The sequence below is a fragment of the Alosa alosa genome, chromosome 15 (assembly GCF_017589495.1).
Source record: "Alosa alosa isolate M-15738 ecotype Scorff River chromosome 15, AALO_Geno_1.1, whole genome shotgun sequence".
Classification (NCBI taxonomy): domain Eukaryota; kingdom Metazoa; phylum Chordata; class Actinopteri; order Clupeiformes; family Clupeidae; genus Alosa; species Alosa alosa.
In genome coordinates, this window is record NC_063203.1 from 21,858,555 (window position 1) to 21,930,643 (window position 72,089).

The window sequence follows — 72,089 nt, forward strand, 5'->3', positions numbered from 1 at the left end:
ATTGTTTGGAACCACTCAGGCCACACAGAAATAACAAACTCACCTTCAACACAAAGGCTCCACACGAGTTGCCATCCTCCTGTAAGGTGTGTGGTACAGTGCCTGCTGTCCACCGTGACACATTGCACCCTTTCTTCTGGATGAATGCCCTGTTGGAACACCAACACCATGACATATGACATACATTCTCAAATATGTGTTTTAAAGGGGAGCTTTTTACCATGGGTTGTGTGAGTTACCTTGTCGACTCCAGACATTGTTTGACCTTGCATAGGTCATTACCCAGGGGGTCCACCACTGTGTCTTTCCTTGGGAAAGATCACCTAAAGAATCAGAAAGTAACATATGCTTACATTGTCCTCATCATATTTTGTGTGAATAAAGGTCTACAAAATATGTTGGGTGTCCCCTGCCATATTTCTGCAATTCTGAGTAGAGGCCATTGGACCATGTGTGCATTTCTGTGTGTGCACATGTACAAGACCAAATACTAGCACTTACAGATAATATCCAGTGTCCTGGCTCATGAACAGCACCCATGGTGAGGTCGTGTTGTGTGGGATCACACTACAAAAGACCAGGAGCATTTACAGAATCACTGACATGACATTTTAGTTTTAGTGTTTTTACAGAACCAACCTCAACTCTGCCTACCCTCAGTCTTGACTACTTTCCTTCCCAAATGCTGGTCATTTCAAAGGAGTCAATGAACAGGGCCTTCCTCCCCACCTTGTTTGTCTCAGCAATCATCCTACTGAGCAGTGCATTGATCACTTGAAGTGCAAGAACAGGGTTGGGAAATTAATGTGTCATGTGACGTATGAATTATGAAAGTATTAATTAAGTTCTTTATTTCAACATTATTATACAAGCACATATCAGATGCCCCCTAAAGTGCAACACAACTTACCTCACTCTCCAACTCCTGTCCTGGAGCAGTCCTTGCAATGTCCCAATATAATAGTTTGTAAGGTCCCATGCGGGACAGCAGGACATGGGCTCTATTACCCTCCCAGGCATCTGTTATGCCTTTTGACATGACATATCAATTACTTGCAAGCACATGGCATTAATTTGTCTTCATTGTTATTTTTTACGAATATGTATAGAGTTGCACAAAATTCAATAGGCTAACATGATTACAGTTAGTTATTTTGTCCACATAAACTGCTCATGGAAGCCAGGGTTTGAACTTTGGTTGCCCTGGGGGGAGGCCTCATCCTCATCCATGGGACCTGGGGAGGTAAAAGGGGTTGAGGTGGTGTTATCCTCCTCCTCATCCTCATCCATGGGACCTGGGGAGGTAAAAGGGGTTGAGGTGGTGTTATCCTCATCACCCTTGTCACCATCCAAGGGGGTGGGAATTGTCGAGGAGCCTGAGGGTTGGGCCCTTCGCAGCCTTTTGGGCACTCTTGGGACCTCCTCCACATACAGTTTCAAGTGGTCAATGCTGACCCTAGGGAAAGTGCGGCCATTGGTGTCAATGAGGTCCACACTTTTCCCCTCGACCTTTGCAACTGAAAAAGGTCCCAAGTACTCAGGGTCGAGTTTCCCCCCTTTCCTCTGTTGGCTCCTCACATTCCTCCGCCACACCAAGGCCCCTACTGGCAAGACAAGACCCTTCTGAGTTGTCCTCCCCCTGATTCAATCCTGCTGCTTCTTGGTATTGTCCTCCACTATTTTCATTATCTCCTCATGTCGCTGGATGTCAATAGCGACCTCTTCGGCAAGGAAATCCTTCTCCATTGACTGTTTCATCTGTGGAGACATATAAGTAAATATGTCATCTATACATCACAACAGTTCAATGTATATATTATGGTTCAGTGGACATTGGCAAAGTCGGAAAATGTTATGCTTCACCTTAAAACGCTTAGGGACCTGACATGGGTAACGGGCCTCCCTTCCAAACATCAAGTGGAAGGGGGAAAACTGTGTGGTAAGTTGTTTTTTGTTCGCAAGCCAAACATGACCACATCCAAATACCTGTCCCAGGTATTGGGCTTGTCCTTCACAAGTTTCCCGAGAGCACTGAAAGAGTGATAGTGTAATTGTTACAATCAATGGTGTTGAACAGAACTGTAGAACACAACTGAAACTCAAAACTATAGAGGCCATGACTCTGGTGGAAGCCGTCAGACTGCAAAAAGGTGTTGTGTGTGTGTGTGTGTGTGTGTTGTCATGATCACTCAAGTGCACATCTTTCTGATTGTCCTTTTTCTGAGTGAAGCTGACAGCAGCCGACCAGGTTTGGGAGGCCAAAGTCTAATGCCAGTGCTTCCTCTTCAACCTCAAGCCACCCCCACATGACATAAGTAGCAATCACATCATATGTCATTTCTATATGATAATAACATTTTACTTCTGAATGGTGTCATTGAATTTCTCCACCAGGCCATTAGTCTGTGGGTGGTAGGGGACACACAGGCTCCTCTATATCCTCAGCTTCTTGCAAACCTCTGTGTTGATCTAAAGAAGACATGCAAGCATCCATGTAACTCTTGCCATAGCAAACCCTTGTACTGTATATTGCCATTTACATCAGCAAACACTTCACTTACATTATTAACAAACTCCCGGCCATTGTCTTTCAGTATCCTTTTTGGCACCTCAAACTGGTAGACAAACTTCAGGAGGCAGTTTGTTACCTCCTCTGCACTCTTTCATGCCATAGGGTATGCCTGTGCCCACCGAGTTCTGTTCTATCATCACGCAGATGTACTGATTACCTTGCTCAGTTTCTGCCAACTGCCCAATTAGGTCCATTCCCACCAGTTCAAATGAAGCCCTGGTCTGTTAGCAGATAATAATAGACAATGTTCACATAATGAACCAAATAGATTGTAGCTATTATAACTACTCTGTTATAAATGAAATCTTGGAGTTCATACCGTAATTTCCGTGTACTCGGGTTGCACTTTTAGGCCTTTCCTTTTAGACTGGCACTCTGCAAACATTTATATATTTTTAGAGTGAATACATGTCAGATGTTAAAGGTAAACTATGCATTATTGGCAGTTTCCTTACTGTTTTCTCGGTTTTTGCTTCTTTTTCGCTGGCTCTGTCATGACTAATGTCTGAGAAACTCCATCGCTACCTTTTTCTAGCCGGTGCCTGGCGTGTATGTGTATTTGAATGCAGTAAATCAATTCGTTAGACTTGTTATACTTCCTGACACTGAGGCCGTCTGCCCGCCGGCCCACAGGACTTGGACATAATCAAGTGATGGTGACCCCACTTGAACATCCACACCAGGGGTCTCAATCATGTTGCCCACGGGCACCATCAGGCGGGACGTCTGGCGCCCGCAGCACACCTTTTGAAAATAGCCAATGAAATTATATCTTTGCGAGCATTCTGGCCATTCCGTGTTTGTCCTATACGTTTCGTGCGTGTTGAAAGACTGAAGAACGATTCCTTTAGCTCATAGGCCTTTTCTCCCCCGTACTGGTGTTCCAATACGCTGAAAATCTTGTGTCAGGCACACCATGCAATAGGCCACCTGTTCACAGGAGTGATGGAAGCTGTTTGGCTAAACATGGGACAGTAAGAGAAGGTCACCTGAGATGGTTTTGTGTGAATATGAGTCCATTTCTGCAGAGTTACAGTGGGGAAACATAATTTGACAGTAGGCAATACGCCTATCAAAATATGTGACCTGTACTGCTGAAGTCCGCCTGTTCACAGGAGTGATGGAAGCTATTTGGTTAAACATGGGACATTCAGAGAAGTCACCGGAGATGGTTTTGTGTGCATAGTAATTTGTTTGTATTTTAGTATATTCTTTATCTTCTACTGTCCTTATAGCTTAGTTGTGTTTTTTTTATATTATATACTTTTATTACTTTTTCTGCTGTTAGTGCATGTTGTGTGTGATGTCTGCTATGCTACTGAGACCTTGAATTTCCCCTTGGGGGATCAATAACGTATCTATCTATATATCTATCTACATATTTTCTCATTTTGTGACCTCATTTATGTTTGAACAAATTCAACAAGTTACATGTTCTCCAAGTAAAGCTCCAAGGAGATTTAAAAGATCCTTGATGTTCTATGACTGATGACATTTGAAGCCATGTAGGTACAGAGATGCCGAAAATGTTGTCTTAATTTTATTGAGTTAGATCGAAGTAACAGTTTTTACAGTGTAGCCTATCGATTCAGAGAGCAGGGTAATGTACAGACTGACTAATGATGTGCAATGTAATACAAAAGGGGAAATTAAAAATAAAGTGATGGTGAGACAGTAGGCGTAATGCTAGTAATATGGAAAAATACAAACAGGTAGCCTACTACTGACATAAGGTGCAGTGTGTGTCCCACAGATAGTGGGAAATATAAGCAGACGTCGAGCACATCGTCCATTTACAGTAGGCCTATGTCCACTGCCTCATTTACTTCTTGGAATCCAATATAAACACCTGATTCAGAAGGATATTTTCGTCTTATGGCCACAACAACACATGATGGTAGTGGTTTCTGATGCTCTCTCCCCAAAACTTCACCTTGTACGGCCCATTCAAGCACGATCCGGTAGGACACCAACCGAGTTTGACTGAAGACAGGAGAAGATAGGCTAAGTATAATGCACATAAACAGTAGTATGTTACGTTAGATAGGCATATTTGAATGGTTTCAACAGGCACTTACTCAGGGGATAGTTGCCCATCAGGTCCACTCGGTGTGGGTCGTTTCTTCCATTTAACTTTGTCACGTCGGAAAAAGAAGTCAACGACGGCCGGGTGAATCATTGCTGCAAACGCACCGCTTTCTGTGGCACAGCCAGGGTCTTCTAGATCTATGACCCCGCTACCGATGGCAACACTAGATCCCATTCTCAACAGCACAGGCTCTCCACCAGTTGCTGTTCGCACGTGTTCTCTCACCGTCTCACTCATCTTTCCTGCCTTTCACGATCCATAAAAGCTAGTTCCTCCTCTGTGTATTCGGGTTCAAACAAATATGGTTCTGGGTCTGCTACAAGCCAGTCGTTATAGTCATCGTCTATTAAGTCAGCCATTGCAAATAATTTCTTGGTACTTCCTAGCACAGGTTGAAGTCAACGTCAAGTTGGTTCTATTTACAGAGGTGAATGTGTGTGTGTGTGTGCGCCTCTTTCTCTCGCTCAGAGGGGAGGGGGAGGGGGAGGCTGAGGGGTCGATCAAGCATGGATCCTGAACTCTGTGGTGGATAGGATCTACAATTAGGTGTTAATTAATATTACTACGCTAACGTCGAACTACTCCCAAGTGCTATTGCTCCACACATTGTAGTTCTCCTGTTTATTTGCTTGGAAAATCACCACGTTTCATGTTGTGTGACCTTACACATTTTTATCAACTACTCGTGCAACTGTATTTAAGTAAGGAAAACGTGATGTGTTTGTTTACTGCTATCTTCCTCCCTCTATGGCTACGTCTGAGCCCGCTAGCAAAGCAACATGCTAACACATTCACGCCGCGCAACAGAGCGTTTGAGTGCACCTACCGACACAGGAGAGGTATGACTCAACTCGTGAAAGTTAAGGTAAGAACATATATTAATACTGACATTGGGTGGCGTGTTCCTTTAACAATTATTAATCTAATCCATCTGATAAATTAGTTTTTTTCTTTGTTTTTTAACATTGTTCCTTTATCAATTGTGGTGTATCATTAAAGTATGTTTTTGAATGTCATTACTCTGACATTTGACATTTAGATGACCATCAATTTGAGCAGTGGGCACAGTCTTAAGCAGGTGGCCTGCTCCTCCCTGCACATGTGTGCAATGTGTTTAATGTACAGCATGTTTTGAGTTGGTTGTCACACATGTGCTCAGACACACACATATATTGAACACATACTGTACATACACACACACACACACACGCCAGACACCCTACCTCCATTATGGTGCCGTAGGCGTTGTGCTGGTAGATGATGGGAGGTCTGGGCAGCAGCAGGGATTTAGTCTCTGTTGCTCCATCACCGGCTGGCATTCCCAGCTCCTCCTCCATCACCAGGGACTCCTCCTCGTCCCCACTGCCCAGCAAGGGAGTGAGTGCCTGGCCTGGGCATCACGTCCACATCCATAAGATGCAATATACACGAGACAGGGAACAGGGAAGTCTGTCAAGGTTGCTGGATCGGACCCAAGTGAAGACTCCTCCAGGCAGAATTTTAGAAAAACACACTTTAATGAAGGACAAACTTACTAACAGACTCCACTTATTTACAGACAGACAGGACTACAACAAGGTGAAACAGAGAGACAATCCAACCAGGAACAGAGAAACAGGAGGGTAGAAATACACATACCAATTAACAGAAAGACAGAGGACTGGACGAAACCAACGAGACAATAACAGGGAACAGGTGAGGCAGAAATGGAGGGAAAACTAACAAGACAGGAAGCACAGACCAAATAAGGTCTGTTATATGTTATGTCCCTCACCCCCCAGTCTGAGTATTGTCTGTTCCTTGTCTATTTGTCTTATGTGTTCAACACCAAGGACCATGCTGGAAATAAGTTTTGTACTTTTGCATGTCATCCTTTGGATTGATACATTTTATTGTCTTGATTCTGAAATAAATCAAATCAAATCAAATCAAAAGGAGATGGGGCGGAGACAGGTGACAGGCAGGTAACACAAGGCACATGGGGAACAGATAAAAACAAACACAGGACAATACACAAAATGGCCACCAGGGTGGCACAAACCCAACGGTCCGGGCCAGATCCTGACAGTACCCCCCGCCCCTCTACGGACGCCTCCTGGCGTCCCCTGAAAAGTCCAACCAGGGTGGGCGGAGGGGGCCTGGACGGAGGGACTGGTCCGACAGACCGTGACAACTGGGCAGACTCAGACTCAGACGGGGCAGACTCAGAGGGCTTGGGGCAGGGAACAAGCAGACAAAGACTGGACAGACTCGGGCAGGACGACAGACTCAAACATGACAGACTCAGACACGACAGACTCAGACATATAGGGCAGGGGAAGGGACAGGAACAGAGACAGGGACAGTGACTGGGATAGTAACAGGGACGGTAACTAGGATAGTGACTGGGACAGAGACAGAGACAGGCACGGTGACGGGAACCGAGATGGGCACGGGGACGGTGACTGGCTCAAAGACAGGCACAGTGACGGGGACAGGAACAGAGAGGGGCTCGGGCAGAGGCTGGGCCGGACAGTCAGAGGAAGGCAGGGCCGGCTCGGGCAGAGGCTGGACTGGACAGTCAGAGGAAGGCAGGGCCGGCTCGGGCAGAGGCTGGACTGGACAGTCAGAGGAAGGCAGGACCGGCTCGGGCAGAGGCGGGGCCGGTCAGTCAGAAGTAGGTGGATCCGGCTCGGGCAGAGGCGGGACCGGACAGTCAGAGGAAGGCGGAGCTGGCTCGGGCAGAGGCGGATCCGGCTCGGGCAGAGGCGGGACCGGAAAGTCAGAGGGAGGCGGATCCGGCTCGGGCAGAGGCTGGGCTGCAGGCGTGGCGTCGGGCGACTGGGCTGCAGGTGTGGCTGCGGGCACAGGAGCAGACGCCTCCGGGCTGGGCACAGGTGCAGGCGCCTCTGGGCTGGGCACAGGAGCAGGCGCTTCGGGGCTGGGCACAGGAGGCATGGTGTCAGATGACCGGGTTGGCCGACGCTTGGCACCACGTCTCCTTCGGGAGGGAGGCTTGAGGGCAAGCCTGGTTCTCCACTGAATTGGGACTCCTGAGAGACCTCAGCACATGGGGAACAGGCAAAAACAAACACAGGACAATACACAAAATGGCCACCAGGGTGGCACAAACTCAACAGTCCAGGGAGGCCAGACCAGGGAGGCCAGACCAGGGAGCACCGCAGTGGACCGGCACATTGCAGGAAGGCCTGGGCCACAGCGTCAAGTTAGAACTCAGGGCATCCAAGTCAGAGCTGTATATAGAGAAAGTTTGGCCAACTCCGCCATGTTGGATACCAACGTCAGATGACTCTACAGCGTAACCCTATGGGGCGAATATGCTATGTTGAAATAAATCTCTTATTTTCACTATTATAACAGACATATAAATGTTATCATCAACGATTATCATCAACAAATTGAATATCATCAATATGTAAAAGGCCCACTCCCCCCCTCACCATCCAGAATGACAGTGTCCACTTTAGGTTCCTGGGATCAACCATTTCCCAGGACCTAAAAGGGTCTCCCCACATTGACTCTGTCCAGAAAAAGGCCCAGCAGAGGTTATTCTTCCTGCGACAGCCGGCTGAGATCTGATAAATGGGTCCGTACCACACATAATAAGCGGACCCGTATTGCATATGATAAGCAGATTTGGAACTATGTCGGTAACACAGAGCATCATACGGAGCTGATCTGGCCCAGTGTTAGTCCCTATTGGCACCAGATCGGTCAAATCGGATCCAGACCAGTTTTGGACCAATGTGCACAACTGTTTGGACAAAGGTTGGGTCCTCTGTGCAGATCCATGCCGGATGTTGCGGTAGGTTTGGCCCAGTTCCGTCTCAGTGTATTTTTGCTATCTGGGTATCTACTTTGCCTTTTACCAAACACTGGTGTTGTGTTTTGTGACATCGAAATATTCAAATAAAATCTAAAAAAAAAAGCATGCAAATATGTTCTCCATTTGCTACCAGTGTGCGTTGCTTGCATAAAGAAAACTTCCCCCAAGAAATGGCTGGAGTCCACACCCATATAATTGCTGCTGTTTTGGGAAGTATTGCGCATGCCAGCATCAAGCCACCATGCGGAGTAAACATTTTTTCTCCATTTGCCTACCACTGCGTGGTGCTTACATGAGGAAAACACAAACACACAAATCATTATGCCATGACTCCCACAGTGAGGGCTCTTGTGTCTGTTAGTGTGGTGAGTACCATAGGCTGTATACAGAGAGTGAGTACAGTCTGTATGGCATACATAGACACCAGGGCAGGGCTGGACTGGGACAAAAAATCGGCCCGGACATATTCGGCCCGAACGGCCCACTACAATCGGTCAGGCACACTCGCTAGTATTCAATCCTGGAGGTACCCTGTATTAAACCAAGTGCAGTGGAGCAGTGCAAGTCAATAATGTACTAACTCACTCTCATTGGTACACTGAGGTGGCTGGAGTAGGCTACATGTGACGGTCGGACCAGCCGCCGCACAGAATGTTCGTTTAGCCTACTCTCCACACACACACACACATAGTTAATTAGTTGCCTTTGTTCATGCACATTTGAAATATTACCCGGTTACATTGTCATTCATTAAGTTATCGTATCATTCAGTTGCAATAACATTTACGATCTATGCTACAGTACAAAACACACAACACGTTTACTTTCATTACATTCTAAACTTTATTTACGGATTAACACATTAACTTACAGCTGGGTGCACACAGTTTGTTTCTTATGTTTGTTATATCTACGTACACTTACATGTTTCTTTTGAGTTATCTTAAGGGCCTGTCCACACGGAGACGCTTTTTAGGTTAAACCTATTCAATTATGTTATGTTATATGTTTACTTGAATTATTATTTTGATATGCTTTATCATATCTGCTTTTGAAAAAAGAAAGACAAAAAAAAAATAAATGTTTCATTTTTGAAACTTAAAAATCTGCATTCTCTTTAGCCAGCCTGCTTGATCCCTCACACTACACAAGCTCTATATTAAAGTATAGGCCTAAATGCAAGCACTTGTCAAAGAGAAGGCTCTGCTAGAAGAACCTAATAGTCTACTACACTGTAGCCTACAGCAGAGCTCCATGAACTCATTTCACATTGATGTCGCTCAGTGTTTTATATAAATATTTCAGTTGCCTTTTCAATGAAGATGACTTGAAATATTGTATTATCACCCATCTGTTATCACTGTTGCTCTTGGGTGCTCCTTGTTGGTGCCCCCCACCCAATCCCAATCCTCCCCCACCTTTTTTATGCAGCCCTTGCCACTTAATCTACTAAACCCCTCTTCTACTGCACTTTTTACCCCCCCCCCTCCCATTAATGCACAAATAGGCTGACACCAGACATAATTTCACTGCATTTCTTACTTCCAGTAACTATATGCATGTGACAATAAACTTCCTTGTATCCTTGTATCCATCTTTACCAGGGGAACGCTTAGTCAATTAATTGTTAATAATATAGAATATTATGTTATATATTATGTTACTGTAGCCCTCTAGCTCTCCATCCGCGCACGCCGCCGGCTTCCAGCACCTCCACTGCTACTCTGCGTTGTGTTATTATCAGGGTTGCCAGATTGGGCGGTTTCCCGCCCAATTGGCCGGTTTTGCAATCTATTTTGCGGGCAAAAATGGGTTTGGGCGGGTGTATAAAAATTGGGCTGGTTTCGGATCAGTTCGGCGGGTTTTTGTAGCCGAAACAGCACTTCCGACCCTTCTTCCAGCGACCGTCTCTGGTCAGCAGACAGCAGTCTCTCACTCACTCACTCACACACCCTTTGGCTGACGTGCCCCCCTAAACTCACAACAGACACTCTCAGCTCACGTCACCTTATGTATCGAAACATGCATTCTAGCCATATAAATGGCATAGTGCATGGTATTTCCATAACCATGAGATATCGCTTCACAATGACCGCAGTTAGTTGTTAGATATTCACAGCAGACAGTAAAGCCCAGCAGTAATTTATCCAAATTAACACATATTTCAAGTACCATTCATGATGTTGTCTAATTTTGAAGTTGTGGGAAGTTTAAGCTGTATGTTTCTTTCGTCCCCCATGTCGTTTCATTTATCCCGGTCTGGAGGGACGAATGAAACAAAACGCATGTTCGATTTCTCCTTAAATAAATCCTGAATGGTTTTGTTCAGAGCTGAAAATGCAACTGTATTTGACAGAGGACCGATGTAGTTTGCTTGTGACAAAATATTAGCTTTCAGTGTTTTACGATGTCTTTGTATATTACGTTTAATTAAAAAGTGTTTCAGTCCGGTTCTCCCCTACTCTGGCGCAGACCGCCATTCAAACACACAGCTCGCGGGGTTTTCAAACTTAGCTAGCTGACTGACAATGTCAATATGCCAAAGTGGGCAAAGAGCATTTTGTCATTGCAGTCAATCTCTTCATGAGTGTGCACACTGCTGAAAGATTACCTACGAGACAGGATGGACTTACCCCTTCTTTCAGGGTTGATGGATGTGCGCAGGTCTTGCGCGAATGGCTTGACATAGGACTACGGCCCAAGTTTGCCTTTAGCCTATATCTGGCGTATGAAAATATTTTTTGCGTGTAGTTGCCATGCATGGACGCACTGCTTCTGCAAAGAGCGCACTGACACTGTCCTAAATAGCCTATTCAGCACGATTTTCATGAAAACTCTAGGCCTAACTGCCTGTCTCAGGGAATATATAGCGCCTAGGTAGGCTATTAATTAATTGTTCTAAATCACAGGTGTCAGACTCAAGTTTAACTCAAGCCTTTAGCCTACATTTGGGGTAGGCCTATGAAAATATTTTTTGTGTGGCCTACAGTTGGCCCACCAGTTATGAACGCACTGCCTCTGCAAAGAGTCGACACCCCTGTTCTATAATCAGTGTGATTTTCATCTAATGTTATACATGAATATGCATGTGTCATGTTGCTATTATAAATAATTGAAATGTTGTGCATTAGGCTATTTTGTATGTTCATATATCCACTCAATGTTTTTATGTTAGGCTAGCCTACTGAATGCTTTTGTTCCAAGCGTCTATTGACACTAAACAGACAGATTAATAGTCTATGTTTAGCCTATTGTATTTTTTTCCGTAACATAAGCTTATAGAATAATAGTCTGACGTCCGTGTAGCCTACTTTTGCGTTCATTTGACTGAATATTGTTTCTGAAATTGGATAGGCTAAGTTGAAAAATGGGTCATTTTAAAGCTTGTTAATGATTTCAATGTGTTTAAATGAGAAACAAGCAAAAGCAAATTTGGGCGGTTTTTTGTGCATTCTCGCGGTTTTTGACGAGGTTTTGGGCTGGAAAACCTTGCTGGCATCTGGCAACACTGGTTATTATTGTGAACGTGAGGGTGCATCCGGTATGAAGGGAGACACGGACACAGAAGGGTTCGGGATTGTGCCAGACCGTAGTTTACTGGGGTTCATAAACAGCATCTATAAGGTTGATGGCATATACTCAATTTATAACCAGTATGAAAAAATCCTAATGCACTTCAGTTGTACATTCAAATGTTAATGAATCCCCATATTACATTCAAGTGCTAACGCATACCAAAACACTAACTAACTAGCACAGTAACACATACTGTATCTTAGCACGGTATTAGTGGCCACATTACACTCGATCTTATAACGAAAATAAAAAGTGCTTTTTCTCAAAATGACTCAGCATTTAAGTCTTCAATAACTAGGTATAAACAATAGCTCAACAAAACGAACTTTCTAAGTAGTATTACCCAAGATAATTTCTATTTTATAAACTCATGACAATAACGTGACTTACCTATAAGGTTGATGGCATACCAGTGGTTCTCAAACTTTTCACAATGAGTACCACCCACGAAAACAGTTGGCTCTCAAAGTACCACAATTATGACCGGCATTAAAATACAGGTGTGTATAGGCCAATTCAACTACATATTTTACATTGTACATACTGTTTTGCGTTGTCTTGCGTTGTCTTTATGAAAAGACACCTTGGACTCCCTGAGTACCACTAGCGAGAGTTTGCGTACCACCAGTGTTACCCGTACCACAGTTTGAGAACCACTGGCATATACTAAAGAAAAGATGGCGTTCTAGTCTAAACACGCATCAACCCTACGGTGTATTAAAAGGAACAATCAGAGTTAAACTAACGAAAATATAAATAATACATAGTCCTGCAGTGACACCTAGTGGCGCTACACATACACTGCCTTACATTAATAATTTCAATATTATGTTATATGATAGCCAATGATATGGCCAATGATAGCCTATCCTACTAGCGAAAAGCTATGTATTAAAAAAATAATAATATGGATATTATATTAACATCCATACCGCATATCCATATTTATTCTGCTCTTACGTTACTGTTAATACACTGCACATATCCCTACTGTAAACCATGCCACTTGCTTAACTGTACAGTATACTACTGTCCACACTGCACTACAGTATATGTCATATACTGTTTACACTGTACTACCTGTTCACATTGCACTTTTCCGCTTTTATGCACTTCTGGTTAGACACTGACTAAAGTTCAAAAATATAATATATATTGCTACATTTTTATTATATTAAATACCCTACAATAGGTTAAAACAATAAAGTAAGTCAGTAAAAAATCTGGATAACAAGATGTCATTCATGAAATAGTTTTACCAAATGACAGATTTTGCTATGCTGAATTGTGCTCCCAAATAAAGATTTTTGTTGTGCCAAATAACAAATGTTGTTTTGCCAAATGACAAATTTCAACTTTCATTCTTAACCCTTAGATATGGGGTCAAAAATGACCCCAGTGGTTGTTTTTTTGCAATATCTTGGTTATTTTAAATGTTTATCATTTAATCTTCCATATATTCCTCAAATTGGTTGTCTTTGACATGAGGTCATTTAGATTTGTATCTAATTGGTATATATTTTTTAATTTATTGCATTTTTTGTATCCGTACCACACTTTTCCACACGTGGGGTCAAAAATGACCCCAAGCATTTTCTATGGAACTTCAAAGGTTAACCCTAGGAATCTTTGATTTTTATCAACTGTGACTGTCAGGTATACATTTACTGTCAAAATGAAACAACCATTTGATTGGATAATTCTTCAGCATGGGTGGGAACTCCAGTACTATCCAATGCAACTGCAAGAAAGAAGTCACATGACTCACAGGCAGTCATTTTGCTTCCTCGTTCAGGGACTGTGCAGGTGTCTTGCAACACCATATTTTCCTTTGTGGAAATTGCATTTCTTAGTGCTTTTCGTCTAGTGAATCATCAAGAAAAAATATGAGCATGCTTTATTGATAAGTAAAGATGTGTTACCAACAAATTTTCATAACATATCAATGTAGGTGTCAAAAAACTGCATGGTGCCCTGAGGCAACATTGTACCATAACAGACTTGAATATGGGCATACCAGTAGGGAAGCACCTGTATACTGTATGTGAAGTGCGTGAGGGTGCTTCATGAAGTTTTATAGAATGCCATCACTATGGTTGAGTATGTGCCCTGACTACCATACCAACATTTATGGCGTTTTCGTGTTGCGGTGAAGCTGCAGACCTGCTACCCTGTAGCCCTAAGTTTGAGGCCTAACTTATCCCTTTATTTGCTACAGTGTAGGCCTACCCCTTGTGTTTCTCTTTTGGGACAAATTGCTTACTAAACTTTCAGAAAGTTAGGTGCATGTCTCAGAGGGAAAGTAGATGTTGTAAAGTGTGTATGCATGAGTGTGCATCAGTACGCATACATGAGTATGCATGGGTATAAGTTTGCAAACTCATGGATGTATGTATACCTGAGAATGTTTGGGGAGATTTATGGAGCTTTTAACTAGTAAATAACAGTGATTGTGATGATTTCAAATGATCATTTGTATGTTTTAATCATTCTAACTTCATATCTGTAAAATATTGATTTTCATTCAGCCTGCGAGCAACAACTGAGTTTAAAATAAGATTTTTGTTAAGTATGAGACTTGTAATGCATTAAAATCCAGATAAATATTTTGTGTTAGATAAGTTATAAGGATAGGTGTTTTAAATTAATGAGTTAGCTTTAATTCTTAAAAATAGTAATTATTTCTATTTAATGTTGTAATTATTATATATAATTATGGTCATATTGGTTTAGTCAGATTTTTTTGTATGGCCAATTTTCCATCAAGGATTCCCGGGACACTGAAAGACCGGGGTGCACGGAACTTGGTGGGCATGTAGCCCCACAAGGATAGCATGGAACCATTGTTTTTAACATTTTGATCTGTAGCCCCCCACGCTGGACTGGACACCCTGAAAGGAGGGTAGGGCGAACACAGTTTTCTGTGAATATCTCGAGAACCGTAGGGTTTAGGAGGACCACCTTTTTTTTTGTATGTTGGTCTTAAGGGGCCATGTCAACCCATCCCATTACCACTCAATTCATGTATAGCGCCACCTATTTAAAAATTAAAAAGCAAAAAATTAGGTGTTGTAATCACAATATCTCTGGCTTACATGGTCAAAACTGCACAAAATTGTAAGTGTAGGATCATTACGACACACTCTGAATGCATGCCAAGTTTTGTGGACTTTCGTTCATGGGGGGGGTCATACAATAAATTAATGTATGTGTTAATTTAGTGACCATACAACAACAGAGTTTTCTGTGAATATCTTGAGAACCGTAGGGCATAGGAAGACCAATTTTTTGCGAATGTTTGCCTCCAGGGGTCATTTTAACCAATTCCATGTGCACACATGTGCATAAACAGATACTCACACACACACACATACATTCACAGTAATCATACGTATGACACATACACACACAGTAGACATATGTCTGCATACATGCACACACACACAGGCACACCCACAAGCACATGCACGCACGCATACACACCCACACACATAAATACGTACACACACACAATTCAACAATTTCTCAGAATTATGAACAGGCAAGATGGGAGTGGGGTTGTATAAAATTTATTTTACATGTGAAATCTATGAACTAATCATGTTTTGGTACTTGTTGTCTAGCAGATATCAGTGAGAATTGAGTGTGCATAATGCAATTCAGTGAGACAGAATCATATGCCTTTTACCTTTTGTTTTTAGCCAGCAGCCAGACCAGCAGATACCCTGACTTTGCTGAATTACTGAAGCTAAGCAGGAACAAAGTAGGAAATGAACACAATTTGACAAGCGTGTCTTATTTTTGTGGAAAAAATGTGCTGGACTGGGCGGCAGTGTTATATGTATCTGCGGTACATCTGTGGTTATTGTTCTCATCGTCATAATTATCAAATTAAATCATCATCTTTAACCAAAACGAAAGAAATGTCTTAAGTTTACAGCATAAAATGCATTCATTCTCATTGAAACCAGTGGAAGAGTGTTGAGTTTTCCCCCTGTGTGTTTGTATTATTATAACTGCCACACAGTGAAGTCAGAGTTTTTTTTCTTACAGATTTTTTCCCCAGTAATTTTGTGTCGACGATTCCTGGGACACTGAAACACCAGGGTGCACGAAACTTGGTGGGCATGTAGCCCCAAAATGATGACACTGAACCATTGTTTTTCACAGTTTTCTGTGAATATCTCGAGAACCGTAGGGCCTAGGAGGACCACATTTTTTTGTATGTTGGGGCCGACTTAAGGGGCCGATCAACCCATCCCATAACCACTCATTAGATGTATATCGCCACCTAATTAAAAATGAAAAAGCAAAAATGAGCAGGGTTCAGTCAGATTACTTTGAAATGTAATCCATTACTGACTTCTGATTACATGGCATTTTTTGTAATCAGTAACGTCATCAATTGGATTACCGAAAATATGTTAAGTAATCTGATTACTTTAGGATTACTTTTTACACAACTTGCACACAACATACACATTCTTACTTTCCATCAAAATGTGCAAAATGTGTCTATGAGCTCTCACACTAAAAAAAACAGGGTGGAGAACAACATTATGAAACACAAAGAATAAAGAGAACATATAGGCTTAAGATAAAAAAAAAAATACTTTCCGACATTGCCCTTTTCAACTCGCATACCCCCAATTGGAAGCTCGCGTACCACATATTGGGAATCCCCGATCTACAGCAGCACCCAGTAACATAATCTTTGCTTTTGTCAATAACATACTGTTTCTGGCCTGGGAGAACACAGATGAACCTGAATTTGAATTTTAGAAGAGGGTCACTTGCGCTTCAGCCTGGTTGGTGCTCATGGAACAGGACGCAGAAGTCAAGAAAGGAGATCAAAGGTCTAACGAGAGCCAAGGAGCAGGACCGAGCACCCAATGCTTAAAGTGATTTTTATTCGTGCAAACTGACTAACGTTTCAACTGAAGAAGATGCATGGGCGTCGATACGTTAGTCAGTTTGCACGAATAAAAATCACTTTAAGCATTGAGTGCTCCGGTCCTGCTCCATTCAGGAAGGGAGATCCAAGGTCTAACAAGAGCCAAGGAGCAGGACTAGAGCACTCAATGCTCAAATCTATCTATCTATCTATCTAACTATCTATCTATCTCTCTCTCTCCAGACCCACTCTCAATCTCAACTGAAATTTGAGAAGTGGCCTGGTGTTAATTAGGCAACAACAAATCTGAACACCATCCAACAGGAATTATTGTTTATTATTATTTGTTTATTGGACTGTGTGCATAGAGAACATTTAGCCATCCAACAAGGCTCAGGTCTATTGAACAGAAGAAAGAGCAGAGCTGGCAAAAAAATGAAAAGCAACAGCAAGTCCATGACAACAATTAGAACCTTTCTTTCCTACTTATTAATGCAAACACAGATGCGCGGGTGCACACACACACACACACACACACACACTAAACCTAAAGACGTGGAAGTAGAGCCTACCCTGTGGGTGAAATGTGTGTGTTACAGCTTGGCAGAGCTCCAGTGAGAGGTCACTGTACCTGTGGTAAGCTCTCTCCTGACGTGTTTCCTGGATAGCCCAAGCGTTGTTTCTTTTGTGTTGTGTTCAGCTTTTGTGGTGGTGGTGTGATAACCCAAAATAAGACAATAGTCCAAGTTTGCCTGCTCACGGGCAAACACTCTAAAAGAGGTAACGACGCCAGTCTTTCAAAAAGGCCTGCAAACTAATCGAAAGCCAAAGACTAATACTGCCTTCATGCCAGTCGTAAACTCGGAGGACCCGACCCAACTGACCTCCAAAAATAGTGTGTTCATGAGATCAGCTCGGAAAACAAATACAGGAAACACATAAATAAGTTACTAAAACTGCTTACTATAGTTGAACAAGACCGAAAATGTCTCAGGTGAGTGTTTCTATCTGTAGTGTTAATTTAGTGATAAATTACTTTGCCTATTTGCAATGAGAGTGAGACTCGCCTTGTGTTGTTGCAAAGGAGGCCACCGTGGTTGAACAATATGATAGTGATGTCAACATCAGGCACCTCGGGGCACAAGAGTTCTGCACAATTCTCGATTTTTATTGGAGATCCGAATTTCAGAATATCCAATGTGGCATGAAGGCGGCATAAGGACAGATGTCCCAATTAACCCAATGAGCCATACAGGTAGGTAGTGATATCACTGAAGACCTGCCTGTAAGTCAGAGCTTGCCCTACCATGTGACCATAATCTATCCTAACAGTATTGGTATGTGTGTATGTGTATTAATGTTAAATGTTAAGGCTAGTTGGATTTGCTTGATTGAGGGGCGCTGGCTGCTGCAGAGATGCTGCTGGATGCCAGTTTCTCTTTCCTCAGCAGGCTGCAGTACCTCAGAAACAGGAAGAAACCTGCACAGACACAGGATGCATCATAACAACAACAATGACACAAACATCATCAACAACAACAAAAACAACGACATCACCATTATAACAAAATTATTATCAACAGCAGCAACAACAATAAGATTCAAACACACACACACACACACACACAACTGAATGAATGCATGCACACTTGCATGGACACACACAACACATGAACCACACAGGCTTACCATGCAGGCCATTAAGGGTGCAGAATATGTAAAAAGAGATCTCCTGCAGGGGGGCTATGGCACTGAAGGTCATTACACCCCAGGAGATGCCAAGCATCCATGAGAGGGCCAAGAGGCTGAGGACCATCCCCCAATTCAGGCCCTTGTCCTGGGGTATAGGACTGTGGAGCCGGGCCTTCAGCAGCTGGTTCAGGACCACGCTGAACATGGTCACGTTAAACAGCAGCACCAGCAAGAAGTAGCAGTAGGTCAGGATCTGCGGAATCAGATTATCCTTTTTCACAAAACACCTGGCACAGACAGAGACAGAAGAGAGGAGGGGAGCGGGAGGAGAGAGATAGAGGACAAGAGATACAATTGAGAGTGAGGATAGGCGATCATTAACCATAGACACAGCTGTTACTGATAATGAGGTATGTATCAAAGGCCTATACTACGAAAACAGGTTACTGACTTACCCCAGTAACTTTGGAGTAATGTAACCGTTATTCTCCAAAAGAAATGCTTTACTGCATGTATTACTTCTGATGTGACAAACTGCTTGGAGATCAGTGGTAACTCCCAAAGTTACCTGCATGGGTAAGCCAGTAGCCTGGCTTCACAGTAGTTTACCCCTTTGGGTATCTACTTACACAGATGTGGACCCCCCTTCTTCATTCTCTATCTTGGACTCTCCGTACAAATCCAGGCCGACAATTACGGCAACAGGGACAGCAGGCAAACCTGCAACACAGGCAAGAAGACAGGATAGTCGAGATAAAAAAAAAAACACTGAGCACTTTGGAGTTAGAAAGCCAACAAGACCTCACAAACAAACTGAGAAAAGTCTTCATAACAAACAAACAAACAAACAAACAAACAAACAAATGTGATTTATAAATGCCCCATAATATGCATATATTTCTTTTGCAAATGAAAATGGTACATGAAAGGTTCACTGTCAGTCCACTGACAGTCAGTTTGTGGAGATATCCCAGGCTGCCAAATATCAATGCCACAAACGTATACATGCATAGCCTAGGTCACTGGTCTTTGCAAGGAGGGGTCGGTATTTACAGTAGTCGTTTAAAGATGACAACTATGATCTGTATGTGGCTATGTCCATATACAGATCATAGACACAACCTATTTCAAGGACTAGCACCTCCTTGAATTTTCCCTTGGGGATCAATAAAGTATCTCTATCTATCTATCTATCTATCTATCTCCTTTCTATCTGTATCTGCGCGCACAACATCAGGGGTGTTAGGGATGTTACAAAACAACATATATTTCTATTGCAAATGAAAATGGTACATGAAAGGTTTCACAGAATGAAAGCATGGAAATAAATAAGCAACATTTTGCACATCATTTGTAGATGTAGTTCCCATAGATAACCAGGAAACACATGAAGCTAGATGTGCTTGAAGCTCCAGGCTAATACGATCTATAAGAGTTGCAGTACTTGCAGTAGAGTTGCAGGTGTTTCTTTTCCAATCAATCAATAAATGAATAAATCAATCAATCCATGAATCCATCCATACCACCATCACCTGTTCCATTTATCCATACATACATAAATATACATTGTCCTTCCAGCTGTGTTCTAAGCTCCCTCTAGTGAATCCATCCCATCACCCCAGCAACACACACACACACACACACACACACACACACACACACACATACTTACCCCACCCCAGCAGGCCGAGTTTGAGCAGGTATCTCCTGATGTGGATGTTGAAGACGCGGATGAACAGCAGGTAGAGGTGCAGGCCCTCGATGGCGACCCAGGTGAGCATGCTCAGTTCGGCATAGTGCGTGAGCGCTGCCATGGCGATGCAGACAGCCGGGATTCGCAGGGCCGTCAGGAAGTCGTTGATGAGGAAGGTGAGGTTGAGGAGGAGGAGGGACACGCTGACATGCAGATGGATCCACAGGGAGTTCTCAGTCGGCCCTCTCCTGAGGAGAGAGAGAAGAGCAGAGAGGAGTAATCATGAGAGGGGAGAGAAGAGGAGGAGTAGGAAAAGAGGAGAGGAGGAGTAATCATGAGAGGGGAGAGGAGAAGTAATCATGAGAGGGGAGAGGAGGAGAGGAGAGGAGAGGAGAGGAGGAGTAATCATGAGGGGAGAGGAGGAGAGAAGAGCAGAGAGGAGTAATCGGGAGAGGAGGAGAGGAGATATGGGGAGGAGAGATGGGGAGAGGGGAGAGGAGAGGAGAAGAGAGGGGAGGGGAGGGGAGGGGAGAGGAGTAATCATAAGAGGGGAGAAGAGGAGAGGGGAGATGGGGAGAGGAGAGGACAGGAGAGGAGTAATTATGAAAGGAGAGGAGAGAGGAGTAATTATGAGAGGGGAGATGAGAGATGGGGAGAGGAGTAATTATGAGAGGAGAGATGGGGAGAGAACAGGAGAGGGTAGAGGAGAGATGAGGAGAGGGGAGATGAGTAATTATGAGAGTAGAGAGGAGAGATGGGGAGAGGAGAGGGGAGCCACTTCAAGCTGGTGTGTGGTGAGCGTTCTGCCGTATAATGGGTTGGGGAGTGGAGAGCAGAGAGGAGTAACAAGAAGAAACAAAAGAGGAGAAACAAGTAGAGAGGAGAGATGATGGGTAGTGAAATAAGAGGGGAAGAGTGGAGAGGAGAGATGATGGGTAGTGAAATAAGAGGGGAAGAGTGGAGAGGAGAGGGACAGGAGAAGAGTGGGGGGAGGAGGGGAGGGGGAGGGGGGAAGAGGGGATGGGAAGTGAGGGGTGGGAGGGTTGTTTGTGTGTGTGAAATCTGCATTTGGATGTGAGTGTTGGATATGTACAAAACAAATGTGTGTGTGTGTGTGTTAGTGTTGTCACGATACCAAAATTATGACTGCGATACGATACCTGCCATAAATATCACGATGCTCGATACTGAAGCGATACTACGAAATCCTAAGATATCTTGAAAAGAAAGGACCTCCTCCAAGTGTCATTCGTGTCATTTGTGTTGAATTCGGTGCACTTTTGTAGTGTGCAGGTCAATTCTGGGTTCTAAACTTCTAAACTTCCTACATAATTATTATTTTTTATAGTCAGTAAAATAGTAGGCCTACTTTGTGTGATTAAGTCCTTTATTGTTTGTTATAGTTAAATTACATTGTGTTGTGTTTTGGCAATAAAGTAGCTTTAAATAGCCAAACTAGGCTAGATCAAGGTCAGTGTTGAAACTACTGCATACAAATCACTGAATGCTATGCAGAGGGGGCTAATCTTTAGGCCATCTGATGTACAGTATAGGCTACCCTAGGCCTTCCCGTGTTCAGTGGCGCAAAAAGTGGGTATGCGCTATATGCGGCGCATAGGGCATCTCCATGGGGGCGCCAAAGTGATGGTAAAAAAAATAAAATAATATATTTGGTATTTTCTATATGTAGCTACTGCTGTCCGTTTCTGAATCATTTCAACATTTTCTCAATGTTCTATAACATTTTAGAGGACTAACAGGCTAGAGTAGGCGCCCTATCTCATATTCCATCATAGAATTTTGACATAGAAGAGCGAGTGGGGGCGCTGTGAGCGCTGGGCGAGCAGATAGGCCTATGAGTAGTGAGTTGCCGTCTATGGAAAAAGATGGATACAGCAAAAAAAAGACAGGTAGGATTTAAAGTGATGATGTCTGTACTTGGAGGCTTCCAAATATGAATGTTAACAGACTAACTAGCGTTTGTTAAGCATAATGCCGATTGAAACATAGCCTATTCCATTCAGATAGCTAGGTGGCTCCCATGCTCATACTGCACTTTTAATGGCCAACTGCAAACAGAAATGCTAGCAGCAACTCATTACATGTTTCCATATCCTAACAATAAAGGCTCCTTGTAATAACTTAATATTGTGTTGTCAATGTGGTGCAAACAAACAAGGCTAGAGTGCCTATCAGCCTTATCCATTGTGAGCAATAGCTGGCAAAAGTTATGAGAACCGTTTAGACTCTCTTAAAGTGGCAATGCACCATTTATCAATACTTATCAAGTACAACATCAAGTTAAACATCAAATTGGTAGCATTTCTTTAAAAACATCTTCAATAGACACTAATGCACAGTAATAGTTAGTAATATTTTTATTTTTATTTTTTTTGGGGGGGGGTTGCGCCAATATTGTTGTTGTTGTTGCATACCCCTCAAAATGGTAGCTGCGCCCCTGCCCGTGTTCATGGGATTTCTTTGACAGTTGCAAAGGGGAAAATGTGAGGATAGTCTTCTTTGCGCCCAGTGTACAAGTAGCCTACGACGTTCCAACCAACCACTCAGGTCTTCGTCAGATAACATTACCTGTTGCAATATATCTGTGTGCATTCCTACATTACGTCCATTTCTTTGATAACATGATTTGCTACCACATAACAATAAGCCGGTAATATTATTAGGACTCACCAGGCTTTGGTGGTAATATGCTGTGGGCTTTAATTAGCGCATTTTGAGTAGCCTATCCAACATCTGGGCAATAATTATTGAACAAATTGCAGTCTACATGCCATGACAAATATTACCAGTAGTACTGACCGAACATGAAATAGATTGTTTACAAGTTATGGTAATGATATTCTGGCGTGAACATTGCGCTTTCATCATGTTAGCACCCTATGATTAGGCTACAGCTCGTTATGTCTCGTCAAAATGATTACCTCGTTATGTCTCGTCAAAATTCATTGATGAAGGAAGGTTCGCTTTATCCCAGAGAACCATAGGCCTACTCGTTTCACTTAGGCTAGACTAAACAGAAGAGAAGAACTTGGCACTAACCATGTAGTCGTGTTTTCTATAGCATATTCGTTAACCTGTCGTTCTTTGAACTCTTTAAAAATGTTGGGATATGTCTGCGAGGTGTTTAGCCATGCGTAGCCTAGGCTACTGCTTATAAATGACTTTGAAACATATTTTACAAACGGGCCTCTGTGTACCTGATGGCTTGCCTTCACTCCCCCTGATGGCTTGCCTTCACTATTCCCGATGTATCCCATATAGTTCCAGATTTCACTTCACCTTTTGTTTTATCCACAAGTAGGGTTGCCAACTATGAGAAAATAAAATAAGGAACATCCCGTGCGAAACCGGGCGGGGAGCGGGTGGTCGTCAGACGGGGGGTCTGGGGTTCCCCCCCCCAGAACATTTTGGATTGTGGATGTGATTTCCTGCATTCTGGTGCATTTTGGAGATGGCCAATGCCTAGGCCTACCAGTTATTTTTTTGTATTATTCATTTATTTCATGTCAATAGCCTACTGAATTTATTTCAACATTTATTTCATATTAATATGGAAGAACAATAAGTAGTCTGCAATAGTAGTCTGCAATTTATTTCATTTATTTCTTTGGAAGAACAAGAAGTGAGAGAATGACAACAATTAGTGAAAATATTATACTGTACAATACAGCGAAATCATTCTCGTGTTGTCATGGAACCGAGCGGAAGTTACCATTAACCAATGTGGGTGTGGCCAAAGAAGCAGAGGCAGTAGTGAAGATGGACAGCAATTTATTATTCGGCTTGGATCGAACAACCAAGCAGAAGAGTCCATAGAAAAATGCACAGAAAAAACGTTAATAATAATCTTCCAAAATTGCGATATTGAACCAGTATGAAAAATCTGAACCAGTATGAAAAATCTGCTTTAGCATCTAATCTTGCGATATTGAACCAGTATGAAAAATCTGCTTTAGCTTCTAATCAAAATACAGCGGCATTTATTTATTTCTTTCATTTATATTTCTTTTGCTCCCTGGCAGCGGCCAGTAGTTGCTTGTCAGGAATTACGGCACTGTGAAACTGAGCACAGGCCATGTCGAAATTGAGGGTGATTGCAAGTTCGCTCTTAATAAGCTCAACAGAGCACTTGTTCCTAACATCCGACCACTTATTTTTCATCAGCGAGAACACTCTCTCTACATAGCCAGTAGATGAAGGTACGCTTAGTATGAATGAGACCACAGCCTGCATGTTAGGCAGGGATGCTGGCTGTAAAACTGCCATTCACCTTTGAGCTGTTCCCTTTGGTTCCCAATCCTCCTGAGCAGCAAGACGTGTGAGGATTATGTTGGCAGCAATACATTCATCATAAAGGTTGTCCATGTTGAGGTTCAGCCTGGCAAGATTCAGGTTTTCGATGATCTTTGCCATGTCCTCAAACAGGATCTTGCCTGATGTTAAACAAAGAGGCTGCAGGTGGAAAAAGCCAGTTGGACTCAGAAAAAATCAAACCACTTCTCAATGTATGAGATGGCGGTGTTGAGGAAAGCGGTAAAATCGCTTCTGGCAACATCGGCATCCTGTTGATTCAGGCGTTGGATCTTCTGCCTCGTCAAAAAACCATAGAACTGGTCTTCTCTACGTTGACACAGTTTCCTTCTGAAAGATGACATGATTTCATAGAGGTCCACCAGATGTGGTGTTATTTCTCTCAACCTTTTAACCACATCCTCAAAGATTGTGAGGATGTTGTTGCAGAAAAGGGAGATAGACCTCCACCTTGTCCGGCTGGGTCCTCTTCTGAAGTATCAGCTGATATTTGGAGGAGGATCGAAGGTGTCTTGGGCAGTCCTCTCCAATGCTGATGAAATACCTCTTCAATGGAGTCCAGCTCTGAAGAAGTCTGGTGATGGCTGGATTCAATGGACAGCCATCTTGTAACCACATGGCATGAGGACTTCCATGAAACTCCACATCGCGGTACTGGAAAAAAGTCCTTAAGACTCTCTCTGCGTTTAGCAGATACAGAGAAAGAAGCTGAACACTTTCAGTACCACATTCTCAACATCCACAGAGAGATGGTCAAGTCCATGTTTGATTGTGTTGTACAATGTGGGCATGACAGTTTCCTTTCATGAGCTCTGAATTGGATTCCTTCAACTTTTGTAGACAGATTTGTGAATTCCATAATTGACATTCGTGTTGTCTGCACTGAATGCAGACATATTCTTAAACTAGATGTACCGCATAGCGGTACAAAATATGACCGCCGCTCAGTCCTGTACATCCGTTCCGCGGAAATAAATCACACTTCAATTTGTCTACATCTTTTTACTCCATCCCCCCACTCTTGAAACTTTTGTGTATGCTTGTTTGGCATACCTGAGTGTGTCTATTATTATTGATAGCGGCTGCACAGAAAGTAGCCTACTGGTGCTGAAAAGGTGAATAGATTGTGTAGAAAAGAAGATGTAGCATTGTTATAAAACCTTTAAAATCTCTAAACAATCACAAGTAGGGCAGTTCATCACAGTTCATCCATTGCAACTGGATTGATGAAAGGTCACTTACACCCTGTAGGCTACATTGTATTTGGGAAAAACAAAAGGTATCAGCATAATGTTATTTATTTATTTATAAACAGAAACATCTCTGTCAGTTCCATGCCGTTTTCAACAGCTTACAAAACAAAAGGTAATTTTTGGATGGATGGATTTTTTTTTTGTGAATGTTTCTTCTTCTACATAAGATTTTAGTCATCTTTAGTTCATGTAATACTTTTATTGTCAATGCACAAATTAAGTAACAGTAGTCTGAAACGTTATTGTTAATGCACAAATTAAGTAACAGTAGCCTAGTCTGAAACTTGAAATGCTGTTTTTACATCTAACCAGTGGTGCAAATAACTGACATGTCCAAATGGGCCTTGATGAAATCTGCGCTTAGACTGTTCATACATTTTTAGCGGGCCAAAGTTGAAGAGCTTTTGTCCGTTATTGTTGGGTTGCAAATATAGGCTGATTCATGTTCCCTTGCATTGTGTAACTGAGGTCCATGGCTAGTCTGGCTTTCACCAGACCAAGCTCAATCTTTTAAGAAATCAAAAAAAATAAATAGCGGGCAGATCAGGCTGGGTTCACCCAGCCTAGTCCATAGGCACCGATATTGTTTAATTTTCGATTGAGATATCCGCGCTCTGGCTATTCTAAATGCAAAAATGCATCAGGGAGTTATGACAAAACTGTAACTAACAAACTAGATCCTAATAGAAAGCTGTTAGCTTCCCTAAGCTACAGGTAGGCTTATAAGGTAGGCATTTACAACATAAATTGTCAATAGGCTATGCTGGCGACACAAAATAAAATCTCCTTTGGAAACCAATGGCTTCGCCTTACAGTATCAATGGGACTTAAACTGCCATATCGTAAGGTGAGAAGTTGTAATAAAATTCACGCAGCTCCATGAGTCAAGGAAAGCATGAATGAAGTAGCCACTTCTAAATGGGACCCACTACACAGTAGCTTAAGGTGTGTTGCTAAAGCAGCCATAATGAAATGAAGGTGTAATTGTTTGGATACTTCACACACACATTGCTTTTTTAATTTCACAGACTACAACTACCAAGCTGGAATCAAAGCACACTCGATTCCCTCTCACACCCTCTCAGTCTCACTATAAAACTGTATCAGACCGATTGTAGCGTTGGTAAATCTTCCATTGCACAGAATGATTTTTTTGTAGCACGTGCAACAAATGACAGTCGAAAAGATACAATTACAGTGCTGCTATCAATTTGCTTGGTATAACCGCATTTATAGTTTTCTACAAATGCAATCAATCAAATTGGCCTCCATCACTCAACCAACGCTAACGGTAACATTACCTAGGTCCTTATTGATATTATAAGATTAGCGTACCTGCAGTAAAACCAAGCATGTCCGATAAACATCCTCAGATTTATTTCGGCTTCAAGAACAAATGGGAATTACATTTCATGTGAACATCGTCCTATCCTTATTAGACGTTCTCTGCGGTCCTGTAGGAAGCGTCCGTTGTTTTTTTCAACCCACTTTTAACTTCCAACAAAATTACGTCTCACTGCAGCGATGCACCATCTAGTGGACAAGCGACTACTTATCGCCAATACTGGAAATGCAGCCATGATGATGATGATGAATATTTGGCTTTCTTTTAATCCTACTGAATTTGTAATTATGTATCGCCGTTCCTAATACCGATAGTATGTGGGTGCCTGTGTGTGTGTGCATGTGTGTATATGTGTGCACCGCCATCTACCGACCAATGAGTGTACAGTCACTAAATGTACACATAACCTAATTTTTAGACCCCCCATGGATGAAATTCTGGATGAAACTTGGCATACCCCAGAGAATGCCAGGTCAATCTTACACATAAAAGTTGGTGTAGTTCTGAACATCTTAACTGAAGATAAGGGGCGATTAAAGCAGAATAATATTGCATTTTCATTTTTTTTACTGGGGGAGTGCAAATCACAAATGAGTGATTATGGGCCAGGTTGATGTGGGCCCTTGAGACCAACATACCATAAAAGATTCTTCATCCTCAGTGCCACGGTTCAGGTAGTTATTTAGGAAAAACTGCTTTTGCGGTTCAGGGGCCCAGCCGGGGGGAGGGTGAGGGACGAAACAAAATTTTAAAAAAAAAAAGTCTAGTGGGGCTACATACCCACCAAATTTCATGTGCCCGATAGTTCGATTGTCCCGGTATCGTTGACCAAAAATTCAGGAAGTAGATGGCGGGGGGGGGGGGGGGGGGGGGTTTCAAAGGAAGAAACTATGGAACTCACAATCCCCTCTGTTGATTCATCTGGGTTTTCAAGAAAATCAATTAATTTATTTGTGACCCAGCTCTCAGGAGAAATACCACACAGCCAGAGGAAACATTTTCGGTTCCCCTTGTTTTGATGCATCTGTTTGCAGTGAAATAGCATGGACATGGAGCACTTAATTTGCAGATGACCTCCCTCAATTACCTTAGGGAAAAGGACGTCAGTTACTAAGGCCTCTGCTTTTGTCCTCCCACAGGACATTTTTCTTTGCTATGTTGGAATCACATAATGTCCGTTGGGTCAACTTGAGGCGCAGTCCGAGCTGTTATAACTCAGGTTGTGTTTCACAGTGTGATACACATTAGTTAGTTCTGCAGCAGTCACCTGTTAAGAAAAAAAAAAATGTCACCGTATGTATTTATTTATTATGACCGCCCGTGCAGCGAAAGCGGCGGTCATATAGGTTTAGTCAGATTTTTTTTTTTTTTTTTTTTTTTCTTTTAAGCATGCCCAAATTTCCGTCAATGATTCCGGGACACTGAAAGACCGGGGCACTGAAAACTTGGTGGGCATGTAACCCCACATGGATAGCATGGAACCATCGTTTTTCGTTTTGATCTGTAGCCCCTGCTGGACTGGACCCCGAAAGGAGGGTAGGGCGAACACAGTTTTCTGTGAATATCTCGAAAACCGTAGGGTTTAGGAGGACCATTTTTTTGTATGTTGATCTCAGGGGCCATGTCAGCCCATTCCATAACCACTCATTTCATGTATAGCGCCACCTAGTTAAAAACAAAAATTAAAAATGAGGTGTTGTAATTGAAGGTATCTGTGACCTAACATAGTCAAAACTGCACGAAATTGGAAGTGTAGGATCATTATGACACCCTCTGTATGCACGCCAAGTTTTGTGGAATTCCGTTCATGGGGGCCACACAATAAATTAATTTATGTTACTATACACCAACTGGCCTGTGGGTGGCGGAGACAGTTTTCTGTGAATATCTCGAGAACCGTAGGGCCCTAGGAGGTCCACCTTTTTTTATGTATGTTGGTCTTAAGGGGCATGTCAACCCATCCCATTACCACTTATTTCATGTATAGCGCCACCTAGTTAAAATTAAAAAAGCAAAAAAATTAGGTGTTTTCATCACAATATCTCTGGCTGACAAGGTCAAAACTGCACGAAATTAAAAAGTGTAGGATCATTATGACACCCTCCAGAATGCATGCCAAGTTTTTGTGTACTTTTCGTTCATGGGGGCCTTACAATAAAATAATTTATGTGTACATTTAGTGACGATACACCAACAAAAGATTCGGGACACTGAAAGACGGGGTACACAAAACTTGGTGGGCATGTACCCCCATGGATAGCATGGAACCGTCATTCTTCATTTTGATCTGTAGCCCCCCCCCGCTGGACTGGACCCCTGAAAGGGTGGGGGCAGACACAGTTCTCTGTGAATATCTTGAGAACTGTAGGGCCTAGGATGACCAATTTTTTTCCCGTATGTTTGCCTCCAGGGGTCATGTTAACCCATTCCATGTGCACACATGTGCATGCAAAAACAGATGCCGCACACACATACATTTACAGTAATCATCGTTATGACACATACTCACACAGTAGACATAATGTGCGCATGCATGCATGCACAAACACACATCACATGAGCAAACACACAAACCGCACATACACACACACACACACACACACACATAAACACACACAAAACATACATTTTGTATTTGCACATCATTTCAAGAATTTTTGGTCATTGATACCGGGACACCGAACCACCGGGGTACATGAAATTTGGGTGTATGTAGCCCCCCACTAGACTTTTCAGGAAAAATTTAATTTAGTCTCGGGACCACCCCCACCCCAACCCCGTTGCTGGGCCCCGAACCCAAAAAAAAAAAAACAGTTTTTCCTAAATAACTACCTGAACCGTGGCACTGAGGGATGAAGAATCTTTTATGGTATGTTGGTCTCAAGGGCCCACATCAACCTGGCTCATAATCACTCATTTGTGATTTGCACCCCCCACCCGGTAAAAAAATGAAAATGCAATATTATTCTGCTTTTAATCGCCCCTATCTTCAGTTAAGATGTTCAGAACTGCACCAAATTTTATGTGTATGATTGACCTGGCATTCTCTGGGGGGTATGCCAAGTTTAGGTAGAATTTCATCCATGGGGGGTCTAAAAAATTAGGTTATGTATTTACATTTAGTGACTGTACACTCATTGGCCTGTAAATGGCGGTTGCACACATATACACATGCACACACACAGGCACCCACATACTATCTGTATTAGAGCGGCCGATACATAATTACAAATTCAGTAGGATTAAAGAAAGCCAAAATAAATATTCATCATCATCATCATGGCTGCATTTTTCAGTATTGGCGATAAGTAATTCGTTTGTCCACTAGATGGTAGCATCGTTGCAATGAGGCGTAATTTTGTTGGAAGTTAAAAGTGGGTTGGAAAAAAACAATGGGCAGCTTCCTACAAGGACTGTAATTTACGCAGCGAACATCTAATAAGGATAGGGCGATGTTCACATGAAGTGTAATTCCCATTTCTTCTTGAAGCCGAAATAAATCTGAGGATGTTTGCTCGGACATGCTTGGTTTTTACTGCAGGAATGCGTTAATCTTGTAATATCAATAATCTACCTAGGTAATGTTACCGTTAGCGTTGGTTGAGTGATGGAGGCATTTGATTGATTGCATTTGTAGAAAACTATAAATGCGGTTATACCAAAGCAAATTGATAGCAGCACTGTTTGTATCTTTTCGACTGTCATTTATTGCCACGTGCTACAAAATCATTCTGTGCAATGGAAGATTTACCAGCGTTACACCGGTCTGATACAGTTTTGCCTATACATGAGTGAGACTGAGGCGCCTGTTTATTTTTGTTTTAAGTGCGTGCAGGGGTGTGAGAGGGAATCGTGCTTTGATTACAGCTTGGAGTTGTAGTCTGTGAAATTAAAAAGCGCGTGTGTGTGGAAGTATCAAACAATGACACCTTCATTTCATTATGGCTGCTTTAGCAACACACCTTAAGCTACTGTGTAGTGGGTCCCATTTAGAAGTGGCTACTTCATTCGCGCTTTCCTTGACTCATGGAGCTGCGTGAATGTTATTACAACTTTTAAGCCCGCGATATGACAGTTTAAGTCCGGCTTGATACTGTAAAAGTAAACCATTGGTTTCAAAGGAGATTTTTTTATTTTGTAAGCCAGCATAGCCTATTGACAATTTATGTTTGTAAATAGGCCTACCTTATAATCCTACCTGTAGCTTAGGGAAGCTAACAGCTTTCTATTAGGATCTAGTTTGTTAGTTACCGTTTTTTGTCATAACTCCCTGATGCATTTTTGCATTTTAGAATAGCCAGAGCGTGTATATCTCAATCGGAAAATTAAACAATATGGTTGCCTATGGACTAGGCTGGGTTCACCCAGCCTGATCTGCCCGCTATTTATTTTTTGATTTCTTAAAAGATTGAGCTTGGTCTGATGAAAGCCAGACTAGCCATGGACCTCAGTTACACAATGCAAGGGAACATGAATCAGCCTATATTTGCACGAACAATAGCAGGACAAAAGCTCTTCAACTTTGGCCCGTTAAAATGTGTATGAACAGTCTAGCGGCGCATTTCATCAAAGGCCCATTTGGACATGTCAGTTATTTGCACCACTGGTTAGATGTAAAACAGCATTTCGTTTCAGACTAGGCTACTGTTACTTAATTTGTGCATTAACAATAACGTTTCAGACTACTGTTACTTAATTTGTGCATTGACAATAAAGTATTACATGAACTAAAGATGACTAAAATCTTATGTAGAAGAAGAAACATTCACAAAAAATCCATCCATCCAAAAATGACCTTTGTTTTTGATAGCTGTTGAAAACGGCATGGGACTGACAGAGATGTTTTTGTTTAGAAATACATAAAAATAAATAAATAAATAAATAAATAAATAACTAACTAACATTATGCTGATACCTTTTGCTTTTCCCAAATACAATGTAGCCTACAGGTGTAAGTGACCTTTCATCAATCCAGTTGCAATGGATGAACTGTGATGAACTGCCCTACTTGTGATTGTTTAGAGATTTTAAAGGTTTTATAACAATGCTACATCTTCTTTGGCTATTCTACAATCTATTCACCTTTTCAGCACCAGTAGGCTACTTTCTGTGCAGCCCACACACACACACTCAGGCATGCCAAACAAGCATACAAAAAAGTTTCAAGAGTGGGGGATGGAGTAAAATATGGAGACAAATTGAAGTGTGATTTATTTTCGCGGAACGGATGTACAGGACTGAGCGGCGGTCATATTTTGTACCGCTATGCGGTACATTTAGTTTACTACTTATTCACACCTATTTATTTACTATTTATTCACACCATATTTATTATCATATATGTGTCATGTAAAAAAAGCAATGTCACTGTTTGTATATATTTATTCACTATACTCACTCAACTCGCACACATGAACTTAACAGATATTACTGGACTTTAAATAGCCCATGTACATAAACCCCCTCCCCATTCTATTTATTTCTTAATATAATTATTCTGCCTCATAGTCATAATCATTCTCCCCATCTCCACCAATGCACAGTAAAGTTGTGCAACCAACATAATTTCACTACATGCTTACAGATGTGTATCTTTGTGTATTTGACAAATAAATATCATTGTGTCCTTGTATGTAGGTATTAGTTTTTATGTAGAAGTAATTAACTGATGATGACAAAACTTCTAGGCCTATGGCATACTCTTACTTAATCTAACTGAAAATTATAATTGTATTGCACATACCAAGTCAGCCTCTGGTGAGGTAGGGCGGATAAGGAACCTTGACAGAGCTCCATCCCCCTGTGCCCTCCTCTGCCTCTGCCTCTGTGATTGTCACCTGCTGCGTGCTGTTTCAGGTCACACACGCCACCATGTGAAATAGAGAAGAGCCGACGGCAGATGGTGCAATTTGCCTTGTACTCGTTCTCCCTCACGCCTTCTGCCCAAGGGAATTCCGCTTCCCATTCGATGCGATATCGCTGCATACGCCTTTTGGTTACCGGAGTTTTGGACGTGGCCATTGTTACATTTTTCTCTTAAATCTCGCGCCTGTTTTTGACAGCGTTGCCACGATACATGATAAACAATTCATGAAACAACCTATTACAATGCGGAACAGCGGCATTCTAGAACCTTTGGGTGCGACGTGCGAGTGATCTTGACACAGACCAACAGGGACCCGCTGGCCACTGCTGCTTTGAGAAACAGTAAAGTGTCGTTTATAGTAGAGGTTTTTAGTTTTTTTGTGTGTGTTTTTCATGGTAGTGTGTGTGCACAGTGAGCAGTTTCTCATAAATACGGAATAAAGTGCGTTCCGTAAGAGTTCAATACGGAACACCTCTTTCAAGCTTCGGATACGGGACGAATCCGTATTATACGGAACGGTTGGCAACCCTATCCACAAGTCAGGGGACTGTCGACAAAAAACTTTGTTGACGTTAGCTGCGCACTCACTCACTCAGAGATGCCTGCTTGACACGCCCACTTGCCTAGATGCGTACTAGGAGCAGTGAGAGCAGCAGTTCACACAGACGCAGAACTTTATTATTATGACCGCCGGCGGCGGAAGGCCATTTAGGGCACTGATTATTTTGCCAAATATACCGTAAAACTGCCCAGGCTTTTATTTTCCCAAATCGCCAAACTGCACCGGCTAGTATTAGAGACAGGCGTCTATATGAGACAGGCCTTTAATTCCCTTTACACAAAACTTTTCCTCTGCAAAGATGGAAAATATTATCAAATTAATTATTATGACCGCCGCGCAGCGAAGTGGCGGTCATATAGGTTTAATTTTTTTCGCATGCCCAAATTTCCGTCAATGATTCCCGGGACACTGAAGACCCGGGGGTTTTTAAACTTGGTGGGCATGTAACCCCACATGGATAGCATGGAACCATCGTTTTCGTTTTGATCTGTAGCCCCCCCGGCTGGACTGGACCCCGAAAGGAGGGTGGGGGCAGACACAGTTTTCTGTGAATATCTCGAGAACCGTAGGGTTTAGGAGGACCATTTTTTTTTGTATTTTTTGATCTCAAGGGGCCATGTCAACCCCATTACATAACCACTCATTTCATGTATAGCGCCACCTAGTTAAACACAAAAAAAGTAAAAATGAGGTGTTGTAATCGCAGGTATCTGTGACCTAACATAGTCAAAACTGCACAAAATTGGAAGTGTAGGATCATTATGACACCCTCTGTATGCACGCCAAGTTTCGTGGAATTCCGTTCATGGGGGGCCACACAATAAATTAATTTATGTTACTATACACCAACTGGCCTGTAGGTGGCGGAGACAGTTTTCTGTGAATATCTCGAGAACCGTAGGGCCTAGGAGGTCCACCTTTTTATGTATGTTGGTCTTAAGGGGGCATGTCAACCCATCCCATTACCACTTATTTCATGTATAAGCCACCTAGTTAAAAATTAAAAAGCAAAAATTAGGTGTTTTCATCACAATATCTCTGGCTGACAAGGTCAAAACTGCACAAAATTAAAAGTGTAGGATCATTATGACACCCTCCGTATGCATGCCAAGTTTGTGTACTTTCGTTCATGGGGGGCCTTACAATAAAATAATGTATATGTACATTTAGTGACGTACACTGACAAGGATTCCCGGGACACTGAAAGACCGGGGTACACAAAACTTGGTGGGCATGTAACCTCACATGGATAGCATGGAACCGTCGTTTTTCGTTTTGATCTGTAGCCCCCCCGCTGGACTGGACCCCCCGAAAGGAGGGTAGGGCAGACACAGTTCTCTGTGAATATCTTAAGAACTGTAGGGACTAGGATGACCATTTATTTCCGTATGTTTGCCTCCAGGGGTCATGTTAACCCCTTTCATGTACACACATGTGCACAAACAGATACACACACACACACATACATTCACAGTAATCATACGTATGACACATACTCACACAGTAGACATACAGTATGTACACACGCACACACACACACACACACACACACACATAACATAAACATGTACATGCACACATGCACACAATTCAAGAATTTCTCAGAATTATGAACAGGCAAGATGGAGGTGGGGTTGTATAAAATTAATTTTACATGTGAAATCTTTGAACTAATCATGTTTTGGTACTTGTTGTCTAGCAGATATCAGTGAGAATTGAGTGTGGATAATGCAATTTAGTGAGACAGTTAGAATCATATAGGCCTTTCAGCGTGATTTATTTTTGTGGAAAAAATGTGCTGGACTGGGCGGCGGTCATATTTTGTACCGCTCTGCGGTACATCTAGTTTTAATAAAGTATCGATTCTAAAAACGTCGGAAATCGTATCGTTTTTTGCGTGAAGGCATCGTGATACCTTTTTAGTATCGATACACCGTGCAACACTAGTGTGTGTGTGTGTGTGTGTGTGTGTGTGTGAGAGTGTGTGTGTGTGTGCGGGCGCCTTACTGGTAGAAAGCATGTGTGAGCACCGTTAGGACAAGGAAGGCCAGAGACACACTGCAGCCAACCCGTGACAGTATAGTCAGGGTGTAAACAGATGCAGCGCTGAGAGGTTTTACCACACCTAAAGGAGTCTGGAAACACACACAAACACAACACACATGTTCACACAGACATTCATACACATGCATACACATACATATGGCATTAATCCACACTACATGTGATGTAAATTTGGGCTGCTCGATTATGGCAAAAATCATAATCACGATTATATTTTGGTAAAAATTGTAATCTCGATTATCAATTAACAATTATTCATGAGGGTCTCCCCTGGGTCTTTAAAAATATTTTTCATAATCCATTTGGACTGAAGGAGCAACCAATCAGTGTTAGTGATCTAATGGTAGCATTTGCGTTTGCCTAATGTTATCTTTGTGCACTAGTAGAAGCTAAAAGACAAGTTGTACCATGCTGATTTAAAAAAAAAAAAACAGGCGTGTTCTAACATCAGATTAGCCAACTTGCCATAAATTCTCTCATTAATTTGGTCACCTTGATTGACAGTGATAGTAACAAACTTAGCAGAGAATGCGCTAGTTACAATTTCGGCGTGGATCATGATGCTACCGACTGCAGGAGCCCTCACACAACCCAAAACTGCTTTAGTTGCCTGTGCACAGAGGAGAGGGTCGTGTGGAGTGCAGGGCTTAAAGAAGCAGCGTGAATCAGTGTGCTGTATAAGTTGAAATTGTACCTATTTACAAAAACCCTAATTCTTAACGGAATGTGGCAAAATAATTGTTTTTTTTCTCTCGATTATACTATTTTTGTGATTGGAGCCAAAATTGAGATTGAGATTGAAATTTGATTAATTGCACAGCCCTAATGTAAATCCAAATGGTATGGTATATATCTGCATTGTATGTGGCTAGAATCCATACAGCTTAAAGTGTACACTGTACACATAGCACATGTTTTCAATCCACAGAATCTCTTACCAGCAGTACAGCAAAGAAGGACAGGTGATTGCACGAGCAGATCACCTTTCCTTTAACATTAGTAGTGTTACAACCAGATGAGTTCCATATCGCAGTCGCCTCTGAAACACACAGACACAGAACCATATGCACACACACACACACACACACACACACACACACACACACACACACACACACAGGTAAGGTGTGTTGCCTGAGACAGCTTGCTTCTCTGTCAAATGACAAAGGACTGGATAGGGTCAGGTCTGTGAGTGAAAACTATCCCTGAAACAGTCGCGACCATTAATTGGATCACCCCTTCACCCAGTTAGGAGTTAGGAGTAAAAAATCCTCTAAGTTACTTTCCAATAGACGCTGAAGTCATAGCCAGATTAATGCAGACCAATTCCGGTCCAGCTTCATTAAGAATTACCTCCCTGTACTCCAGACCCGACAGAAGTGGTAACAGGACACTCTTAACCTGACTGAGCATTTTGGCCAGTTGGAAAAATACATAACCTCAAACCCAGTAAAGATGGCCGTGTTAGGACAGCCGAAGTTCTGATTAAGGGAAAAATCTACAGAAGGCCATTTAGGGCACTGATTATTTTGCCAAATATACCGTAAAACTGCCCAGGCTTTTATTTTCCCAAATCGCCAAACTGCACCGGCTAGTATTAGAGACAGGCGTCTATATGAGACAGGCCTTTAATTCCCTTTACACAAAACTTTTCCTCTGCAAAGATGGAAAATATTATCAAATTAATTATTATGTGGCGGTCATATAGGTTTAGTCAGATTTTTTTTTTTTTTTTTTTTTTTTTTTTTCTTTTTCGCATGCCCAAATTTCCGTCAATGATTCCCGGGACACTGAAAGACCGGGGTACACGAAACTTGGTGGACATGTAACCCACATGGATAGCATGGAACCATCGTTTTCGTCTTGATCTGTAGCCCCCGCTGAATTGGACCCCCAAAAGGAGGGTAGGGCAGACACAGTTTTCTGTGAATATCTCGAAAACCGTAGGGTTTAGGAGGACCATTTTTTTTTTGTATGTTGATCTCAAGGGGCCATGTCAACCCATTCCATAACCACTCATTTCATGTATAGCGCCACCTAGTTAAACACAAAAAGTAAAAATGAGGTGGTGTAATTGAAGGTATCTGTGACCTAACATAGTCAAAACTGCACGAAATTGGAAGTGTAGGATCATTATGACACCCTCTGTATGCACGCCAAGTTTTGTGGAATTCCGTTCATGGGGGGCCACACAATAAATTAATTTATGTTACTATACACCAACTGGCCTGTAGGTGGCCGGAGACAGTTTTCTGTGAATATCTCGAGAACCGTGGGGGCCTAGGAGGTCCACCTTTTTTTGTATGTTGGTCTTAAGGGGGCATGTCAACCCATCCCATTACCACTTATTTCATGTATAGTGCCACCTAGTTAAAAATTAAAAAGCAAAAAATTAAGTGTTTTCATCACAATATCTCTGGCTGACAAGGTCAAAACTGCACGAAATTAAAAGTGTAGGATCATTATGACACCCTCCGAATGCATGCCAAGTTTTGTGTACTTTCGGTCATGGGGGGCCTTACAATAAATTAATTTATGTGTATATTTAGTGACGTACACCAACAAGGATTCCCGGGACATTGAAAGACCGGGGTACACAAAACTTGGTGGGCATGTACCCCCACATGGATAGCATGGAACCGTCATTTTTCGTTTTGATCTGCAGCCCCCACGCTGGACTGGACCCCCCGAAAGGAGGGTAGGGCAGACACAGTTCTCTGTGAATCTTTTATGGTATGTTGGTCTCAAGGGCCCACATCAACCTGGCTCATAATCACTCTCACTCTTGATTTGCACCCCCCCGGTAAAAAATGAAAATGCAATATTATTCTGCTTTAATCGCCCCTATCTTCAGTTAAGATGTTCAGAACTGCACCAAATTTTATGTGTATGATTGACCTGGCATTCTCTGGGGGTCTGGGGGTATGCCAAGTTTCGTAGAATTTCATCCATGGGGGGGGTCTAAAAAAATTAGGTTATGTGTACATTTAGTGACTGTACACTCATTGGCCTGTAAATGGCGGTGCACACATATAAACATGCACACACACAGGCACCCACATACTATCGGTATTAGAACGGCCGATACATAATTACAAATTCAGTATGATCAAAAGAAAGCCAAAATAAATATTCATCATCATCATCATGGCTGCATTTTCAGTATTGGCGATAAGTAGTCGTTTGTCCACTAGATGGCGCATCGTTGCAGTGAGACGTAATTTTGTTGGAAGTTAAAAGTGGGTTGGAAAAACAATGGACACTTCCTACAAGGACTGTAATTTACCGCAGCGAACATCTAAAGGACAGGACGATGTTCACATGAAGTGTAATTCCCATTTCTTATTGAAGCCGAAATAAATCTGAGGATGTTTATCGGACATGCTTGGTTTTTACTGCAGGTACGTTAATCTTATAATATCAATAAGGACCTAGGTAATGTTACCGTTAGCGTTGGTTGAGTGATGGAGGCCAATTTGATTGATTGCATTTGTAGAAAACTATAAATGCGGTTATACCAAGCAAATTGATAGCAGCACTGTAATTGTATCTTTCGACTGTCATTTGTTGCACGTGCTACAAAAATCATTCTGTGCAATGGAAGATTTACCAACGTTACACCGGTCTGATACAGTTTTGCGTGCGTGCAGGGTGTGAGAGGGGAATCGATGTGCTTTGATTCCAGCTTGGTAGTTGTAGTCTTTGAAATTAAAAAGCACGTGTGTGAAGTATCCAAACAATGACACCTTCATTTCATTATGGCTGATTTAGCAACACACCTTAAGCTACTGTGTAGTGGGTCCCATTTAGAAGTGGCTACTTCATTCGCGCTTTCCTTGACTCATGGAGCTGCGTGAATTTTATTACAACTTCTCGCCACGATATGGCAGTTTAAGTCCGCTTGATACTGTAAATTAAGTAAGCCATTGGTTTCCAAAGGAGATTTTTATTTGTGTCGCCAGCATAGCCTATTGACAATTTATGTTGTAAATAGGCCTACCTTATAATCCTACCTGTAGCTTAGGGAAGCTAACAGCTTTCTATTAGGATCTAGTTTGTTAGTTACAGTTTTGTCATAACTCCCTAATGCATTTTTGTATTTAGAATAGCCAGAGCGTGTATATCTCAATCTGAAAATTAAACAATATCGGGTGCCTATGGATGTCCCTTGGATGAACGAAAATATCCATGATCTAAAAAGATGATGTAGGAAAGCTGAGAGAACATGGAGAAAAACTAAGTTACAGGTTCACCGTGCCATTCTAAAAAGAAAAAATTGCAAATTATAATAGAGCTATTCGAATGAGAGGAGGAACCACTTCTCTAAGGTAATTGCTGAAAACAGTGGAAACTCTAGGGTGTTGTTCTCTACCATTGATAGGCTATTGCATCAAACACCTTTTGATACACTCAGTCAGGCATCCTCTCTAAGATCTAAGAATTTGCAGACTTCTTCAAAAACAAAGTCATTTCTATAAGGGAGGCTATTGGTAACACAAGTAATATGTTTGATAGTACACCCAAAAACAGCCCCCCAAAATTAAGGTCCTTTAGCACTATTACTCAATCTGAGCTTGGTAAAATTATAACTCAAACTGGCTCCTCAACATGTGTTTTAGATCCAATCCCTACTACATTCCTCAAAAAAGTATATGATGGCTTAGCTCCCTTTTTTCTCAAGGTAATAAATACCTCATTAGAAACAGGTATATTTCCAACTGCTTTTAAAACCGCTGTTGTGAAACCTTTACTTAAAAAGTCAAATCTTGACCATACCAATCTGAGCAACTACAGGCCTATATCAAATCTATCGTTTTTTTTTACTTGAAAAAGTTGTTTGTAATCAGTTAAATACCTTCCTCAACGAAAACAGTATCCTTGAAAAATTCCAATCAGGTTTTAGATCAAATCACAGCACAGAAACGGCTCTAGTAAAATAGTCAATGATCTCAGACTAGCTACCGACTCAAACAAAGTCTCAATCCTTATTCTTCTGGATTTGAGTGCGGCATTTGACACCATTGATCATAGCATCCTAATTCACCGCCTTGCGAAGTGGGTGGGTCTCTCTGATAATGCTCTAAACTGGTTTCAAACCTACATTACTGGCAGAGATTTTTATATCAGTCTAGGAGATCATGTATCTGAAAAACATGACTTGCCTTTTGGTGTGGCCCAGGGGAGCTGCCTTGGTCCCCTGCTATTTTCTCTATATATGCTTCCATTGGGAAACGTCATAAGTCAGCATAATGTAAACTTCCACAGCTCACAGATGATACCCAATTGTATCTTTCTGTGGAGCCAACTAACAGATGGCCTTTGCTCCCTCACTGCATGCCTAACCTCCATTAATCAGTGGATGAGCAAAAACTTTTTGAAACTAAATGATGACAAAACAGAGGTACTTCTGGTTGGACCAAAACTAAAGCGAGATATTATTCTTAGTAATCTGGGGAACTTGGCACACCAGGTCAAACCAAAAGTAACAAGCCTCGGTGTCATCTTAGATGCAGAGTTAAGTTTTAAGCCCCATATCAGTAAAGTTACTCAGACAGCCTATTTCCACTTGAGAAACATTGCCAAAGTGCGGCCCTTTTAACTCAACAAGATGCAGAAAAACTAATTCACGCCTTTATCACTAGCAGGTTAGACTACTGCAATGCACTTTTCACTGGTCTTCCCAAAAACCTCTAAAGAAATTGGCACTCATACAGAACTCTGCGGCTAGACTTTTAACTAAGACTAAGAAGAGAGAACACATCACCCCCTGTGTTGGCTGAACTGCACTGGCTCCCTATTTCCTATAGAATTGATTTTAAGGTTATGTTAATTACTTACAAAGCTCTGAATGGCATAGCACCTTCATATATCTCTGAGCTTTTAATATCTTATCAACCACAAAGGAAACTTAGATCATCCAATTCTAATCTTTTAATCGTCCCCAAAGTGCTCCACAAACAAAGTGGAGAAGCTGCGTTTATCCATTATGCCCCCCAAACTATGGAACACCCTGCCTCTGTACATCAAGCAGGCGAGTTCAGTAAATATTTTTAAAAAGATCTGAAAACATACCTGTACAGGAAAGCTTTTAGTTAACTCATCTTATCCTGTAGACTACATTTTCAGATTATTCTACATCTGCTACTATTGAGGGCAGCCAGCCAGAAGCAGATGGGCTCCCCTATTAAGTCAGGTTCTGCTCAAGGTTTCTTCCTGGAATATGGGAGTTTTTCCTTGCCACAGTTGCCATATGGCGTGCTTGTGGGGGTAAGAGGGTTAAGGCTGCCAGTCTTATGGCGTCATTTTCTATATTTTTGATATGTTGCTGAGTATATCATAAACAGCAAAGAAAAGTGATTGATAATGACTGACTGACTATTATTGTGTTACATGCTTCAAATGTAAAGCACTTTGAGCTGCATTCTGTGTATGAAAGGTGCTATACAAATAAAGCTTTATTATTATTATATTATTATTATGGACTAGGCTGGGTGAACCCAGCCTGATCTGCCCGCTATTTATTTTTTGATTTCTTAAAAGATTGAGCTTGGTCTGATGAAAGCCAGACTAGCCATGGACCTCAGTTACACAATGCAAGGGAACATGAATCAGCCTATATTTGCACGAACAATAACGGACAAAAGCTCTTCAACTTTGGCCCGTTAAAATGTGTATGAACAGTCTAGCTTACGCATTTCATCAAGGCCCATTTGGACATGTCAGTTATTTGCACCACTGGTTAGATGTAAAACAGCATTTCGTTTCAGACTACTGTTACTTAATTTGTGCATTAACAATAAAGTTTCAGACTACTGTTACTTAATTTGTGCATTGACAATAAAGTATTACATGAACTAAAGATGACTAAAATCTTATGTAGAAGAAGAAACATTCACAAAAAATCCATCCATCCAAAAATGACCTTTGTTTTTGATAGCTGTTGAAAACGGCATGGAACTGACAGAGATGTTTTTGTTTATAAATACATAAAAAATAAATAACATTATGCTGATACCTTTTGCTTTTCCTAAATACAATGTAGCCTACAGGTGTAAGTGACCTTTCATCAATCCAGTTGCAATGGATGAACTGTGATGAACTGCCCTACTTGTGATTGTTTAGAGATTTTAAAGGTTTTATAACAATGCTACATCTTCTTTGGCTATTCTACAATCTATTCACCTTTTCAGCACCAGTAGGCTACTTTCTGTGCAGCCGTACACACACACTCAGGCATGCCAAACAAGCATACACAAAAGTTTCAAGAGTGGGGGATGGAGTAAAATATGGAGACAAATTGAAGTGTGATTTATTTTCGCGGAATGGATGTACAGGACTGAGCGGCGGTCATATTTTGTACCGCTATGCGGTACATCTAGTTTCAAACACACTGAATGTCTACACATATGACTAGACTATCTGATGACAATTGCGGATCATCATTCATTTAGTGTTGAGATGTTCATTGAGTGAGATAAGATTTAAATAGTGGGGATAGCCAGAACAGATGAAACACGTTTTAATCAAACGTAATTTACAAAGACATCGTATCACACTGAAAGCTCATATTTTGTCACTAGCAACCTAGCCTATGTCCTTTGTCAAATACAGTTGCATTATCAGCCCTGACCAAAACCGTTCAGGAATTATTTATGTAAAAGTGGAACGTGCGTAATGTTTCATTCTCCCTCCTTTTTGGCACAAATGAAACAGCATGAGAGAGCATGAACCATATGTTTCTCCCATATTTTATTTGGCAAATTTGACAACAGTCAGCTTACATTTCAAATCATAGCCTACTTCTTTCTCTTTATCGCCATTGCAGTACGCATTTAGAATAAAGAATAACGTTTGTGAACCCTTTTGTTTTGTTGCCAGCATAAAAACAAGCTTACCATCGGCCTATCCGCAAATTTTAAACAAAAGGAATGAATTAAACGATGAGTCGGACATATAGGCATAGTTCATATTGAAAAAAGTTATACAATTTGGAACTCTAGCTGTTCCCCACCGCAGTCTTTTAATGCCATCTAATCATAACGTTAGCGTGCAGTCTGCACCATACCGCTGCAACTCCTTTCTGCAACGGTTTCGTCTCATTGCGAATCTTTGGTGTGAACTGGGCTTTAAACAGACGATCTGACGGGTTTTAGAAGATTAAATACAACCCGAAACTAATAAACAGACCAGGCCTCTATTTGAGACCGGCCTTTAACCCAAACCTGTAGCCACGCCGTGCGTCTATTTGGGACTCGGCTATTATTTGAAGTTTTACGGTAGATGATAATATTCCTTCTTCAGAATAGATTTTTTTTGTTATCAAATATACCGATCATATTTGAGGGGCGGCTGTAAAAAAATCCCTTACTCAAACAAGCTTCTCCGCCTCCGCAATCCCTGCCTGCGCTCTCGGCCTTCTATTTAAATGTCACTTCTTGTGCAGGTGCAGGTTTGTTTGAATGGCTACGGTGGCAATCCTTTGTTTAAGACATTTGCGAATCCTGAATTCCTGAGAAATACCTAAGTTATTGCATGTGCGTCTATGAAATGTAAGTTTATTTCCTTTCACTGCCTTAATCTGTTTGTAATGTTTATCGATGTAATGTTTGCTAATTAAGTTAATCTGCTTGTCGGCAACATTCTATTGTTTGACACGATTATGCACTAAAAATGCACTAAAATGTTATTTCCTTTCTGCTAAATATACTTGTGATGGTATTTATTTATGTAATACAAGACATGTAGGCTAACATAATGCTTTGTGTTATCAGAGATCTTATTATTTATATCCTGTTTGACGTATACATGATTTGTCATACAGCGATCTACTGTAATATTGGGTTTTTATTCCTTCTTTATTGTACAAACCACATCTGCAATCTTCTCTGTTTGTACAACCTATTCAACTCGTCATTGTCCAAAGTCTTCAGGAAACCATAATAACTCTACTCCTGTCTGGGGCTCGTGTCTGGCCTACACACACCATTAGTCACCAGACACCAGTGTCTGGCCTACACACACCATTAGTCACAAAACACCAGTCTTCCTCCATTGCTGCATGTAAATTTGGTGTCCCCCAAGGGTCCATTCTAGGCCCCCTGCTCTTCTCCCTCTACATGTTGCCCCTGGGCTCCATCCTCCAGAAGCACAACATCCAATATACAAGGATACAAGGATACAAGGAAGTTTATTGTCACATGCATATAGTTACGGGAAGTAAGAAATGCAGTGAAATTATGTCTGGTGTCAGCCTATTTGTGCATTAATGGGGGGGGGGGTAAAAAGTGCAGTAGAAGAGGGGTTTAGTAGATTAAGTGGCAAGGGCTGCATAAAAAAGGTGGGGGAGGATTGGGATTGGGTGGGGGGCACCAACAAGGAGCACCCAAGAGCAACAGGGGCAAGGAAAAACTCCCTTACCAAGGAAGAAACCTTGGGCAGATCCACGGCTCAAGGGGCTAACCCAACTGCCAATATCACTGCTATGCTGATGACACACAGCTCTATCTGCCTTTCAGTCCAAATTGCACTTCCACCCTCAACAAACTGTTTAGCTGTCTTGAGGATATCAAATCCTGGATGGCATGCAACTTTTGCAATTAAATGAAAGCAAGACAGAAATAATTCTCTTTGGCTCCCCCTCCTCTGTCGCCAATTTAAGCAACGCACTTGGTCCTCTCTCACCTAACCTGCATAACCTAGTCAAAAACCTGGGCGTTCAGTTAGATGGGTCCTTAAATTTTAACAAGCAAGTCAGCAGTGTAGTCAAAGCCAGTTTCTACCAATTAAGAACCATAGCCAAGCTGAAACCCATTCTGTCCGCAACTGATCTTGAAACCGTTGTCCATGCCTTCATCTCCTCCCGCTTAGATTACTGCAATTCTCTGGACATTGGCATGTCACAATCAAATCTAAACAAACTCCAGCTGGTACAAAACGCTGCTGCTAGGCTCCTCACCAACACCAAAAAAGTGAGCACATAACACCAATTTTAGCTCAGCTACACTGGCTTCCGGTCAAATTCAGGATTGAGTTTAAAATGTTACTTTTTGTTTTTAAAGCCCTTAAAGGTTTAGCCCCACCTTACATCTCTGAACTTCTGCCCCCACACTCTACTACCAGGTCACTCAGGTCGCAAGACCAACTACTGCTTGCTGTCCCACGTACACGCCTCAAAACCTGTGGCGACCAAGCTTTTTCTGTAGCTGCTCCAAAGCTCTGGAATACCCTTCCTCCACATATCAAATCCTCCCCTACAATTACCTCCTTCAAATCCAATCTCAAGACATATTTTTTCTCACTTGATTTTAATAGAGTATGATGTTCTTGGTCTTGTTTTAATCTTCTTATTTATTATGACCGCCGCGCAGCGAAGCGTGCCCAAATTTCTGTCAATGATTCCCGGGACACTGAAAGACCGGGGTAGACGAAACTTGGTGGGCATGTAACCCCACATGGATAGCATGGAACCATCGTTTTTCGTTTTGATCTGTAGCCCCCCCGCTGGACTGGACCCCCGAAAGGAGGGTAGGGCAGACACAGTTTTCTGTGAATATCTCGAGAACCGTAGGGTTTAGGAGGACCATTTTTTTTTGTATGTTGATCTCAAGGGGCCATGTCAACCCATTACATAACCACTCATTTCATGTATAGCGCCACCTAGTTAAACACAAAAAAGTAAAAATGAGGTGTTGTAATCGCAGGTATCTGTGACCTAACATAGTCAAAACTGCACGAAATTGGAAGTGTAGGATCATTATGACACCCTCTGTATGCACGCCAAGTTTTGTGGAATTCCGTTCATGGGGGGCCACACAATAAATTAATTTATGTTACTATACACCAACTGGCCTGTAGGTGGCCGGAGACAGTTTTCTGTGAATATCTCAAGAACCGTAGGGCCTAGGAGGTCCACCTTTTTTATGTATGTTGGTCTTAAGGGGGCATGTCAACCCATCCCATTACCACTTATTTCATGTATAGCGCCACCTAGTTAAAAATTAAAAAGCAAAAAATCAGGTGTGATCACAATATCTCTGGCTGACAAGGTCAAAACTGCACAAAATTAAAAGTGTAGGATCATTATGACACCCTCCGAATGCATGCCAAGTTTTGTGTACTTTCGTTCATGGGGGGCCTTAAAATAAAATAATTTATGTGTACATTTAGTGACGTACACCAACAGGGATTCCCGGGACACTGAAAGACCGGGGTACACAAAACTTGGTGGGCATGTAACCCCACATGGATAGCATGGAACCGTCATTTTTCGTTTTGATCTGTAGCCCCCGCTGGACTGGACCCCCCGAAAGGAGGGTAGGGCAGACACAGTTCTCTGTGAATATCTTGAGAACTGTAGGGCCTAGGATGACCATTTTTTCCGTATGATGTTTGCCTCCAGGGGTCATGTTAACCCATTTCATGTGCACACATGTGCACAAACAGATACACACACACACACACACATACATTCACAGTAATCATATCGCGATGACACATACTCACACAGTAGACATATGTACGCTTGCATGCACAGGCACATGAGCAGGCACACACACAAGCACACACACACACAAGCACACACACACACACACATAACATAAACATGTACATGCACACATGCACACAATTCAAGAATTTCTCAGAATTATGAACAGGCAAGATGGAGTTGGGGTTGTATAAAATGAATTTTACATGTGAAATCTATGCACTAATCATGTTTTGGTACTTGTTGTCTAGCAGATACCAGTGAGAATTGAGTGTGGATAATGCAATTTAGTGAGACAGTTAGAATCATATAGGCCTTTCAGCGTGATTTATTTTTGTGGAAAAAATGTGCTGGACTGGGCGGCGGTCATATTTTGTACCGCTCTGCGGTACATCTAGTTTTTATTTATCTTATCTATTTTCTTGTCACTTCTACTAATGCTGTCTTGCTACGAATAATCACACTTAGTTTGTGTAGATGTATGGCCTTTGTGTAGATGTATGGCCTTTGTGTAGATGTATGGCCTTTGTGTAGATGTATGTATGGGCTTTGTGTAGATGTATGGCCTTTGTGTAGATGTATGGCCTTTGTGTAGATGTATGGCCTTTGTGTAGATGTATGGCCTTTGTGTAGATGTGTGTAGATGTATGGCCTTTGTGTAGATGTATGGGCTTTGTGTAGATGTATGGCCTTTGTGTAGATGTATGGCCTTTGTGTAGATGTGTGTAGATGTATGGCCTTTGTGTAGATGTATGGTCTTTGTGTAGATGTATGGTCTTTGTGTAGATGTATGGTCTTTGTGTAGATGTATGGTCTTATTGGGCTTTGTGTAGATGTATGGTCTTTGTGTAGATGTATGGGCTTTGTGTAGATGTATGGGCTTTGTGTAGATGTATGGCCTTTGTGTAGATGTATGGCCTTTGTGTAGATGTGTGTAGATGTATGGCCTTTGTGTAGATGTATGGCCTTTGTGTAGATGTGTGTAGATGTATGACCTATGTGTAGATGTATGGTCTTTGTGTAGATGGTCTTATTGTTGTGACTTATTAGCTAACCTTTTCTTTGTGTTTGTTCAGCACTTTGACCCCTGTTTGTTTTTAAATGTGCTATATAAATAAATGACTTGACTTGACTTGACTTAAGTCTGTCACATCCATATAGATTTAGCGCAAGATCCAAAACAGTTTTAAGAGTTTGACTGTCTTTTAATTATCCTAACTCGTGTTTGCCACAAATTTTGTCTCTTTTGTTTGCTGAGTTTTCCCCTTTTCATGAGCATTTTGTGGGAGCTGCGACATTGATTGTCAGTAGGTGACACAAAAAGGGGTGGACCAGGGAGATTAGCTGGTGTCCTCCTTGCATTCCACCCACATATTATGAGATCATTGCAATACAATGATTTTTTAAATACACACACACACACAAACAAACAAACACACACACACACACACACACACACACACACACACACACACACACACAGTACAAAGATCCTGAGGATAGTACACACTGACCTGAGTAAGAACAGACACACACTGGACACAAACAGAATGATAGACAGATGAAGGGTAGGATAGACGGAGGAGGAGAAGGGAGTACTTTACCATCTTTCACATCCCAGAAGACACACTGTGGCGCCGTGTTCTGTGTTAGAGAGAGAACAGGAAGACATGTTACACAAACAGCTAATGTCTACAGGGTGTGCTTGTATATGTGTGGATGTGTGTGTGTGTGTGTGTGTGTGTGTGTGTGTGTGTGTGTGTGTGTGTTGGCTGCCCTTAGCTGCAGCCTGCAGCACTTTGTGTGTGAGTGTATATCACTAATGATGGTACTCATGGCTCTGGTATGCTCTGGTGTCTGTGCTCTGCACACGAGATGCTGGCTGTGCATGTGACGAAAATGTCGTCATGCGGGGGCTGCTGTGTAGGCTACCTCTAAAATGTTATGTGCCAAGAGCACTTTGACGACTGAACTGTGCATGAGCAGAACTCCAGGAGAAGCAGCAACACTGAAAGAAGTTCACTGTATTGTTCGTCTTGTGTGCTCTGTAGGCCTACCTTGCCTCATTCTCACCATGTCCTTAAATATTGTAAAAAATCATCACCCAACATATTCCACAACATCCAGGAGATGTTTTTGTTTGCGTAACAGGTAACAATAGGCTACTCTGTATTTTTACGTGTGGAGTAGTTGGAAGACTCTGAGATACGTAATCTTTGAATCAATGACTGAACGTCTGAGATTCTACCATGTATTGTAAGTAAGCTGTTTAGAGATGTCTTTGTAACTCAACCAGATGGTATGTAAGTACTCAGTGCATATCTGTATGCTTGTTCTGTTTAATAAACGGCAATAAGCTCCAAGATGTACAAGTCTTGTGATCTTACATCAATAAAACTGCTTATCAAGGAACCTGTTTAAAATATAACCACAAATCAATTAAGGAGATAATTTGAACCCTTTTGTAGCGTCTGGATAAATAAATTCACACGACAGTAACACGGTTAGTTGCAGGAATGCATGTGTTCTCTTTGTTTGCTGAAAAAAGTTGAAAAATTGATAATAACTACGGTGCAAGTCACGTGAGGAGCGCATGTAGAGCGTGTGTAACTGTGTGTGCAGACGTACTGTATATCAAAGCCTTTAGAAGGTGATGATAAGAGATAAGGGGGAGAAAGAGAGAGAGAGAGAGAGAATGAATGAATGAATGGATGAATGAATGAATGATTGACAGAAAGAATATACTGTATGTATGGGAGAGAACAGGGTGTGAGGTGTATGCTGATACAGGCGGTTCCAGTTCCTCACCACCAGTGTTGTGTTCTGCAGGGAGAACGTGAGTTTGACAAGGTTCTCCAGGCCACTGATGTCCTGTCCTAGATCCAGGGCCACCACACGACTCCTCAGCAGAGACAGGTTAACCTGTTCCACCTGTCCAAACACACACACATGCACAAATGAGTGCGTGTGTGAGAGAGAGAGAGAGAGAGAGAGAGAGAGAGAGAGAGTGTGTGTGTTGGCATTAGTAAGGTCTAATTGTTGTTACTGTAATACTGTAGAAGTTGCAGTATGTGTCTATGTTCTCTCCATGACTGGGGAAAAAAGCAGAGGGGGAAAATTCTGACTTCAGAAAGTCAACATTCTACCGCAATTTGTTCCAACCAGCTGATTCTAATTGGCACAACTTTTCAGCCAGGTAGAAGGCACAGTTAACACCAATACAGGACTTTCTGCAGCCACATTTTTAAAGGACATTTAATCCCGACTGATGTTAAAAAAATCTATCAAGCCTGTGACAGCAAGGGACCAGGCTTGTTGACACAGCTGTGAGAACACATGCTGCTTTACCCCATGTACACAGATAGATACATAGATTGAATTTGTCCTGCAGATCCGCCTGGGAAGGATCCAATTGACGTCCGTTTTTTTAACTTCCCGTTATGACTTCTGTTCACCTAGTTTCACCCAGGCTAGTATCCCGAGGGAAATTTAGGTAAACTGTATTCAAATCCTGCTGAAGGATAGAGAGCAGGCCCGCCATGGGGACACCTGATTCTCAGATGTGGTGGGGGCGATATGATGGGATTACAGTCCAGCAGGCAAATTAGCATTTGAATAAACAGTGGGTGAAACACAGGAGGAGGTCTGTGCAGCAGAGTGTTTAGGTTTCAAACAACATCAACATCAACAACAAAAAAGGCAAATACTTTCAGATATCAGTGCCTGGTAGATCGATGTATTAATTCATTGCATAAACCATTGACAGCAAAAATTCCGAACTTGTTGTCATTAACTATATACAGTGCATACAGAAAGTATTCACAGCGCTTAACTTTTTCCACATTTTATTATGTTGCAGCCTTATTCCAAAATGGATTCAATACAAAATTCTAGACACAATACCCCATAACGACAACATGAAAAAATGTTTTTTTTTTAAATGTTTGCAAATGTATTAGAAATAAAGAATGAAAATATAATGTGTACTTAAGTGTTCACAGCCTTTGCTCAATACTTTATTGTGGTACCTTTGACAGCAATTACAGCCTCAAGTCTTTTGGAATATGAAGCCACAAGCTTGGCACACCTATCTTTGGCCAGTCTTGCCTATTGCTCTTTACAGAACCTCTCGAGCTACATCAGGTTAGATGAGGAGTGTCGGTGCACAGCCATTTTCAGATCCACTGTCCAAATCTTTGCAAATCTTTTTAAGTCTGTCAGTGTAAAGAGGGCTTAAGCTAAATGTTGAGCTTGATCACAAAGGCTGTGAATACTTATGTACAAATGATTTCTCTGTTTTTTATTTTAAATAAATTTGCAAAAATCTCAAACAAACTTTTTTTAAGTTGTCATTATGTGTTTCCACTTTGGAATAAGGCTGTAACAACAAAATGTGGAAAAAGTGAAGCGCTGTGAATACTTTCCGTATGCTGTTTCTTGCTCTCAGGTATAAAGCATTAGATCAACCAGTGATCAACTGCTTATCTTGACAACATGGCTACGCATTTTGACTATGTTTTTCGTAAACAATGGCACTATGGCAGTGATATATTCATTTGCATACATATTTATTTTGAGGCAATAACAAAGGCTTCAAACAAGAGCATACTGAATTAATACATTGTGCAAACATAGATCTTACTGGGAACAATGAGTCCTCCTTGAACCAGAATGCACCCATGTTGAGCCCGCCACCTGAGTTGATCTTTATCTGATCAAGGGCCTCTGGGGGGACCTCCATTGTGACATCATCATCCAGGGACGTGGACTAGCAGAGACAGTTATGTGAGATCATCATTCTGAGGCAGTAATCTGACTAGGCCTCTGAAGTTTGCCTACAAAAAAGCTACCATCTTTGCCCATATAAGGAGATCCGGTATCTTGAGTTTTTTCCTATGGGAAAATAACATTGGTATTTGGAATTATCACACCGGTTAAACTCTTGCGGGGAAAATGAAGACGTTTTCCCAAACACACTTTTGTCCTCTGCCTTCGAGTGGACACTGTGATCTCCTGTACGTGAAGGTGGCACAGTTTGATTTGTGCTACCCCAGAGCTAACTTGTGATGCAACTTGCCATTAAGTTAGTTAGCAAGTTAGCTCTGGGGTAGCAAAAATTAAATTGTGTCACCTTCATATACCAGAGATCACAGTGTCCACTCGAAGGCAGAGGACAAAAGTGTTTTTGGGAAAATGTCTGCATTTCAGACTTTTTCGTTCCCATGAGAGTTTAACAGGTGCAATAATTAAAAATTTCAATAGGAAAAATCGCCAGATACCGGATCTCAAAGATGGCAGCTTTTTTGTAGGCGAACTTCAGAGGTCTCCTGTTACAAAAACATGTGTGTGATGTGATCCCTAATATAACCCCCTCATTTACCCAAGTATTCGATTACACCCCCATCCACGTCAACAGGGGGCAGCAGTGTAGTGTTAATTTTGTCAGACGAGACGAGAGGAAATATGTTCGTCAACGACCTTTTTTTTCATGACTAAGACGAGACGATGACGAGACGTCAGTAATGTCCTGAAACACTGACTAAGACTATCTTAAGATGCATTATTGTTGGCCTAAAAAAGACGAGAGATTAAAATGTTTTGCATGAAATAAAACTAAGATAAAATCTCCCTTCATGTTCGTCTACAAAATGAGAAGACAGAATATCTAGCTGTTACGTTTTCAAAATATTCATGTAAAATATAATGTTCATACGCAACAGCTTTCCTGTAGGCTAGTCTACGTGCTGCTGCTGCAACCCTGTGGCTGCAACACGAAACAAGAACACTGGAGATTTCTGCCAGAGTTAGCAACCTAAGCTTTATGCCACAATGCTACATACCCAGAAGTTGAAGCTTCTCTCATACAAATTAACATCCCCAGAATGTCCATACGAAAATGTTCAGTATGTAATGTCAACTATTCATCTAGTTAGACTGATGATGCAAAGTTTGCTAGCAAGTAAGCTAATATAGAAAGTTAAGCTAGCAAGTTAGCTATGGCTAAGATGGAGAGTCTGTTTGGGGAATGTGTTGTGTTTAGCATATAAGCCATCTAGCGTGGAGTAAAACATTAATACATTGGCCTACGACAGTGTTTCTCAAACTATTTCAGTTTCAGGACCACTTAACTAACCCTAGCTAAAAAAAAAAAAAAGATTAGACCTACTTCAACAGTAGCCTATAATTAGTCTATAGGCCTACTCACTGAACCACTTTGCTTATTGTCTTTGCACTTTGCTTATTGTGTCAGAGGATTCATTCTGTATGATTTAAACTGGCATATCTTACATAGACAGTGTTGCAGAACTGTTTGGAATTAACTACAAGTTATTTGGCAAACAACTCATCTATATTATATTTTACCACGTCTGCTCGCGGACCACTTGGTGATCCCCGGACCACACTTTGAGAAACACTGGTCTACGAATATGACAGTGGTCCAGTCAAATCTTTTACTGTCTATGGTCAAATCCCAGCCGAGCTATAACTGTAGCTCGACTTACCTGTGCATGTAAACATAACGGACTGACAAAAATCAGAATGAGTAATTATAACAGACGAGTAGCCCTGTGGACACACAATATTGTTGGAAAATTGAGATGTGTGAAACACTATTTGACTCAAATGGTAATCAGAAATAATTTGTTTTAAAAAAAAAAAGACTAAAATGTGTTGACTAAAACGGACTAAGACTAAGATACCTTTAGTTTTCTTTTGACTAAAACTAGACTAAAATGACGAGACTTTTAATTCGACTAAAAAACTTGACTAACAAAAATGATATTTGAATGACTAAATATGACAAAGACTAAAAAGGACATTTCGTCACAAGACTAAGACTATGACTAAATTAAAAATAGGTGACAAAATTAACACTACAGCAGTGGCCTACTGGTTAGCACTTCGGACTTGTAACCGGAGGGTGTTGCCGGTTCGAACCCCGACCAGTAGGCACGGCTGAAGTGCCCTTGAGCAAGGCACCTAACCCCTCAATGCTCCCCGAGCGCTGCTGTTGATGCAGGCAACTCACTGCGCCGGGATTAGTGTGTGCTTCACCTCACTGTGTGTACACTGTGTGCTGTGTGTGTTTCACTAATTCACAGATTGGGATAAATGCAGAGACCAAATTTCCCTCACGGGATCAAAAAAGTATATATACTTATACTTAACATTCAACTACCTCTTCACCAACTCCAATCAACCAACTATGCTGCCCCAAAAACACACATACACACACACTTCAAGGTTATTATCCCCCCCCCACCTCACACACACTCAACTACGCCCACGCACACACTCCAGGCATTCAACTACACCCTCCACCCCTGACCCTCTACACTCCAAACTTATAACTACACCCCCACACCTCACTTACCCCACCCCATGCCAACTACACCCCCACTCATTCATTTAACCTTCCTGTCATACCTGCCGTCTGTCACCTGAAGGTAAAGATATGAAGAAGTTCGTCAGATTGTCAGCAGATGTGACAATGGCACTGATCAAGCTCAGGATCGTTGTCTGATGGGGCCCCGTGGTCATGTTGCGTATGTCCCTGTGGTGGAGAGGGAAGAATTAGGGTTAGAAACTCTAATTTCACATTCTTCAGGTCTGACTTCTCAAGGTGCAGTATTTCAGATACAATTTTGAAGAAATCAACTTGTGTTGCTCTCATTACTAATAGATTAATTTACTGATTGAGGTTACTGAGTTGACTGAGAGGTTTGATTGATTGATTTGATTTGGTGTGTTGTGGTGAGAGTGACAAAGGTTGCTGAAGGAGTGGTCTCAGTGTGTAGGTGTCAGAAGCATGAAGTGCATTAGAAATGTACTGTCTGTGGATTAGCTCTGATAACACTGGGTTGTAAAATGTGTCGTCACCGATTGGATCACGAATGGACAGTTGACACACACAGCCGTTTACACCTGTCTTCAAGGTGTACACTTTGGTGACCACTTATGCTCAGATTTTGTTAACTACATCACTATGTCACTTGCAATGGAAACTTTCTTATTCTTATCATAGACACTTTAGAATGCTTTAGTGTTCACAACAAAAGACATGTAACATGGGTCACATGGTCACAAACATACTGGGGTGCATTTTCCAAAAGCATATACATTAGCAACTTACATGGTTGGAACTATGCAAGTACGGCTGTTTAACTAACTGTTTCTCAAAACGATAGTGTGAACTATAGTGGTCCAACTTACATAGTCCGATGCATCGTTAATATATACAAGTGTTTCCCAAAACCATAGTTCCAACGAACATGAAGTTATGTAGTTCGAACTTCCTCCTGGCCTGTGCTAAAAGCATACTAGACGCATAATTCTGGGAATCTTCATATCAAAGACGTCACTGATGCCAGTTATTTGAGTGCAGATTAATAACTGTAACGACACTTTTACACATGTGTCATTTAAATGTGCTGGTGAAACAGTTGTGTACTCTATTGTTATTTATTCTCAATTTTGTGGCACAGTGCGTTAAGGCTGATGATAGCCTGAGGTGTACAGCATATGACCGTGTCTGTCCATGAATTTGAATCTGGGGTGAAGAAGAGATTTTGACTACAATATTCTCACCCTATGGAGCTAAATTTGTCTCAATAATATTTGTATATGCGCAGAGGGGGATCCACAAATATTTCTTGATTTGTATGTGTGTTTTGATATCTACAAATAAAAAAATCATATTTGTAACTCGTATATTGATTTTTACAAATATAGATGTGCATTTGTAAATAAAATAAAATGCCATTTGTAAAGCCGAAAATTTCATTTGTGAAACGTGATTCTGCATTTGTGGATCACCAGCACACGCATTCTTCGCTTTCCACGTTACGTGTTTTTGAGACGTTCTTCACATGAAAGTCACACAAATCCACACGTAAATAGGCCTACTTTAATTCACCGGCACACAAAAATCGCAATCCAGTAGATGGCGACATCCACAAATATTTCTTGACTTGCATTCGTGTTTTGACATCCACAAATAAAAAAATCATATTTGTAACTTGTAAATTGGTTTTCACAATTGCGTATGCGGATGTGTATTTGTAAATTAAATGGCATTTGTAAAACTGAAAATTGCCTTTGTGAAATCTAATTTTGCATTTGTGGATCACCAGCACACACAGTTTTCGTTTTCGCATTTGTGGATCAGCATTTGTGGATCACATATTTTTGAGACAAACTTTGCGCAGAGAAGCCACCCAGATCCACAAGTAGCCTGCTGACACTTTCTAATCCAGTAGATGGCAGTGTTGTTCTATGGGACTCATAACCAAAGATTCTTTGCTCATAACACACAGAGCTAGCGAACCTAGTTCTTAAATCTAACAAGTTATGCCTTTTACAACAAGCTTTTTGATGAAAAAGTGGTGTTTAATTTCCATAATCTTTGTTTAGTAAACGCATAAAACCGTCAGTTTGCAAGCGAAATCAAGAATTATGATCTATGAGTTTGTTTATAGTTACCTAGCAACCTTTCACACTGTCAGTTCTTGCAGTTCATTACCGAAACACACATGTAAATCAAGAAATATTTGTGGATCCCCCTCTGCGCATATACAAATATTATTGAGACAAATTTAGCTCCATACTCACCATTGTTTACCTAGATAGATAAGTTTGTTTAGATGAGTCTATCTACGGTATTGTACAGATCATATTATCCCCCACTCCATGACAATGTTAAAATCAAAGGCATATTCTCAACTGACTGAACAAAACTGCACACCTTGTATCTGCAGGTGGGTGACTTTGACTTGCTTGTACGTGGCTGCAAATTGACTTTTAAATGACGAGTTTTCTACTTAAGCCATTTTAAAATATGGATTTTAAAACAATCCACCAGAAACCTAAATCTATTTATAATTATTAATGTGCACACAAATAAGTGGCGTCAGTGAAATCTTTGGCATGAAAATCCCAAAACTATCATTCTAGCTTACCACAGGTCGAGAAGTGTAGTGCGAACTAACAAACTTTATGACAGTGTACGCAAACGTTCGTTGGAACTATGGTTTTGGGAAACACCTACTGTATGTAGCTCAACGATGCTTCTACGCTATGCAGTTGCACCACCATAGTTTTAACTATCTTTTTGGGAAACAGTTGTGTCTACTTACCTAGTTCTGACCAAGTTGCTAACATAGTTGCTAACAAAATGCACCCCATACATGTGACATCACCCAACAGACCACAGACACAGACATAGCCCACAAACCCCTAATACATAGCCAGCAAACCCCTAACATATAGGCTAGCCCACAAACCCCCAGAACAAAGCTCTCAGGCCTACCTCTCCAGTAACTGAAGACTCCTGCAATCTTTTAGTTTATCCTTGAATCCCAAGATGCAATCTCTATAAACTTTATCTAGGTTTACAGTCGACGAGTGTTCCAAAAGGTACTGTATGACTGTGCAGTTACAATTGTTATGCAGTGCAGTTATAACTTCAGAAGTTGATGTAAGAGGACCTCCCCCATTGACCGGAAAAAATACTCCGACAGTATTGGACTCTTTATAGTATTTAAAGTCCCAGTTGTGCACACATTCCTTCAGGGGATACGGATTGCAGGCATCATTACTGGGCTGAGTCATGTTAATAGCACAGTCTGCAAACAGAAAACAGGGATGAGGATTTAGCCAAGTCTAGCCTAGTTCAGGTTAGTTTGGTTTAGATTAGCTACCTTCCAGTGCATGTCTTACCAATGTCCAAAGTCAATTCAAGTTAATTAAATTTAATTGATATAGTGTCATAACATATAAATATGTCTGAAGATGCTTTACAGCAACCAGCTTGAATTTGAACCTGAACCATTCATAGTAATTGTTAATTAAAAGTGTGTATACTGTAGGAGGGTGCATGTGCTTCACCTGTTAAGTTTGACAATTTGGAATTGCTATATACTCCCTCAGCCAATATGGGTGAGGTAAAAGAGAAGACCACCGACTTCCTTGCAGGGCATGGCCTATTTTTGAGTCTGGCTATAAGGATGTAGGTGTCGGTGTAGAACCCTATTCCTGTTGTCACTTGACATGTATACAAATCACTAGATCCAGAAGAGTTCTGAAGAGTAATAAAATCTGAGGACGAAAGAAACAAAAGACTAACCGACATTTTGTATGATAGTGACATTCATTCTGGAGTAGAATGGTGGCTTATTGTTTCTTTTTTGTTTTTGTTTTTACCATTGCTTCAAAATATCAAAAACAGAGCTCAACAACAACAGACCCAAGTAATAGAACACTTAAGATCTTTGGCAAAATGAAACTTCAGTCAGAACAGCATTTCTCCATAAAACCACACCACTGTGCTACTGTGCAAAAACACACATTTGCACTTTTTTAATGATATAATGTAGTTTTCATTAGTTTCAGAGATATACAGTATCACTACAGTAGCCTGTCATTTAGGAATTATTTAGAGTCCAAGAACATGTTGAGCACACATAAGACCCTGAACACTGATGAAAGGTTTCTTTCTGAAAAATCATTCAATACATCTACTGCTATGCATTCCCTTTTTGCACAGGCTTACCTGTAGAGATGTTAATGCGAACCTCCCCGGGCCGAATGTAGAAAGCCGTTCGAGCTAAAACAAGAATCAGACGCATCATGTCCCACTAACATTGGCATATTAACCAAGGCCTATATGTTTAAAATATATCGTTAATGAAGAGCACGAAAGATACTTACGACAGTCGCTCAGCACAGCGTGTTTTCCGAGCCAGAAACAAATAGATGCCCAGTACATGTAGTATGCCAACATGACCAAATAAGGACACTGACCATTCATACATTCGTTAAGACAGAAAAATTATACTTATGGGGAGATTATCCAGATCTAGTCGTGGCACCTCCGGTGACTGGCTAGGAGAACGTTTGTGCTTCGACTGCTGACGCATAGTAGGCTACCCACAAATTTGCATTCTATGATCTCTTCCTACGGTTGGCAGTTTCCCCTCTGGTTGGGCCAACTGTGCAGGGAAATTATATTCCCACACAAATGTACAAAATTGTTACATTTCAAGCACTTTCACCTTTTCTAATTAAGTTCTAAGAAATAGGCCTACCAATAATGATCAAAAATGTTATTTTGTTTTTTTCTTTTTTTATAATTGAATTTCCTCGTTTTCTCACAAAAAAGAACGATCATTAATGTGATCTCACAGTGGTAAATGGCAAATATGCACCATGATGTCTATATCATTGGTAATTGAGCTAAAGTATAGGCCTACATCTGTTGAGTATTTTTAGCTTACATAAATTATTATGGCGGAACACTGCTGAGTAACACAAATATTAAACTGGCTCAGCGGACCATTGGCTGCAGCCTATACATTGAGGACATATACACCAGCAGGTGCAAAAACAGAGCCTCCCTCATCATGAAGGATGACACTCATCCTACATACAAACTGTTTTCCCCCCTCCCATCAGGCAAGAGGCTACGCAGCATCAAAGCAAAGACAACCACAGACTGAGGAACAGTTTCTTCCCATCTGCTGTTAGACTGATAAATTAATCACCGCTGCTCTGATCTGACCATAGACTGCTACCGACACACTGCACTTTAGTCATGAATTTGAGCATCCTGAACACTGATGTCATTCACTGCGAATACGGCAACGTTAAATATTTCTTATGATGATACATGTTTACCCATAATCAGGGCCGTCGCTAGCCTGACGAGCCAGACCCACATTAAAATGTAGGGTCTGGGCACTCACCGTTCGCAGTGCTCAGTTCGAGGGGCGGGATAATCGGTTGTCTTTCAAATTCCCTCTGCACGCAATAGGACAGCACCAGGGGCGGATCTAGAGATTTTTTCCTGGGGTGGCGAAGGGGTGGCATGAGGTTCCAGGAGGGGGGCCATGAACATTATTCAAAACTTAAAATTCTCCGGATTTCATTGAATATGTTTTGTTCTCTACACTACATTACTCGAGGTGGGAGGCAAATCGGAGATGTAACAGGCGTTTTGGATGATGTGGGTCTTAATATGTGAATTTCTTTCTCTGTGTAATCACTATACAGTCTGTGTAGTCTGTACTTAAATTATACAGTGTCAAAAAGCAATTCTAGGGGGGTTTGGAGGTATGTTCCCCCAGAGAATTCTTTTAAAAAATGACCCCTCAAATGATTTCTTCTAGTTAGTTTTGAGGGAATATGGATATATCTATAAAATAAGCCATCAATAGATTTAGGTTATATGGATTGAAACAAGATTCTGATGATTTGGGGGTATTTTTAAAACATAACCCCTCAAATGATGTCTTCTAGTTTTGAGGGAATATGGACAAATTTAGTCATACAAAATAAGCCATCGGTAGATTTAGGTATCTGAATTGAAACAAGATTCTAATGCTGGATTGTTGCAATGATAACCATGACTGTGAGCCTAGAAATCTAGATGCACCCTAGCGGCGGCAAATTAATTTGCTCAGCCTGTACGTCTAGTATCAAACCATAGGGATTTCTGTTGGCTGACGCCGTGGACGTCATCCAATCACAGCGCTCTATTATGTTAGAGAGTCGGCGGGCTTAACAGGATAACGACAGTCCTGCGATGGTGAACAACAAGGAAGGTGGCTATGGCGAACGAAGAGCGGTTGTTTGAATCGGCGTTGCCGTCAACTTTGGAGGAGTTGGACTTGTGCTTTTCTTTGAAAGTTGAGCAACACAATGCATTTAAGTCATTCCTTTCAAAGAAGGATGTATTTGCCGTTTTGCCGACCAGATACGGATGTAGTCGTAGCGCTGGCCTATTGCATGCCTAGGCAGTTTGAAAGACAATTCTCTGCCCGCCCCTTGGATTAAGAGAGGTGAATGGTTCGATTCCAGACTATACATTTCAATGGTATAGGATGGCCCGCCAGGCTACATGACTGTGACTGTCAAAACATTTCCATCTAATTCAATAAAGACTCAGTCAAGTAAGAACCTTCTTAATCAAAACATTCTTTTTGGATTTATTATAATAATAATTATATAATAATAATTATAATACACCAATTTAAAATGTACATAACAAGAATGTAATTATTAATCTACTACCTCACTAATAAACATGCAAACACACACACTGGTGGACAGTAACTAAGTACTTGGTATGGGTATCTAATTCAATTATTTAATTCTTTGGAAGGTTTTTACAACCCCCACTACAATTAAAGGCCAAATATCTTTAGCAGGGATTAGAAACGGTTCAAAGAATGAAAATGAAAACCGGAAACGAGCACAGTTTTTGGAAGGACGTAACTGAAAACGGGAGCAAAACCAATTGTTCCGGAGTGAAAACGTCATTTTCAATTTTAGATAACCGGTTAATAACGATATTTATCATTCCGATTAACCTTTGTTTGAATATTATTCAAAACTCCATAGGCTTGGAAAGTCACCTGCCCACACAGTGTTCCCCAGACCCCTTATAAGATGAATTTAGTCAGATGTTATGAATCGGTATCTCCCCTGCATAATTGGCTAGCACTACTAGTTGATAAAAAAAAGAATATTAATATCCAACACTATCTAACTGCCTTTTCCAAGTATGTAGTCTAAATTACTGAAACAATTTGTGAAATAAGATACCAAAGACACTAGGCAAATATTTATAGGCCTGTCATGCAGTTGGTAGCACCATACATACTGTACGTTAGGCTATTGCAAGGCTTAAAGCAAGGACATTTTCTGTGCCTTTAAGTTAGGCTATTATGTGTAAGACCTAATATTAAATAAGTATTATAATATTATGATATCAAATAATGTTTTTGCTCAGAACGAACCTAAATGGAAATCAGTCCCCCTCAGTCCCTGATCTTTAGTGCCAAATTATGTTTTGCCATTCACAATTTAGGCTACTCACTCACTCACTCTCAAAGTGGTGAATAATGAAGTACATGTATACTGTATTAAAGTACCTTCATAAATATCCTATTAAGAAACGACCTCAAACACGAGTGAACAAGCAACATGTTAATTTCTTGACATAAACCCCTGTGCTGGCCTCAGCTTGTTGGTTCATCTACCAGCAAATGATTGAAATCTATCACCCAATGAAACTGGACGATTTAACTGGAATATAAGCAATTACATCTCATGCACAATTCATATGTGATGTGCTTTGACATCATCAAACGTCTAGTCTAGTAGCCTACTCTGAGTAGGGTTTGTTTGAAAATAGTAGGCTACTTTTACTTATTGTGATTGAGTAGAATTTCAGTCATGTAACTGTAGGCCTACTTTTACTTGTGTAGATTGATTTACACCATATATGAAAATAAAGGAAAAAGAAAAACGCAACCGCCGATTAGATATTCTAGTTTGATTTGACATGTCGACCAAATTTGGATAGTCATGCTGGGAAAGTGGATGCATGACAATTTTGAGAACCCGTGTTGAATTATCACGTGTATTAATGGGTTGACATCGACAGCAGTATTTACAATCAAAGGTTATTAACTAGCGACACACACAAATAGACTTTAAACGTTAAACGTTAAGCTACGAATGAGCATGTCCTTATCTGACCATCATCGAAAAATTCGATGAGACAAAGTCTTGCGGATGTAAATGACGTAGACGGGTTAACTGATTTATGGACTGACTATGGGTCTGATTATGGACTTTTTCGACTTGGTGGTCAAACGTACCACTTCGTTGTAGGCCTACAGACAATTGACACATAGTTGCATGCACTGTGCAATCTGCTGCCAATGGTGAAATTTCGCGGGGGTCACTGCGCTGATGGTGATGGGTGAAACCTTTGTGAGGGGGCGGGGGATTCTAAATCGGCGATTTCTGTTTGAGAGGAGTTTGGTGCGGGTTTCACACCTTCTCACTGTCCAACATGTATGAACATAAAATATACTTAATTTTTTTTTATCTGATTTATAAATGGGGTGGCAAGACTGTGTCCCAGGGGTGGCAGTTACCCCGTAAATCCGCGCCTGGACAGCGCTGAGTCCATTCGTTTCCCACCAGCAGAGCTAGTTGGCTAGTTCAAACTTTTGGCATCTTAAAACAAGCTTAACTCGTGTCACACTGGCTTGGCAATGGCATCGATCAATGCGAGTCATGTGTTTTGTCTATTTACATAGGCGTTCATTGGGTTTGGCAAGTGCTGAAAAAGTCCTGTTTGCTGTTGAACTTCCGCTTTGCCTCTTCTATATTGATCGACAAAGGCATAATGCAGCCTACTTCAATAATTGTGTGAACTGATCTGTAGCTATCGGCCATTCAGAGCTCCGGAAAGTTCCCAGATATTTTGAAAACATGTAGCAATCTCTGATGGCGGAATAGGCTATTCAGTGAATAGGCTACCCGACAACATCCAAAATTGTTCGTCTATTTATTTCCATGGTTTATCACATGAGACGACTGAACACCCAGGTGTTGATATGTTGCTGACATGTTAACATAGGTTTGACGCTTAGCCTATTGGATTTATAAGTGGGAAGTTGCAGGTTAATCATTTCAGCAGTTCGTAGTTTAGTGGAATGGAAGATGTAGGCCTAGTAAGCTTCTTTTTTGTCAATGACATCCAAGGTTCAAATCCCAGCTAGATCTCTGGTTGTTTTGTTTTATTTGTTTCTGTTCTACAGTATGTGTCTTGTGTGGATGCTTAACTATGTATTAGACATAAACTGGTGATGTTTTCAGCGATATCCATTATGTTTATGTTATCTCATCTCACTTGCAAATAGGCCTACTTTGTGAAAATGTGAACCTAGCACTCCAGAGGCAGAGCAGAATGCTCTTGAGAAATAGGCAGGGTCTTGTTGAATATTCACTGATTTTATGCAAATATCACAAGTTCACATGCTCACCATCTAAACTGGAACACCGTAAAAATCGGCTGGCGACTCCCCTGCCCATAATTCATTTCTTATATTTGTTTACCTATTTGTAATTGTATTACTATTTGTAAATGTAGAGAGAATGTCTAGGTAGTATTAACCAGAGCCCTCATCTATCGCCATACGAAGAAAAATCGTGACGCGCCAGATTGTGTAGCGCATCACAAGTGGATTTTGATTGTGACGATGCAGAGTCTACTACTCTCTAATCAGTCGAACCGAGTCATTTTGCCTTCATTCAACATTATAGCGCACACACACTGCCGTCACATGTAAGTATTTTCAGCTGTCTTTCCAAGCAAGTCTATTTTTTTTCACTTTACACACACATATCATTAAGCAGCCTGCTATTTCCTCGAAATATTCCAGCTTCAGTGTCAGCAGTTGTTGCAAATGTCGTCAGACTCCAAGTCCACCATGTCCTGCTGGGGGCACTCAAGCGCTCAGAAGCTGAGTGATTCATGTAACAAAGCGGCCAACACCAGCTCCTCGGGGTAGGTTGGAAGAAAGCAACTGACGTGATATCTGTAAAGTTAGGGAACATATAGCTAACAACAAGTAGCATGTTAAAAATATGATCTAATTCTGATTACCAGTACATCATAAAATAGTTATTCAAAGTCATTTTAAGGGGTCCAGTGGTTATTTTGTTTGTTCTTAAAAGATCATAACAACATAATTTTGATGTTTGGTATGTGTTCTGACTGCAATCCCACGTTCTGCCAGGTCCCTGAGCCAGGCCTGCACCCCAGGGAGACAGCTTCATCGCGAGCTCAGTGTTGTCCTCCTGCCCCTGGCCGAACTCCTTTGCTGCCCTGGCTGCGGCACCTTCCTGCAGCACCCCATCTCCCTGCCTTGTGGTCACTGCCTGTGTCTGGCCTGCCTTGCCACTCTGCGCAAGAAAAAGGCACGCGAGCTGGCGCCCACCCCCACTGACTCTGTCTCCATCAATGCCACGCCTGCCCTGGTGGAGCCGTTGGCCGCATGCCCTCGGTGCCAGGCTAGCTACCCGCTGCTGCCCGGAGCCTGGTCCTTCCCTGCCAACGTGCTGCTGGCACAGACGGCACAGAAGCTGGTGGGTGCCCACCCGGAGCTGCGTCAGCTGCAGCGGCACGTGCCCCTCCTTTGCACCCTGGGCTTTGTGTCCACCTCGTCGCCGTGCCCGCTGCCCGTGGCTGTGGGCCGGCGTCCTGCACCCTGCGAGCTCTGCTCCAAACGCCGGCCCGCCCAGAACTACTGTGCCACCTGCCGTCTCCACTACTGTGCCAAGTGCCTGCGCAAGCTCCACGGCAACCCGGCGTACAGCGCCCACACCCTGGCTGAGCCCGTCCAGGAGGAGGAACGAGAGCTGTGCCCTGTCCACCCCGAGCACTCCCTCACGCACTTCTGCCAGAGCGACGGTACCCTAGGCTGCCACGACTGCATGGTGCAATCTGACAGTGACCACCATGGGCACCTGGTGGCGCCACTGAGCGAGGCACGAACCAGCTCTGAGGCCGTGCTATGCCAGGCATTGGAACATGCCAGCATGGGTGAGAGAGAACAAATATGCAGTGTGTGTGTGTGTTTTGATGTGTGTGAATATACTTCAGTAAGAATTTGCACGTGTATGGGTGTGTGTGTGTGTGTGTACGTGTTTGTGTGTTGTGTGTGTTAAGGAGTGAGTGAGAAACGAAAAACAGTGGGCACTAGAAAGAAAGCAATAGATAGGGACTGACGGAGTGTGTGTGTGTGTTTAGTCCAGCAGCAGTGTGACTCTGACTGGGAGCAGATGGAGGCTCTGGCGATGCGTGTGTCCTCCGGCAGCGCTGAGCTTCGCCGCTCCATCCGCAACGGCTTCCTGTCCCTGCGCAATGCCCTGTTCGACCAGGAGGCGGCACTGCTCTCCCACCTGGACGCCCTGAGCTCCAGCACCGACGCTGTGGCCCAGGCCTTCCTGCAGCATGCTGGCCCACTGAGGCGCTCCCTGACCGGGCTGAGGGAAATCAGCAAACAGGTCCATAGAGTGACTTATGTTCCCTGTCTCTTGTGCACTGTGTCTTATATTCCCCGTCTCTCGTATATTGTGTTTTGTGTATCATTATAGTGCAACTCTGTACTTTGCAACTCCCACACAAATAGAATGGCATGGTAACAAACGAGTTCTCGCATGTTTGATTTTTATTCATTCCTTGTAAAGCCCTATAAAGTACAGTATAAAGTATAAAGTATAGTATAAAGTATAAAGTACTATAACCTTTACCTTTACTTGCTCATTAGGCCCTCTTGGAGCCGCGGGCATCTGTGTTTCTGCAGGGAGCCACCGGATTGGCACGCTGGCTGAGTGCACTCAGTGCCGAGATGCCACGGCCGGATACCCATCTGTTGCCCGCCGGGTACCAGCCACTCGCCGGAGCCGAGTTGCACTTTGACGAGCTCCTGCACGACCTGCAAAGCCTCATGGGAAAGCACCTGCGCTGGAGGCCCACCGACACTGACACGGTTGTCATGCCCACCTCCATCGCCAAAGAGATGATCGGTGAGGAAGCAGGGGAGAAGGAGCCAGACGAGGAGGAGCAGGAGGAGGTTGGCATCGGGGGGGACATAGACGTGGAAGCGGACGTGGTGCCCAGGCCAGACACTCCCTTGCTGGGCAGTGGAGATGAGGAGGAGTCCCTGGTGATGGAGGAGGACCTGGGGATGCCAGCCGGTGATGGAGCAACAGAGACTAAATCCCTGCTGCTGCCCAGACCCCCCATCATCTACCAGCACAATGCCTACGGCACCACCATGGAGGTAGGGTGTGTGGTGTGTGTGTGTACTATATCTGTGTGTTTCATGTGTGACAACCAACTCAACTCAAAACATGCTGTACATAATACCTGATTCTCGAATGCACAGACTATATTGCACTTCTGTGTGCGTTTGTTTTACAAACTCTGCTGTTGCTGCAGGTGTTCTGGATGGTTCCAATGGGGGAGGATGTGCACTCCTTCGACGTGCACTTCCAGGACGCCAGCATGGGCGTGGCCAGTGGGCGGGGCGTGGTGACGGGCGGAGTCAAAGGCTGCAGCCTGCAGACTTCGGGTCTCCGCCATGACACACAGTACCTGTTCCGGGCCCGTTCCGTTAACGAGCACGGCCACGGCGCCTGGAGCTCCACCTACCGGGTCAGTACACACGCCACGCTACGCTTTCCACAGCAACCTGCACCCGTTGCTATGGGTGGTGTGGAACAAGTTGTAACTCTGTGTCCTCTGGCCGCTAGGTGAACACCGGCCGCTCGGAAGAGGGGGAGAAGGAGCAAAGGACCAATCCGGCTCAGGAGGCGTAACCATGGAAATGGGACATCTGTTTCACTGTCACTTCATCTGTGACAAAAAAATCGAGAGGTCTACTTTATCTTTTTAAAATGATCACTTCTTCAATAAAAACAGACTTGCACTAAGCCTGCTTCTTCTGTCAACATCATTCAGAAAGTACCTGTTATTGCCCGAAGGCAGAGAGAGATGAAAAAAAAAGGGAGAGAGAGAGAAAGAAAGAAAGAAAAAACATGGAGTCACTAAGCTTTAGTGTCCAAAACGTCTTTTTATTGGCCCATACAATATAGAGTTGGGGGCACTGGAGGGCACTGTCAGGAACATCACACGACACAGACAGGTTTACAAAAGACAAAAACATGAACACAGCACACGTCTCCTCACAAACACCATGTCCACACCTCCACACTGTCACACCATGGTCCTGTCCTCCCCTGGTACTCCCAGTGATAGAATGGAGAGATGAGTGAGTGAGTGAGTAAGTGAAAGAGTAAGTGAGTGAATGAATATTCTGCACTGTTTGTTACAGCATGAGGGGTGGGGAGTTCATTAGGGCATGAGTTCAAGAGTGAGTGGGTGAGTGAATGGATGTCCTGTATGTTAATTAGGGAGTGAGTTCAAAAGTGAATGAGTGAGTGATTGAGTGTATAAGCTGTTTGTGATATATTAAGTGTTCATTAGGGAGTGAGTTCATGAGTGAATGAGTATAAGTATATATACTCTTTTGATCTCGTGAGGGAAATTTGGTCTCTGTAATTATCCCAATCCGTGAATTAGTGAAACACACTCAGCACACAGTGAGGTGAAGCACACACTAATCCCGGTGCAGTGAGCTGCCTGCTACAACAACGGCGCTCGGGGAGCAGTGAGGGGTTAGGTGCCTTGATCAAAGGCACTTCAGCCGTGCCTACTGGTCGGGGTTCGAACTGGCAACCCTCCGGTTAGAAGTCCGAAGCGCTAACCAGTAGGCCATGGCTGCCCCAGAATGAGTGAGTGTACATGAGAGAGTGGGTATCGGTGCGTGAGTGAATGTGTCTGAGTGAGAAACACTGAGAAGTCATGGTATAGAGAGGCCCATTGGACAAAGTCTGTTGTCTTCATGGTATGGCATAGTAGGCCTACACCTTGTTTTCATAGTATGGCATAGTAGCCCTACACCTTGTTTTCATAGTATGGCATAGTAGGCCTACACCTTGACATCATTGTAAAAGAGGGCCTCAACTGCCTGTCATGTATTCATTCAGTGGATATTGTGTCACTCTCTGCAGTGAGAGTCCACTCCACTCCAGGCCCTCATCAGTGTGAGTAAGCTACAGGAGACTCCACCTTCTGGTCTGAATCAAAACACACACACACACACACACACACACACACACACACACACACACACACACACACACACACACACACACACACACAAACACACACACACCACATCTCTCCTTGTCAATCACTGGTTTCCCGACACATACACACCACATCTCTCCCACACTAGTATACACCTTGGTCTAGACTGTGTTATTTTCCTGGCTACTAGTACCACCCACACACACACACACACACACACACACACACACACACAGCATCTCTCCTACACTACTACACACTCAACACTGATCGATCTGATCTTTGTGCTCTCCCTATCTGTCTCCCACAAGTTGAAGGAGCTTCCCTACACATTTACACAGCGGGGTTTCACATGCCTTGGTTCAACACAGGGTTTGGTCCAACAGCATGGTGTTCACACTAACGGGTGGGGTGGGGTATGTGCATTCCTATAAGCTCTCCATATAAGTCAACAACAGGACACTGGCCCCGGGGGAGGGTGCAGGTTCAACTGCCAGGGTGGGGTTATCATGCATAATTAATATATGGAGGCATGGCTAGCCTTTAGCGCGCACGCACACACACACACACACACACACACACACACACACACACACACACACACACACAAATAACAGCTTAATGGATATGGATCAATCAGGAGAGGAGAGAAGAAGAGAATTTGTGTGGAGTCAACAATGATTGTAGACACATACACATACACACGCACACACATAATGTACACACACAAATGTGCAAAGACACACACACACACACACACACACACACACACACACACACACACACACACACACACACACACACACACACACGGTGTCTGGTCCACCATTAACATCACACGATCCATACAAAAATAAGAAGACCTGAAAAACACCTGAAGTTATAGTTTCTTTCATACTCAGACTTGGATCATAACTTAGGATCAAGACTGAAGAAACAGAACAATAAATAAATAAATAAATAAATAACTAAATAAATACATAAATACAAAATCATCATTCAGCATTCCTTTTCTCGACACAGTAATGATCACAGTCATAATCAGGGTCAGAGTCATGGGAAGGATAAACATGTTTACACAAATATGCACACACACACACACACACACACACACACACGTGGAAACACACACACACACAAACACAGGCGCACACACTCACACACAAACACACCCCACACACACACACACACACACACACACACACACACACACACACACACACACACACAAACACACACACAAATGCACATCTTCACCATTACAGCAGAGAGGAGAGGGCAGGATTGTAAACAGGTCCAATAAGAAAAAGAGCTGCTACACCTTCAACTCTGAGCATGCAGGGCTCTTCACATACCATTTTACCCTTTCATGGGGAGGGAGGGAGGTAAGTAAAGAGAAAGGGAGGGAGGGAGGGAGAGGAGGAGAGAGAGATAGAGAGAAAAGAGGAAGAGGGGGTGGTTCACCCATAGACTATACAGTCTATGGGTTCACCCTGTGGTCAGTCACTTTCTAAGAGTGTCACAATGAAGATACACAGGCTGGTAGTTATAATCATAGTGTGTGTATGTGTGTGTGTTTGTGTGTCAGAGTGTGTATGTGTGTGTGTGTGTTGTGTTCTCTGAGCATTGATGTGAGTGTGTGTGTATGTGTGTGTGTGTGTGTGTGTGTGTGTGTGTTTGTGTGTTTGTGTGTTGTGTTCTGTGAGCATTGACATGTCTCTGTGTTTGTGTGTGTGTGTGTGTGTGTGTGTGTGTTTGTGTGTGTGTGTGTGTGTGTGTGTGTGTTCAGAAAGGTGACATGTTGTCCCAGTCTTGCTGGGCCCTCCTTCTGCTCTCCTGTTGCATGTTGGGTAAATCCTCATCTTCCCCTTCGCTGCCAGACTCTGCACTCGTGATGTCATCATCTTCATCATCGTCGTCGTCGTCATCGTCGTCCTCTTCTTCGTCATCTTCCTCCTCATCTTCAGTGACTTCTCCTACAGCAGCCAGAGCATCTTCAAAACTCTGCACACACACACACACACACACACACACACAAAGACATTTAAAAAATATGAATACACTTGGATACTGCATAATAGCTCTAGGTAAATAGATTATTAGTTGTATAAAATAATTAGATATATAAAATGTGTTTCTCTCTCTCTCCCCCTCTACCTCTCTTCATCCCTCACCTCCATGGGGTTAACTGTGATGGTGAGAGCGGACTCGTCCCAGAGCTGGCCCATGTGTGTGAGTGTGTGTGTGCTGTTTTGGTCCTGACGGAGTGTGACATGGATCCTGTAGGCCCCCACCACCACCACCACCGCCAGCACCACCACACACACCACCAACACGACACCTGCTAGACTCGGCACACCTGCAGAGAGAGCAGATTATTATACACACACACACACACAAAAACACACACACACACACACGCTGTGCTTCCTACCTGGACTTTCAACAGCACGGAGCATAAGAGGATGGTGGACCACCGGTCTAAATTTGTGTGGAGCCATCATGTGATTGACATGTTCAGTGGCCGCTGAGCTGTGCAGGACATTGACCTGGGTGTGATGAGAGAGAGCAGATGAGACAAGAACCTAGATGATGTGTCCTGGGCTCTACTGGAACTGTCTGCTTCCAGAGGATGTGTCCTGGGCTCTACTGGTACTGTCTGCTTCCAGAGGATGTGTCCTGGGCTCTACTGGTACTGTCTGCTTCCAGAGGATGTGTTCTGGGCTCTACTGGTACTGTCTGCTTCCAGATGAGATGCTCTGGGCTCTACTGGCTCTGTCTGTTTCCAGATGAGATTCTCTGGGCTCTTCTGGTACTGTCTGTTTCCAGATGAAATGCTCTGGGCTCTTCTGGTACTGTCTGTTTACAGATGAGATGCTCTGGGCTCAACTAATACTGTCTGCTTCCAGATTATGTGCTCTGGGCTCTACTGGTTCTGTCGGCTTCTAGCAGACTGGGAAGAAGTTTACATAAAGTACCCTACCAAATGTGATTATTTCAGAAGGTAATCAATAGCAATTGCATATTTCTTTATAATTTAATCAAAATTACTAATCATTAATTTTAGGCAATCAAACCTCTATGTTTGGAGAATCACAAATCTCTCTCTCTCTCTCGCTCTGCCTCTCCCTTTCCACTCACTCTCTCTCCCACTGTTCATCCATCAGTCCCTCCCTCTCTCCCTTTTGCCCTCTCTCCACCTCACCTCTAGGTTGAACTGGTTGGAGGTGTACTGGCCATTGAGTTCGGAGCAAGAGAGGCGGAAGTTTCGCACGGAGATCTCTGGCTGCAGGTTCTGATAGCGCACCTGTCTCATCACCTCT

General features: G+C 42.3%; 3 protein-coding genes across 4 annotated transcripts in view; 1 reads left to right on the forward strand and 2 right to left on the reverse strand.

Annotated features, from left to right (window-relative positions):
* Nucleotides 1-17,284: 17,284 nt before the first annotated feature.
* On the reverse strand, nt 17,285-59,385 carry LOC125308374 (adhesion G protein-coupled receptor G3-like). Of its 2 annotated transcripts, XM_048264835.1 has the most exons (14): nt 58,959-59,385; nt 58,801-58,854; nt 58,137-58,346; nt 57,559-57,874; nt 54,678-54,804; nt 51,892-52,017; nt 50,058-50,180; nt 48,854-48,893; nt 36,703-36,803; nt 35,708-35,835; nt 20,322-20,590; nt 19,279-19,369; nt 18,647-18,936; nt 17,285-18,437 (listed from the first exon to the last, which is right to left on the reverse strand). In XM_048264835.1, the coding sequence occupies exons 1-14, from the start codon at nt 59,056-59,058 to the stop codon at nt 18,331-18,333; spliced, it is 2,082 nt and encodes a 693-aa protein (XP_048120792.1). In that variant the 5' UTR covers nt 59,059-59,385; the 3' UTR covers nt 17,285-18,330. The 2 variants fall into 2 exon arrangements, with proteins under 2 accessions (XP_048120792.1, XP_048120793.1); XM_048264836.1 differs by lacking the exon at nt 58,137-58,346.
* Nucleotides 59,386-64,283: 4,898 nt separating this feature from the next.
* LOC125308460 (tripartite motif-containing protein 42-like) lies at nt 64,284-67,548 on the forward strand. The gene is made up of 7 exons (XM_048264998.1): nt 64,284-64,392; nt 64,490-64,614; nt 64,847-65,652; nt 65,860-66,116; nt 66,380-66,895; nt 67,054-67,269; nt 67,368-67,548. Exons 2-7 carry the CDS (start codon nt 64,514-64,516, stop codon nt 67,431-67,433), a joined length of 1,962 nt encoding a protein of 653 aa, XP_048120955.1. The 5' UTR covers nt 64,284-64,392; nt 64,490-64,513; the 3' UTR covers nt 67,434-67,548.
* Nucleotides 67,549-70,455: 2,907 nt separating this feature from the next.
* LOC125307896 (calsyntenin-2-like) overlaps nt 70,456-72,089 on the reverse strand; it is a 70,680-nt gene continuing 69,046 nt past the window's right edge. Inside the window, exons 13-16 of the mRNA XM_048264026.1 lie at nt 71,972-72,089; nt 71,201-71,315; nt 70,941-71,125; nt 70,456-70,770 (exon numbers count right to left, since the gene is read on the reverse strand). The exon at nt 71,972-72,089 is cut by the window's right edge and continues 25 nt beyond it. Coding sequence (XP_048119983.1) covers nt 70,552-70,770; nt 70,941-71,125; nt 71,201-71,315; nt 71,972-72,089 — 637 coding nt within the window. The 3' untranslated portion in view covers nt 70,456-70,551. The remainder of the gene's footprint in view (nt 70,771-70,940; nt 71,126-71,200; nt 71,316-71,971) is intronic.

Bases quoted from the DNA above. Each gene is read 5' to 3' on its own strand.
- LOC125308460 (XM_048264998.1), top strand. From the start codon at position 64,514: ATGTCGTCAGACTCCAAGTCCACCATGTCCTGCTGGGGGCACTCAAGC. The intron at 64,615-64,846 runs GTAGGTTGGAAG...ACGTTCTGCCAG, and splicing joins GCCAACACCAGCTCCTCGGG to GTCCCTGAGCCAGGCCTGCA. The intron at 65,653-65,859 runs GTGAGAGAGAAC...GTGTGTGTTTAG, and splicing joins ATTGGAACATGCCAGCATGG to TCCAGCAGCAGTGTGACTCT.
- LOC125308374 (XM_048264835.1), bottom strand. From the start codon at position 59,058: ATGAATGGTCAGTGTCCTTATTTGGTCATGTTGGCATACTACATGTAC. The intron at 35,836-36,702 runs GTAAGAGATTCT...GTGTGTTTCCAG, and splicing joins CCTTCTTTGCTGTACTGCTG to ACTCCTTTAGGTGTGGTAAA. The intron at 18,438-18,646 runs GTAAGCCTGTGT...GTGTCTGTGCAG, and splicing joins CACCCTTAATGGCCTGCATG to GTTTCTTCCTGTTTCTGAGG.